Source organism: Strix uralensis, chromosome 23 (assembly GCF_047716275.1).
Source record: "Strix uralensis isolate ZFMK-TIS-50842 chromosome 23, bStrUra1, whole genome shotgun sequence".
NCBI classification, from domain to species: domain Eukaryota; kingdom Metazoa; phylum Chordata; class Aves; order Strigiformes; family Strigidae; genus Strix; species Strix uralensis.
The window spans coordinates 7,712,837-7,784,124 of NC_133994.1; the positions used below are offsets into that span (position 1 = coordinate 7,712,837).

A 71,288-nucleotide genomic window follows, 5' to 3' on the forward strand; every position below is an offset into this window, starting at 1 on the left:
CCTGATCTGAATTTCAAAGATTTAGGGGAATTGTTGTCCCCGTGGTTCCTGAGGCAGTCGGGTCCCCATGCCTGGACTGCGGCGGGGGTTGGGGGAGAGGAGGGGGCCTGGGGAATGACATCCCTCTGCAATCGCTGCTAAGTGAGCTGAATTCAAAGGGATAAAATTAATTTCCTTTTCCCTGAGGGGAACATCTCGCATGCTGAGAGATGCATAAAGAAATGAGGCCTTACCAGGTGTCAAAGAAACAGCCAAAATGTGGGTGGGGGTGGGTGGCTGCTCCTGTTTGTATGCAGGGACTCACTCCCTGCTAGCTTGGTCCCAATCCGGTGGGATTTGCCAGAGAAATGAACCCAAGTGATGCTAAAACAACTCCTTGTGTGATGTGTGGGTGTGAGGGGTCCCAAATGCATGGGTCATGGGTGTGTGTGGTAGGAGGAGGTCTTGCCATGGGTCTTTAATGGGTGGTGGGTGCTCATGAGCTCATACCTGGTGTCCACTGCCTCCCAAACCACCTCCTGTGCAGCAGCTGATCTTCACCAGCCATTGCGTGAGCTTGGGCACTGCCTTTTGGGATGGGGAGGAGCATCTGAACCTCCTTGAGGCACGTTCCCCACCATGACCAACATCTGCAAGTGCTGAGATGTCCCCCTGCCAATGCTGAGATGTTGAATTTCACCTGATGGCTTTGCACAGGGATCGTGGTGGTGTTGAAGGAGATGGGGGTGGTTGTATATCTGTCACTAGACTTGCCAGGGATGCTTGTTAGGTGGCGGACCACATGCTAAATAGCATAATACTTGTATATATATAGACAGAGGGTGGAAAGGAAGCAGGGCGGTAAACTCCCCATACTGGCTTGTATGTTATGAATGTATGGCTTGTTGATGTTATGAACAGGGAGAGCCCACCAGCAGTTTTTAGGGGGTTTGTTCAGCAAGTTGTCACCTTGTATGGGTGCAGCGTGGGGAAATGCATCAAGGAAGAGGTTGGGGGAATGAGGATATTTAGATTACAAGCCAGACTTTGGAGCAGGGCAAGAGCTGGTGTGATGCATCCCACAGGTGCATCTTGAGCTTGCACCAGGGGCTAAAGCAGAACCAGCCAAACCCACCTAGTCGCTCCTCTCCATCCCATGTGACATGGGGACCCAAAATCTACCACTGGAGGGCTTGGTCTGGCCAAAACCTCAGTGAAAGGGGCATCCCTTCTGCCTGCAAACTCAGAGGGTCCTGAAGCCGAGGCTGGAACTGGGGTAACAGGGATGTGCATCGAGGCTGGGCACGTGTTTCAGGGCTCAGCTAATTGGCAAAGGGTCTGGCCATCTGTGCACGGCCATGACCCCCAGGTTTCTTCATCTCTTACTGCCGTGGTTTTTAATCTGCAGGTAGATCTGCAAAGAACCTTGTTTTCGTGAGCTGGGAAGCATGAATTATGCATGCACTTGGTGGCCCTGTGAACCCAGCCATGGCAGTATCTGTGCCCAGTAATGAGGTGGAGGAGGCAGGGGAAGCACTGAGCAAAGCCCACCATTGCTCCCACCAGCATTCCCAGCCCCGTCATGCCAGAGCATCCCTGGTTTTGTGCCCCCCACCCTAATATCCCGAAAGGCTGGGGGCTTGAATGTGTCACATCCTTGAGAGATGCAGGGCTGGGCTGCCAAAACCCCGACTCTGGGTATGAGCCAGGAGGAGTGTGATTATCCTCGTCATCTGTGGGGCTTTATGAATGTTGGGAGGGCAAAACATGGAGCGTTGGGAGGGCAAAACAAGGGGTGCCGGGGGAGGTGAGGGTGTTTTTGGCAGGCAGCATGCTCTGGGTGCTGTTGTCTTCACAAATGGCAAGATGGGGGGACCAGAGCACAACTGCTGAGCTTGAGCTGTGTGGGATGATGTTGGGAAGGAAGGATCCCCATGGCAAAAATGCAAGTCCAGTGTATAAATGTATATTTATCTATGCCTTGCGGTAAGAAGGACGAGGGGCCATGTAGAGGAGCAGGGGATGCAGTCGCGGCGTCTCTGAGCAGCACTGACGTCTCGGTGCTTGTGACTCTAATTGAATGTAATTGCCTCTTCCAAATTTTGCTAAAACCTTTTCAAAGTCCCCTGAAATTAGGGAACATCGATAACGCTGCTCCTTGGGGTTTTCAGCTCGCGTCATCCCTAAGAAGCCCGATTAATTTTTTACAAGCTAATCATATCTCTTAGGCAGGTTGTCAGCCACGGATCTGTCATCTCTCATCAATAATGAAACAACCTGAGCAGCTCTTTCCCCCTCCAGCCTCCTGCATTATTCACTGCCAGGTCCTCAAACAACAGGGTGTGTGGTAGGGGGGGAGTTACAGATTTAATTGATGTCCTTTGTTAATTACCTGTAGGAAGGTGGATGGGGATGGGGTGGCAGGGCTGGTAAGTGGTGAGTGAAGGATGAGAAGGGGCAGGAGGTGAAGGCAGGGTCCAGCACATCATGGATGGTTTTCTTTGGATCACTGCTTTGGTGGGATGATATCTCTTTGTGTCCCTTGCCTTGGAGGGACTTTGGGAAAGCAGGCAGCACCTCAGCCCAAAATGAGGAGAGGTTTCTGCATCCCCTCACTCATCGTTGTGGTTGTGCTGGTGCCAAGAAGGTCCCAGCCTATAGCCTGATCCATCACCATGCCAGCATCCCTGGGGAAAGAACTCATGGAGGGGTGGATTTGGGACGCAGGACCCCTGAGCCCACCGGTCCTCTCCCAGCCACTGGATGGGGAGATCCTGTCACTCCTGAGATGGCATCTAGCAGAGCTGAATGATGGTGGCACTGCTGCTGTAATGCTCTTCATTTCCATGGTTCCGGGCTAAAACCGGCACATTTGCATTTAAATGGAGGTTTGGGCGTCTGTAAATCCTCATTTTTTGAAGCGAGAAGGCCTAATGGTTGTTTAATCACGTTGGGATGAGGCCCCCAGAGCATCTCCAATCCAGTGAGGAGGGCGAGAAGCATCCACACCGTAGTGGTGGTGGGGTTCTGCCTGCTTGGTAGTGTGGGGGTAAACAGAGTCATGTGGATTTTCCTAAAAAATAAAGGTTCCCCTAAAAAATAAAGGTTCCCTTCTCACCCGGAGAGGTGCAATGGGCTGGAGCAGTGAAAGCAGCTGGAGAGGAAGCAGGAGTTTGGGCAGCTGGTCTGAAGGGATCCAGATGCTCGGATGCTGTTGTTGGGATGAAAGTGAAGCCGCTGATCCTCCTACATCCCAGCCAGCCCCAATCTGTCCCTGCGTTGCTTCCAGCCTGAATTATAAAACCGTGTGCTTTTGTGTCTAGGCAGAAACTCCTGAGCTGCTGCGTGTTTGTTCAGCTCCTTTGAGGCTGGGAAAGCACTCGCAGAGAGGTTGGCAATGGAGCATGGTAGGGACTGAATCTGCTTAATAATAATTAATCATAATAGTAATAATAATGCTTAGCACTTGTACGGGGCTTTGGAAAGATGAAGCACCACACGCTGCTGCCTAATCCTCTAGGATTAAGAGTTCCCGGAGGAAAAGGCAGGGGAGTGCCCCATCCTCATGTTCCTCTCCCCACCCCTTCCACTCCCCAGGGATCCTGGCCCTGGGCTGGATGCTCTCGAGGCACCGCAGGGAGGGAAAACCACCAGGCAAGCCTCCGGCATCCCCCAGGACTGGGCAGGATTGGGACAAAACCACCAGGTTTTTCCAAAGAGCCATCCTGCAGCAGGGTTAATGCTGTACCAGGATGTGCCCAGCGGCATGGGGTACCATAGGAATGGCCAGGATCTGGCTGTGCTGGACCATTATCTGTTTCCATGGCAACAATTAGCCAAGAGGCATGGGGAGGGGTGGCACAGACCAAACACCGGTGCAGCGCTTTAAACTCAGCTGGTGCCTCCACACCGGCGCTGCCTGATGGGACGTGTGCTGCTCGCTCATGTGTGAGTGCTGACATTTTGGTTTGGGAGCTGTCTGTCACTAGAGATTGACCGCCCAGCCCGGGACAAGTGTTGTGCACGGCGCCCATCTTCCAGTAAAGCCGATTTTCCCCGACCGAGTTCCGGATAAGGCCGGTGATCCACGGCTTTTGGGCTCTCAGTGCCGCCGTCCGCATGCGTGCGGGCTGAGTGGGGCTTGTCCCCAGTGTCCTTCATTCTGGGGATACATGTGGTCCTTACCCTGGGGAGCTGAGACCTGAAGCAGCTCTGTGCAGTGGTAATGGTTTAAATGGATTTTTCCAGGGGAAATCTGGTCCTTGCATCATAGACAGGGCCCGCCCCCTCCAAGACCTTGCAAAGCCTCTGGGTCCCCTAAGATGGTGATGGGTACCCCAGTACAAGGTAAAAGATTAAGCACAGCCTTCTACCGGGGGAGATTTTTCTTTTTCCTTTTAATTAAATTGTCTGAGGAAGCCAAGACACAGACAGAAAGAGACTGAGACTGTAAATAGTATAGAAAAAAAAAAAAAAGAGAGAGAGAGAGAACTGATTGACGGAGGTGTAAATGCCGGGTGGAGCAGTACGGAGGAAGAGGAGGAGGAGGAGGAGGAAGAGGCAGGCGAAGCTTCACGTTAGCTCCAGGATCACTGTTAGGGTGAGCGCCAAAACTAGTCTGAAGCCGCAGTGGCCGGTAAGTGAACCTAGGCAGGAGGAGAAAAGGGATGGGGAGTTTAGGGAGCCGCGTCTCGCCACTTGGGTTCAAAGCAGGATGGGGTCACTACCATTTTTGGGGGGGGATCCCCCTCCTAAACTTGCTGTGGAGCTTGTGCGGGGCAGGCAGCAGGTCAGGGATGCTGTGGGGAGCATCTGCAGGGCCTTTTTTGGTGCAAGGACATCCCTGCTGTCAAGGGCAAGGGCTTGGGGTGATGCAAGGAGAGATGGCCAAGGGCTTGGGGCGATGCAAGGAGAGATGCTCTCTGCACAGTCCTTCCCTCCCTGGGGAGTTTCAGGTTGAAATACCAGTGCCACCGCCACTCACCGTTGGAGTCCTCTGTTCCTCTGGGAATATTTGGGTTTTCTAATGGGAAAGAAATAGCAGAGAAACAGTTTTACTCGGGGGGAGATGAGTGAGGATTTGTGGAGGGATGGGTGACCTCTGCGGTGCCACCATACCGAAAACGATGAGCCGGGTGTGGGTGTCGGTGGAGCCCAGGGGGTTCTGGGCAGTGCAGCGGTACATGGAGCCGTTGAGCTCGGCCGGCACCCGCTCCAGCACCAGCTCCTTGCCGTCATGCTCAGCGCTGCCGTCGAGGAGCCGGCTCCCCACACGTGTCCAGGTGAAGAGGGGCTCGGGGAAGACTTCATTCTGTGGGGAGATGGGGGGCTGTGAGATGGGCGTAGGGCATGAGCAAACCCTGTCTTGCACCTGGAGCAAGGACAGGGTAGAGCCAAAATGCCCAGAGGTGCACCAGTGTAGGGACCATGAGGCAACCCAAGACCACCAAGCCAACCCCATAAAGCGCTGGTGCAGATGCAAGGCTGTGGGTCAGCACGGCATTGCCCCACGGCGATGGGGATGGATGGGGATGCTGACCTGGAAGCCCTGCACCAAGATCCGCACGGTGTCTCCGACGCGGGCTCTTGTCGGGGTCATCATGATCTTCGGGCCCTTGGGAGCAACTGCAAGGAAAGGGAATGACAAGGGATGTCATCCAAGGGTTTCCAGTGCCCGTGGGTGCCCTTGGCTGGTGTTAATGGTAGTTTGATGAATGATCGTGGTGAGGGGGTTGCATGGTGTGTGCCAGCCGGGCGCGGGGGCGCTGATGGCTGGGTGATTGATGGACAGGCTGATGGATGTCCAAATGACTGATAGACAGGTAGACAAGGACCCTGAAGGCAGATGAACGGGAAGACTGGGAGACTGATGGATGGCTGTAATGAGATGCATTGATGGTGAAGAACATATTTCCTAACCAAGATCCTCTCTGCTCAGAAGCAGGGGTCAAGAGGGGTCAGGTTGGTTTGAAGACATGGAGAGGGACACCTCAGAAAAGCATCCCCAGGACAAGGTGGCCTCGGTGAGTTGTGCACAAGTGCTGTTAGCATGGGAAACAGCCACAAAGCCTTGCTGGCACAAAACACCAAGCACAGCCCTGTAAAGAGGAGAGGACCCCTTTTCCCATGCCAGACTTGGGGTACCCTTCCCTGGTGCACTGCGGGGAGAAGCAGCGATGCAGCCAGCCGTGGTGGGGTCTGCTCTTTGCTCCCAGCTGCGTTGGGGCTCTGTGGATGTCCTTCCTGGCCATGAGTGGGATGGGACAGTCCCAGGAGCTGCCCCTGGTCTTTGCATGGAAGGAGCCTTTTGCAGGCTTAAAGGGGAAAATGGGCAGGAGGGAGGTTGTGCTTTGGCAAAAGGGGATGTGTCATCCTTGTACCTTCAAGCACCGCTGTGGATGGGACAGGCTGAGCCTTGATGGCACCCCTGCATGACACAAAGGGACAAACAGCCACCAGAAAGCACATCGGTCTGCAGTGATGGACACTAGCCCCTGGAAAGGGCATCCACACCCCAGGATGCTCTGCACAGACACGCACCAGAGACCATGGTTGTGCACCTGGACAGCAATGTCCATGCAGGATCCAGCCCTCTGGTGTTGGAGCAGGGGTGATAGGCTGCAGGTGATTACACCATGGTCTGTACCTAAATATCTTTTGGCACTGAAGCAAGTGGTTTGTCTTTGTTTCAGTGTGGCTTTTATTGAGAGGGTATATATAGTGTATATATATTTCAATATAGGGAGGGGTTTAATGGGGGATGTGCCATGATGATGTCAAAAAACTAGCTGTGGATGGTGGTGGTGGGGCAGCACCCAGTGAGGGTGGAGGCATCTTAGGGGATGAGGAGGGCTGTCGATTCGGGGGACAATGTGGGGTAAGATTTGCTATTACAGGTATTGGAGTTACTGGGGACAAAGTAGCAAGTCATCAAGGTCTTGGCCTCATGGGGAGCTCCAGAGAGTGGGCACCTAAGCCTGATGAGCTGCAGAAGATGTGAAAATGCAGGACTTTTAGGTTATTTTCTGTCCAGTTATATGCTGGGAAAGAGCTTTAATACTCAGTAGGGAGGAACAGATAATGGAGGGTTTTCTATTAGCAAGAGAGCGGCTGCCCTCCTTGTTGACTGCCAACCTCCTGTTGACCTCCTCATTGCCGCCAACTTCCCACTAATTGAGGTGGTTGATGAGCTGATGAGACAGAGCACCAGCACTGAGAGGCTTGTGCACACTGAAGCCCGCGCCAAAGATGGGTGGAAAGCCAACGAGGTGAAGCTCTCCAGGAGATGGTGCATCATTGATGATGCAGCAAGCCAAGTGCCCTACTTGGCCAGGAGCAAAGCCCAGACATCTCCATCCAGCTTGAAGGGAGGAAGGCTGGAGCAGCCTGACCAGGAGGATGCCCTGAAGCTGGGGAAACCCCAGTGGAGAGCTCAGCCTCTTCTGACAGGGAACCAGGAGAAGGTAGGGGAGACCGAGCTTTAGCCAGGGGCAAGTTGCCCAGCCAGGGTGGGACACTGTGGGGCAAAAGGGAGGGACCTCCACTAACCAACCTGTTCACTGGCTCCCATGGTCCCTTGAGGAGCTTCTGCTCTTCTAGTGTCCTGGGCATGCTGGGAGCCAACAGGGAGGCCCTGGCTTCAATCCCACCACCCTATTGCAGCTGGGGCCTCACCAGCCCCGCAGGCTGCCCCTGTGCAGGGGACAGCCTGGCCCATCCCCAGCAATCCCCATGGGGATGAGTTGGGTGGTGATGGCCAACAAGGGTCGTGGCATGTCCTTCGGTCTCCTGGGACTGGGTATAAGTGGATGGAGGTGACAGCACTATGGGGTGAAGGTGTGTGTATCCCCTGCAACATGACCCTGGTCCAGAGGAGCTCCTCTGTCCCATCTCTTCCCAGAGTTACACCTCATAGGAGGTAACATGAAGGGGTTACCAACTTCCTCACCTGCCCTGCAGGCAACCAAGGTCTTTACCAAAGCCACCAAACACCAGGTATCCCAACACCTGCCCCCCCCACTCATCCCTACACCCAGCACAACTCTGGCTCCCCGCCAAAACCAGCCCCTCGTTGTCCCCCCTGCCCTGGTCCTATGCCTCGTCCCTATATGCAAACACCCATTTCCTTCTCACCAAGGGAGCTTCTCCCAGCACAGTCCCCCCCAAATCTAGGGCTGTGCTCACATTACCCCCTGCCACTGACATTGCTGCCTTGCTCCAATACACCAGGAACCTAAATTTCCCCCTTCCAGCCCCACCCATCACCCCAAATCCCCACTGCCTGAGTCCACAGCTCCCTCCCAACCCCAGCCCTATGTCAACCCAGCAAACCCCACACTAGAGCATCCCCCATGGCTGGGAGGCCCCCTGCACCCCCCCTCTGCATAGTCAAGGCTCACTCCCCTTTGCAAAGCACCCTAAGGCTATGAGGTCTTGGGGGTGCAGCAGTCCCACAGCCTCTTTCTTTACCTCCTCTATGCACAAGGGGCTCTGCACCGCATAGACCCCATGGCCCACCCCCCCCCAGCACCCCTATTGCTAACACCCAGCCCTGGCTCCCCCACCCCCCCAAACTGCCCTTGTCCTCCTGCTTCCTGTACCCTCTCCTGCCCCACACAGCCTCCCATGCTCTGCCTCCCCTACAACACACAGCAAACTCCTTCTCTCGCCTAATGGACCACTCCCCCCCAAAATCCCACTGCCCTCACCCTTACTTTTGGGGAGTCCCAACATCGCTTCCTACCATTGTGCAGCCCTACCTAGCACCCCGCTTTGGCTCACAGGTGCCTGAAAACCCCCAAAAGAAAAACAAAAGTTGAAAAAGTGGAGAAAAAAAGGGGAAAAAAAAAAGGCAAAAAAAAGTTGCCAAAAAATGAAAAAAAATTCGAAAAAAAAAAGGCAGAAAAGCCACACAATCCCCCAAAATGCGGTGGCCGTGCTTACCAAGCGTCACCTCGGACTGCATGGGCATGGAGAGCGCTGGGTGCTTCACCTCACAGCTGAAGAGAGCCTCATTGTCGATTTGGGGGTTCAGGGTCCAGGTGAGGGTGGCCCGCGCCTCCACCGTCCCATCGCTGACGGGCGCGTGCGTGTGGCGGAAATAGTAGATGGGCTCTGCCACGTGCACCCATCGCGGGAATTCCCGGCTCACCACCGTTTCAGGGATGGTTTCGGTGACAGGATCCCGCTCGGCTGCCAGTCCCCGCGGGGGGTCCGCAGTGGCCGTGAGTCGCCCGCCTCCCACCTCCCCTTCGGCTGCCAGTGATTTTGGCACCTTGGTGTCATCCAGGTCACGGTGAAGGAGGTTACGGGGTGCCCAGCTCCCGGCGCCGGCCGGCGGCTCCGGCAGTGGGGTGGCCTCAATGGGCTCCCCGTCCCGCTTGAAGTACACCTGCGGGGGGACAAAAGGGAGGGTGAGCCCGGTGGGGACAGCCACCACCCCGGACATCCCCAGCATCTCACCCCTTGGGGACCTTTGGATGGAGCTTCTTCCCCAGGGCTCCACGGAAAGATGTTGCAGGGCACGATTTGGGTAGCAGGCAGCTATTTGCCTTATTTTGCTCCCAAAAGCAGCACATATATATTATATATTTTGTATATTTATATTTTTATGTTTGCTGGATATATATATATATGAGAAAGATAAAACCCCCCAGGGGCTCACCAGCGGGGCAGGCTTGCCACCAGAGACCACACACACCAGGGTGAAGTTCTGCGCCTGGTAGCGGCTGAAGGGCGCCGGCGTGTCGGCGGCGAGCACTGAGATGGACGTCGGAGGAGCTGCCGGGGAGCAGAGCCAGGGTGCTAGCACAGTGTCCTCGACACTCACCCATCCCTGTCCCAATCCTTATCTCCATGCCCATCCTCATCCCCATGCCCATCATCTCCATCCTGATGTCCATCATCTCCATCCCCATCATGTCCATCCCTATCCCTGCTGCCCTCCACCCTGAGACCTTGCAGTCGTTTCCCCTCTGGTCCCACCCAGCTGGGGGCTGCACTCACCCATCACATTGAGGAATATATTCCCGGAGGCCAGGACCACTTTCTCCCGCGTGGCTCTGTCATAAATCCCCACGTGACACTCGTAGGGACCGTTGTCCGAAATGCGAACCTCGGGGAGGCTGGGGAGGAGAGATAGGGCTCACCACTTGCTCCCTGCTCCATCCCAATCCCATTTTCCCAGGGGATGCAGTGGTCAGCATCCGGATATCAAGGCGTCAGATGGGGTTGCTTTTCACCAGCGACAGGGATCAATAAACTATTAATAACTGCAAAGGTTGCAGGAGAGAGCTGTGTAATGCGGTTTAGCAGCTGGAGTTTACCGGCACTGACAGCTCCTCGGGAGGGTAAGTAATTGCATTATTGAAAGAAGTGTACGGGAGGTAAAGGCACTGGTGAGAGAAAAAACCCTCAAAGCACGGACATTAAATGCCTGTGAAATGCTGATGTTAAAGGCTCAGCACCGGACGTTACAGACTGCTTGGGCGATGGAATGGTTGTAGCAAAGTGTGGTGGATAAAAAGCATAAAAAGCCCAAACTCCAAGCAAACCCAGAGTACACTTCAGGAAATATATTACCTAGTTTTTTTCATATAGACATGAAAAAAAGCAGGAGAGGAAGAGATGTGCAAAAGGATCAGTGCTACTGGAGGTGGAAACTTTCACACCGGCTGCAAAGGAGCCACTTTGCTGACTGGCAGCATCCTGCCTCGCTGGTCGGCAGCATCATCCCTCCTTGCCAGTTGGCAGCATCCCACTTTGCCAGGCAGCATCATCCCGCCTTGCTGGGTAGCAGCACCCCACCTTGCCGGCCACCAGCATCCCGCCTTGCCAGCTGCCAGCATCCCACCATGGCAATAAGGATGAGGGCAATTCCTGAGCACCTGGCAAGACACCCCCAGCTTAAATCCCTCCACTTTTCCAGCCAAATGCAGACACGCACCTCACACGTCTTCCCCAGCCAGGGGAAAAATCCGGCACTGGTTTGCCAGATCCTTTCCAAAAGCCCCTTAGCTGCCTTCCCACGCCTCCTCCTCACTGTGAGAGCCCCCCACCAGCACAAGCAAGCCCCCATCTAAGAAACAGTCACTTGGCAGCTCCTTTTAATGGCTGCAATGCTTTCAACTAAGCCTCTGCCATCTGTTCCAGCCTCTAATTACCCATGCATGGAGTGGGAAATTATCCACACCCTTCGTTAGCGGCACGCAGGAGCAGTTTTGGTCCCTGCCAAGCTGGGGACCCTGTCCATCCTGGCGGCTGCCCCTCGCTGCGAAGGACAAGCCCTTGGGGTTTGCATGTGGATTTGGGTGTAAAATAGTCCTAGTTCGGTCAGTTTGATGCTTCTGTGATAGGTAGGGACGAGAGAGAGGGGACCCCCAGCCCTGCAAACTAAAACACTGTCCATCATGTCCTTTGCGTCCTCTAAGCATGCTGGAAATAAGGAAAAAATTATACAGATATTCATAAAGCAGTGCCTTACTCGACGAGGGTGGGTTTTTAATCAGAGGAGGGGAAAAAAAATCCAGGGTTGGATATCTCCCGGCTTTGCTCTTCACATCTGAGCAGGCGGCGTTCAAAGCCAGTATGAAAAGAGGCAGCCCCGGCAGCCCTCTGCGCCGTGCAGATAAGAGCCGTGCCGCCCGGGATAACGCTCCGTGGGACGGCACTGACGTGACCGTGCCATTACAAAGATTAAAAAAAAAAAAAAAAAAAGAAGAAAATACAGAAGGGTAACATGAAAGGGAGAGAAAAACTGAGTGGAAACAGCCGGGAAGCAACTGACCCGTCACCAAACCCTTCCCAATATTGCTCCCTTTCCCCAGAGTCTGAAATAAGGCAGGACCACCCCACCCCACCCCACCCCCCCCCCCCCCAAAAAAAAAAGCATCAAGCCAACAGTTCTTTTCATACCCTCTGAGAAATACCTCCTCTTTCCCCCAGGCAAGTTGCTGTTTTCCTCTGAAAAAAGGCAACTGCGTGAAAAGACTTTTACCGCGAACATCCCCGGCTCCACGGACAATTTGCCGGTGCCGTGCCGACGATTACCGACGCTTTTAAGCACTTGGTCCTAGGGCGGTGAAATTTTCTGCTTGCAAATTCTATTAGTTCTACAATACGCGGTGAAAGGGAGAAAAATGGAGGGTTTTGAGCCAAAAAAAGCAGCTGCTTTGCCTCGCCAGGACGGTGCAATGTGCCATAACCGGGTGAACATGGCATGTCCTTGTCCCTTGCTCAAGGGATGCTCATGATCTCTTGTTCCATGCACAGGGGGGTGTTTTATTCTGGTTTAAATCCCCAACTTTTCTGGTGCTCCCTGCTAAAGGAGAGCAATGGCTAAATTCAGCGCCGAGCAAAACCGCTGGGTTTATGGCAGGAAAGAAAGGTTGTTGAGTTAGGGAATGTGTAATCTCTTCGTGAAGCTGCCAAAATGTCCTCTAAACAATAATTAGTCGTGTCAGAATTTTGTACAACATCCGAGCAAGCGGCTGAGCGGAGCCTGTGCTACGTGGGGAAACAAAACTCAAGGAGTGAAGCAGTCCCTGAGCATCTCCTGAACATCTCCCTGAGCAACCTCTGATCATTGCCTGAGCATCCTCTTACCAGCCCCCTGGACCCTCCTGAGCATCCTCTGAATGTCTCCTGACCTTCCTGAGCATCCTCTGAGCAACCCCTGAGCATCTGCTGATCCTCCTGAGAATCCTCTGAGCATCTCCTGAACATATCCTGAGCATCTCCTGAGCATGCCCTGTGCATCCTCCTGAGCAACCCTTGAGCGTCCTCCTGAGCAACCCCTGCGCATCCTCCTGAGCAACCCTTGAGCATCCTCCTGAGCATACTCCTGAGCAACCCCTGTGCATCCTCCTGAGCAATCCCTGCGCATCCTCCTGAGCATCCTCCTGAGCAACCCCTGTGCATCCTCCTGAGCAACCCCTGCGCATCCTCCTGAGCAACCCCTGCGCATCCTCCTGAGCATCCTTCTGAGCAACGCCTGCGCATCCTCCTGAGCAACCCTTGAGCATCCTCCTGACCATACTCCTGAGCAACCCCTGTGCATCCTCCTGAGCAACCCCTGTGCATCCTCCTGAGCAACCCTTGAGCATCCTCCTGAGCATCCTCCTGAGCAACCCCTGTGCATCCTCCTGAGCAACCCCTGTGCATCCTCCTGAGCAACTCTTGAGCATCCTCCTGAGCAACCTCCTGAGCAACCCCTGTGCATCCTCCTGAGCAACCCCTGCGCATCCTCCTAAGTAACTCTTGAGCATCCTCTGAGCATCTCCTGAGAAACCCGTGATCATCTCCTCTCCAGCCCTGATTTCCTGCTGCTTCTCCGCTCTATATTCGCATTTATTCCCCTGCAGCCACCTAACACAATTGCTCTTGCTTATAATAAGAAATAGCTCTGAGTGTAGCCAAAAAAAAAAAAAAAACCTAAAAATTTAAATTTGAAAGAATTAGAAAGAATTTCCACTTGCATACACGTTCATCTGACAGGATGCTGAGCCCTTTCCAACCCATACACGGACATTTGCAGGTGCAAAGTATCACATCACATCACATCAAGGAAACAACTGTATTTTCCCCACCATACACAGAATTTTTATTACCCCACGCTGGGAAAAACGAGCTTTGAAATCCAATTAACAAATTCTAATTTAAAAAGGAAACAAAGACCAAAAAAATCGTGAAAAATAAATACTTCACCCCAGCCTCTTTGCCTTGAATTAAGTCTCCTCCTGACATTTTTTTCAGGCTCCAGTTTTGTTTTTATAACACCAGCAATAAAGCAAGTGTGTAATTAGTAATAAAGCTGACACTCCTGCAAGTGATTTCGCACTTGGAAGAAAAGCAAAGACAAGCTTCTTCCACACCGCTTGTTTTTTATATAGATATTTATTTATTTACTTATTTATTTATTTATTTTCCCCCCCAAGCCTTGTTTTTCTCTGCCTATTTTCACCACTGGAAATCTGCACCCATGTCACCTATTCCCTAGGGACAAGTAGGATCATGGGGTCAGACCTCGGATATTTGCGCATTAAGGGACGATAATTTCTTTGCAGTGCAATGAATCTCCGCTGACAGCCAAAGAGGACATGTCAAGTATCACCATAATACCCTCAACTGCCCCAAAATGGGAAAAATTCCTAAAAATAGGCATTAAAAAGCAGTCGGCATGCCAAAGGAGGCAATATCGGGGTGACTTACCGCACAGTGGACTGGTAGACCAGATCCTCCCTCTTCCGATAATTCTCCATGTGCGAGAAATTGGTGGAGAACATGGCATCGAAGGTGAAGATCTTCTGCTTGATGGTGCCACCGTCGGTGACCTGCAGAAAAAAAAACCAAACCGTATATGAGATCCCGTGGGCACGTTTGCAAATACGCAAGCAGATTTGCACCCGTTTTTAAATTTAAAAAATATTTTTATTTGTTATATTTTTATTTTCAATCTTTTTAATATATGCATTCTTAAAACTTTATTTGCAATATTTTAATGAAGATTTAATAAATATTATTTATTTATTTATCATGAGCCTGCTGAGATTAAAAGCAAAACCCACGCATTCCTGTCCAGTTACTGCGTCGCCAACTCCTATCTCCAGCCGCTCTCCAGGGTTGTAATTTTTAAGTGGAAAAAGGCTCATTTTAGGACCGGGGAGGACTCGTTTCTTCCCAGTGCCTTCAGATTTATCTCCCTCTCCTGCGAGAAGCAAGGTTTAGTACAAAATTAAGGAGGAAAAGGCAGAGGAAAGCAATGCAGATGGGAGATGGGCATTTTGGGGCTAGAACAGCTCAGATCAATCCATCAGAGGGTTAGAATAGTCTTTTTTTTAAAGGCCAGGCACGGGAGAAAGGGATTTGGGTATTTACCCCCCAAAATCAGAATCTTTCAGAAAGACACCCCACTCTCCCCACCCGGCAAAACTCAGCTTTCACTCCAAATTTTCTCTTTTCCCCCCTTTTTTATGGTAAAAAGGAATAGGGAAAAAAAATAGCTGTCACTAAAACCAACTCTTCAAATTTATTCACCAGGGCTGAGGCTTTTATTGCAAAGAAAATACACGCTGGCACGGACGCGGAATAAAGAACTGCAAGAAGAATTATCGGAGTTGTAAATCTCCGGCCTTGGGAATGAGGGGAAGTTTTCAAGGACGCGTCCGATTTTTCCTGACTTTTATTTATGCCCTGGGGTGGGTTTGGGGAGAAACCTTGGAGCTGCTCCCGGATCGAGAAGCTCTTCATATATCAGGTTTTCCCAAAATTATTTTGGGGATGCAGCAGAGCAGTTGCTGCAAGGAGGGATGCTCAGGGGAAGGGGATGGGGAGCGGTGGAGGTGATGCCCATGGACCAGGAGTTTCCAGCCACAGGACTTCCCCAGCGCATCTGGACAGATGTGGGCAAAGCAAGAAAGCACCAAATTAGATCTGATGATGGAAACAGGAAAATCACAGCTCAAAGCATCCCTCACACTACCGCTTGGCCCCCGGGACCCCTCGCATCCCCCCCAAGGATGCACAGCAAGGGAAGATGCTGCAGCCCAGTTGCATCCTCAGGGGATTACAGGCAGTTAATAGGCTCCTATGAAAAGGCACATAGAAAATAGTCTCTCTCCAGGGATTAGACCTACTTTTAGCCTTTTATCTGTGCCCTGGGGTCAATTTTTTTGGAGAGGAGCTACATATAAAGTTGCTGGTGAACCCACAGTGGTGCGGGAGCAGCCAAGACCAACGCTTCTTGCTGGGGAAAAAAAGGATGATAATTCGGCAGCATCTGATGTTGATGACCCCAAATTATGTGCCCACACCGAGGAGCAGGAGGAAAAGGGGCACAGGGAGAGGAAAAGGCACATTTAAGAGACCAGAGCCAAGCTCAGGCAGCCCGAGGCTGCCTGCTGCATTATTTATAAACCCCAGTAAAAATCTTATTCCTGACAAAAACCCGGCGATTGCCACTGCACAGGGAGACATTAACCTCCTGCTCCTTCCCACTGTCACAGAGGCAGCCCCCTCCTGCCTCTCCCTCCATCACTCTCACCTCGTCGGTGACCTGGCAGTTTGCTGTCCCCAAAATACGCTGGTACCATTAATATTGCTGGAGCCTCTCGCCAGGATGCTCAGTGAGTTAGATAAGTATCCGGGAGTGATGGATGGGGGGCCAAGGGGATGGGGGGGAAGGGATTTTGGAGGACAAAGTGGGCTGTAAAGGAACAGGAGGTCTCTGTAGCACCTTGGGACACAGGACATCACTGAGCTCTGGTCCAGACTCCTCCAACTACCCTTGTCCCGGAGCTGAATTTACACCCTTTCTCCAAGCAAATGCAACAAGCACTTGCTATGGCACGAGGGAAAATACCCTAAAGGGGCTGCAAGGGGTGACTGCAATGCTCAGCGTGTTTTGGGGGGTAGCACCCGGGTTTGCAGCATCCCCAGGCTGCACCCAAGCCCACGTTGCAGCTGTTGGGAGAAATACATCATGCTGGAAAACCCCATTTTTAGCTTTTTTTCTGTGTCCCTCCCTAGCTTGGTCAAGCATCTACCTTTAGCTCAGCTGGCTGAAATCCCTCCTCCCACCCTGAGCTTGCTGGAGCGCTCAGTCCTACCTTACTCAGATCCACCCAAAATGCCACCACTGGCAAATTTGGCTTCCAAAAATAGAGAGCAGTTGACTTATTTGCCCAAACTCAGATGGTTTGATCCCAGAATGAGCACCGCAACCTATGTCCATCCCCCAAAGGGCAGCACCCGTGCTGGTACTCCCCTTTCTGGCATCACTAAACCACATACACGATCAAATCGATATTGCAAATGGGTCATGTAATTTTGAGAGGTGCAGCCCGGGCTCCCCACTGTCTCCCTGGAGCCGGAGCGATGCCCTCACTCAGCGGTAATAGAGAGCTCAATAAACTGCGCTGATGCTTCTGACCTTCTCTCCCCCCTGAGCATGAGGAATTAAAAGAGTTCCCCATACTGACATTTAAATTATCATCTCCGAGGCATGGAGACAACCCAGCCGGCGTGTAGATGAATGGCACGAGTCAGACCTCTCGCAGTTACCGGCCCAAGATCTCTCCATCAGCAGCTTTGCTCAGATTTTAGAGAATTTCTCTGCAGCTGTAAAACTTGAGATTTTTCCCTAAAGGAAAGCAGGTTTATAAATCAGAGGCACAACCTGCCGTGAACTGGGTTGGCTTGAAAATTTGGAGGGAACTGCAAATATCTGGGAGATGCTTTCCAGGAGTGAGAGGTAAAAAACAGCATCCAGGTGTCTCCAGCCCAGCTCTTCCCGAGCATCCCCAAACCAGCATCCCCAAATTTGCCGAGGCTCTGGGCTTTCCCAGCAGCGTCATACGGTGTAGGATGGGTTTGCAACAGCCTCAGCACGTCGGGTGCCCTTCGCTTGGCTCCTCCACCCTGACTTCCCTCTCCCCTGGAGCTGAGGCTGCTACGAGCAGTGACTTTATCACTGTCACCAGCAACATTTCCCGCTCGGAGCCACTGCGGGAGCCGCCGGCCGGGGCTGTAACGTCTCATTTCTCCTAATGGGCAGTGGCAGAGGAAGTCTCCGCAGGGACTGTGCTTTGTCACCATCGATCAGGCGGCTTTAAGCGGCGCCGCCAACATCTGTAATGCATCAGCCCCCACTTGCTGTGGCCACAGGTTTTAAAGCCCCGCTGGACTTTGTTGGGCAGGGACTGGCCCAATGAGCCCCTCAATGGAACAAAATGCTTTGTAATCCCTGTGCACCCAACCAGGGAACTTAAAAACAAGAGTTGTTGCATGAAAGGTGGGGGGAACAGCTTGCAGAAGGGGTGAAGGAGATCCATGGGGACAGGGTGTACGTCCCCTTGCCTGCAAAGGCCACGTTAATGGGTGCTATGGAGAGGAGCGCTCGTGCATGGGTGCTACGGAGAGCAATGCCTGTGCAAGGGTGCTGCAGACAGCAACACCCGCCCCGGATCTGAGTTATTCTCCTTCTTGCTAATTAGACTGAGCACCAAACTAATTAATCAAGGCAGAGTGACTCCCCCCGGACCCGAGGGCTCCCCTCTATTCCCAGCTCTCACTGCTGTACATCCCCAGGCCAAGCCCCTGGTCCCTGCCGGGCAGCGGGACTGTGAGCGTGGGAGCGCTGCTCTCCCCAGGGAATCATGCCCAGCCCTCGCCTGCCACCAAAAATCTGCAAAACACTTTTTTGCAATTACCGTCATCTCATCCGAGCCCCCGGCTGTGTGTACAGGCTGGCTTCTGCCGGCTGCCTGCATCCCCCGCCACTGCCAGATGTCTGTACAGAGCCAGAACAGAGACTCAGAGGATTTTCCCTCCCTCTCCTGCTTCTGTATTATTTTTTTTTTTGAGCTCTGCACTGCTGCAAAAAGTAATTTTCTCCCTCCCCAGCCCTTGCTGCGGTGTGGCAGTGACCATACTAATCAGGTCTTGAGCGCGACCCCCGAGACGCCTGCGATGGGAGCCAGCGAGCAGCTTGACAGCTTCGTGTCTTCCTGGACTCATTACAAGCTCGTTTGCAAGGATGCCACCACCCTCGTCTTCTGCAAGGGTTTTTGGGCCCTCGCCTAATGTGCAAGGGGTTCGGACCCATGTTTGCACATGTTCTTGGGCAAATCACACCTTCTGGAGATGAATTTACTGCGCAGGGGGGCGGTTGGATATTAATTAACACCTCTACAGATGGTGCATGTTCCTGTTTACGCCGTGAAAAAGCCCCTTTGCTCATCCCAGGTCTCCTCAAGTCTCCTGCATTTCAAGCAACCCAGAGTGGCGACTCATGCCGAGGGGTTTTCTGACCTGAGAAAAACATTGTCCCTTGCTGTCACCCCTGCTCGCCATCCCTCAGCCACAGAGCTCCCAGGAGAGTTGCTGGAAAGGGGGCCTGGGGGTGCCGATTTGCAGCTCAGCGCTTCTCGGTGGGATTTTACCTGCCTGACCCGTGGTACGAAACCACTTTACGCCTCACAGCCTTCAGCCTTGGTGTGCACCCACCCTGATGGGTTACGCACCCACCCCATGGGTTATGTACCCACCCTGATGGGTTACGCACCCATCCCGTGGGTTATGTACCCACCCTGATGGGTTACGCACCCACCCCGTGGGTTACGTACCCACCCTGATGGGTTACGCACCCACCCCATGGGTTATGTACCCACCCTGATGGGTTACGCACCCACCCCATGGGTTATGCACTCTCTTGACAACTTATGCATGCACACCAAGGGGTTACACATGCATCCCATACCCCAATGGTTTATGCACGCACATGGCAGGTTATGTGTGCACCCTGATGGGTTATACCTGCTCAAGACAGGTTATGTGTGCACCCTGATGGGTTATACCTCTCATGAAAGGTTATGCGTGAACCCTGATGGGTTATACCCGCTCACAACAGGTTATGCGTGCACCCTGATGGGTTATACCCATTCATGACAGGTTATGTGTGCACCCTGATGGGTTATGCATGCACCCTGATGCATTATGCACACACCTCGATGGGTTATATGTGCACCCTGATGGGTTGTGCACACACTCCATGGGTGACCCACACTCCCAATGGGTTATGCACCCACCCCACAGGTTATTCCCGCACCCTGATGGGTTATGCACGTTCCTGATGAGTTATGCACGCACCCCAACAGGTTATGCAGGCACCCCATGGGTCATGCATGCACCCTGATGGGTTATACATGCTCCCGACGGGTTATGGAAGCTCCTGACAGGTTATGCACACACCTCGATGGACTATGCATGCTCCTGATGAGTTACACACGCACCCCATGGGTTATGCACCCACTCCACGAGTTATACACCCACCCCATGCCCTACACCAAACTGCTGCCATTGAGTTTGCTGCCACACTCCCCCTCTTTTTCTTTCCTCCCCCGTAACCTGACATGTGTCCCTGGAGCAGCTCTGCAGCCTAAAACTCAATGAGCTCACTCTGCTCCCTGTAAAATAAACCAAGGGAAACGGGAGCCCCAGAGAGTCCCCACACCATCCCGCTTCACTGCTCTGGTGCCATGCACAGAGATGTTGTTAGGATGATTTACAAATGGTATAAATATAGTTCTGCAGGCCCAGCATCGCCCAAGACCATCCATCAACTCCAGCATGGAGGAGCTGTGACTCGGGGTTTGGGCAGCTGCAAAAGTCTGTGAATGAGACAAGATGGGGAGAAAAAAGGCGAAAAAACCCTAAAATCAGGAGGGAATTTGGGAAATGCCAAGATGCTCTATGAAAACCCAACTTTCTGAATGTTCGAAGCTCCCTGGAAAAGGAGAAAAAGGGAAGGGGGGGTGTAAAAAACCTGGAAGAAAGGGGGATTTGTGGTGATAAAAGCTGGGTTATTTTTTCCCCTCCCACTCTCTCTGTGGTTTCTCAGACTGTAATTCACTCGGCCGCCCCGGCGCGCCATCCTCTCACCGAGGGCTCCAGCATCCCTCCGCGCAGGGGGGGGATTATGCAAATCCAGCCCCAGCTCACGAGAAAGTGGGTTAATCCAATATTACCGAGTGGAAAAGGGAAGGAAAAACCTGGTGAGACAGCAGCGTCAGCGGAAGGAGCACCATGCGAAAAGCCTCCTCCACAAAATAAGGGGGAGATGAAGCCAACTGCAAGCTACAATTTAGGGTTCGGGACAGGTTTTGGTTTATATTTTGATATTTCTCTGCTTGCATTCCCTACATACCTAAATACACATATTTCTAGCAAATAACAGCCAGGACTCAATGGAAATACTCCTGTGCATGCACAATGCTCTGGCAACTGAATATGTATCAGTCCAGAGAGCACCTTTTCCTATTTATAAACCTGCCTGGGTACAAAGAAGAACTTTAAGGCAGAGATATTCCTTGTTCAGGGAGCAAAAGCAAGATGGTAAAACCAAGAAAAAATATCCTCTGGTGAAGGGTGGCTGCTTCATCTGATGCCACCAGCCTAATTAGCTCTTTCTTTGCCTCTTCCACAAGCAAACATGCAAGCAAAGAGCTGAGTTTTTCCCATCCTGGAAAACTTCTGAGTTTTCTCTGATCAAACCACTGTGGGGGTTTTACTTGTGTTTGGCAGCTTATCCTGAAATTCCCCAGAGAAAGACAAAAACACTGTTCTGGACGATTATATGAGGCTGGATCCAGGCTTGGTGCAGATGGCAGTGATGCTGGTAGGGGGAAAAGCTACAGCCCCCAAATCCCCCCTCCCCAAATAAAACCAGATGCTCTAAGTCTTGCTTTGCTCCAGAGCAGCATCCTACATCCATGAGTATTTTGGAGACAGTGACGGGAAGGGGACAGGTTTTTGGGGGAAGAGCCCAGTGGGAAGAGCCCAGCACTGCTCCCCAAGCTCTGAACACCCTCAGTTTTGCATAATTTCCCATGTAGCATGAAAACCACCCTCTTTTTTGCATCATTTCACACCCAACACGCAAATCCTCTTTGCACAGCAGTGCTGACCTGAGTCCCTGGCTCCCAAACCCCGACCGGCACCAACCCTCGGTGCAAAGCTCCCAGCATTGAACCGAGCCTGCCAACCCCAAATCCACCCAGAAAACGCAACAAAATGCCTGGAGAAAGCCTCATGGAGCCCTCAGGATGATTTCATAGCTGTTTTACATCTCTCCCGCCCAGGTTTTCAAAGGCCAGCCTGCCTGCCTGCTTCACTGAATCGATATTCCCATCAGCGAGAGCGCCGTCTGCCTTTCTCTCTGCCATCCAGCCTTGACCTTCTGTTGTACAGGAGTAAAGCAGCCGGGTGCCTTCATGTCCCCGTCCCCAAGGGCAGGGAAGAGGCACCGGCGCCACTTACCCGGTACCAGACAATCTCCCGCATCTTCCCATCCGTCTTGAAGTTGCATTTCAGGGTGACAGCATCTCCCACCACCACGGGCGGCAGCGGCTCAATGCTGACCGTCAGGTAGGCTGGAAAAGTTAAAAAAAGGAGAAAAAGAGATGTGAGCTGCCAGGGAAGGATGGGGCAGGGGATTAAAATACTGTTCTCAAATGGTGTTATGGTATTAAATGCTGGCTGCATCCCACATAGGGATAATGCATGGGCAAGCCCATCAGCGTGGCACCTTGAGCCCTTGAAGTGATGAATTTTGGCTGCTCCCAATGCACCCAAAAAGTATAAACTGGGGAAAATCCTTCCTGACCTTATTAACCAGCTTATGGCACCAAAATGCAAGGACCAACTGTTTTGCTGTTTCTCTCCCCAGCTTTGCAAAACTGCCCGTGTTCGCCCAAATAAACCCTGGGTGCTTAGGTTTTGAGGCTTGCCTTGGTCCACACACAGAGCCCCGATCCCACTGGCCACCCTTTCTACCTGCAAACTCAAGCCCATCCTTTCTGCGAAGATACTGGCTTTGACTTTGTCTCCACCATCATCTGCCCCACAGTGGTTCTCTCCCCATTGCAGACCAAGTTCCTCTGCCCTGTGCTTGCTTTAAAATCCTCTAAATTCATCATTTCTTATGGGAATGGATCCAACAGATTAATCAGAGGATTTGCAAAGCCCAACCTGTGGCTTTAAAGCCCAGCCTTGGCTGACAGCCGCCTTCTGCCCCATCTACCTCACAGCTGGATGCAGGATTTATACTCGTAGCAGAGGGGAAATCAGAACATGGGCAGCTCCATCTGACCATTTTTTCCCTGTTTCCCCTCGATTTGTTGCAAAACTATTGCAGGAGCATGGAGCAGCCAGGGTCAGGAGGGCAGGCAATTGCATTTCTATTTTATTTTCCTCTATTTCCTCCGGCTACTGGAAGATATCAGATTGACAGCCCATCAGATCCGAGCCTTTCTTTAGCATCCTTGCCCTGACAGCACCCGTTTGACCCTGCCTGCAGCCAGGGCACCTCAAAACAGCCCTTAACGCTCTGCAAAAATCCATTTTTTTTTAATTCCTGCTTGCGTCAGGTGGAAAAGCAACATAGAAAAAACGCAAAGCACCTGGAAAATGGGAGTGGGCTTGGAAATGGGGCTGCAGCAACAGATTCCTTTGCAGAAGATCCCCCAAAGGAGGGGAAGGTGATGTTCTATGTCCCACAGCCAGCGATCCAAGGCTTACACCACTTGTAAAACAAGTTGCTGGTGTTTTTGCAATATATCTCAACCACGACCTGTGGGAGAGCACGCTGCACGCGCACGTGCCTGCTGCAATAGCAAGGCAGCGTGGCCCAGCATATTGAGCACGGGGCTCTCAAATTCAAGAAGCCCTCTTTGCGCTGCTTTTTGCGGGGGTGCAAAAGCAGGTTTGCTGTTGCAATCGGCTGGATGCAAGAAATTTTGGACAAAAGTGGATTTTTTGGGTGGTGGTAAGTACTGGAGAGTGCTCTGCAGCGTTGCACAGCGGGTGCAATGGGAGGCAGCAGCACTGAGCAGGGCTGGGGACTAAATTAAGGGTTGTTTTCAGCCCTGAAATGGTGCACAGCAAGATGGATTTTAATATTGCACCTCTGCAACCCCAGCTCGATGCCTCTCTCCTTGCTGATGGCGACCCAAATCCTCGCCAGCAGCCACACTCATTCAGGGACGGCTTCTTTCCAGCCTCTCTCCTTGCCCAGACAGGGTTTATTTTAGCACGCTAAAGCGGGGATTAATTCCTTGCGGCTGCCAACGCAGCACGCGGTCCTCTCGAATTTGGGGCTTTGCAGATATAGAGAGGCAGCGATGAGAGAGGGAGGAGGAGGAGGAGGAGGAGGGATGCGAGGAAGGTCAGGTGAGGTTTTGCAGCGGGTGCCCCAATTCCCCCTGCTTTGCTTTTGACATTTCCAAAAGCGAGATGAGCAACAGGCATGAAAGCAAAGGGAGGGGGATGAGCAAATGTTTTGCAGCACAGTGGCATCTGCCCAAAAGAAAATGGGGACGGATTTGTGCTGGGGACGGAGCCTTCACGCGTGCAGAAAAGCTCTGCCTCCTCATAAACCAGTGCTGGGAGCCTCCGGGTAAGATTACATCTCCCTCCAGCCCCCAGCACGGATCAACGGGGTGATTAAATAAAGCCGGCGGCAGAACCGATGGGTGACAAAGAGAGAGTTAAGATTGCATTTTCCCTCGCGCCCACGAATTATTGAGATACAGGAGTTCCTGGCTCATAACCACAGCATCTCTGGGTGGTTTTCCACCGCTCTTCCTGTGACAGTGTGTTTCAAACCCTGAGCTGGAGCATTCCCATCCCAGTCCAGCCAGGCGTTTTGGTGTGGTGGTGCTTAGACCATCTTGTGATGGTTGGTGGCTTATTAAATCAAAAATGGCCAAGCTTTGGGTGGCCCCAGCCACACGCCTCCATTCACGTGCAGCAAACGCATTGGCCCAAGCATTTACTTGAGCAAATCCCCCTGCAAACACTTCCCCAACCTGCATCTTCTAGATGGGTCAAAAAAAGCCAAAATGGGCTTTTTTTTTTTTTTTTTTCTCTGCTCCCTCCATGTGTTGCAAAACCACTTTGAGATGGCAACAGGGCTCTAACCCACCAGCTTCCACCTCTACATCCAGTAATTCAGGCTCAATTGTGCTGGGAGGATATCTGAGCCTTAAAAATACTGGAGTGTAACCACAGGATGCTCCTGCACCTTCTCCTGAGCAGATCCAGCATGACAAAGCTGAAACTCTGGAGCTCTGTGATTTATTGCACCGGTGCTGGGTGGGGACAGGGACCCCAAAGAGGGCTGATGCTGGAGCCCCAGCAATGCCTGGAAGGGGAGGGAAGGCAAAAACCTACTCACTTGAAGAACACCAGCTGCCAAAATTCAAAGTAAAATCACCCCAGAAGTTGGGGAAAAGAAGGAGGGAAAGAGCATGAGTGAGAGGGCGAGCAGAGAGAAGCAGATGCACAGTCCCTGGAGGAGCCAGCTCCCAAAATGCTAAGGATGTGTGTAGGGAAAAGCAGGGGAAAAAAAAGACAGGCACCGAAAAATAAAGCAGGAATCCAGATGGAGCCATCCAAAACCTGCTGTTTTGCTGTGTTTGACGTGTGACTCTCATCCACCGTCCCCCCCTTCCCTTTGATTTCTGACAGCGGAGGACAACAAAGTGTGACTAGTCCTCAAAGTCCCTGGTTTGGACCCTTTTTTGGATTTACTGGGGAGAAGAAACCAGTGGTGACGGGTATTGCTGAATTTTAAGGACTATTTAAACAGGACTGAACATCAGATCTGCACCTCCAAAGGAGGAGCCCAACCCAACATCTCCATCATCCTCTGCATTAACAGCATCCCAAAGGCAGCTCTGAACCCCAAGGCGCCTCTCCTTCCCCTTTGCTCTTTTTAAATAAGACATATTTCATAGCAAAAGCTGTGCCAGGCCACCCTCTGATTAGATTCTCACCTATGGAAATTCAGCCCTCTGATTAGATCGCATCCCTGGGGAGAAAAGAGTATTTTTGCTAGCAAGTGGTGGGAATTCTTGCAACATCCAGTTTAAGGGGAAAAAAAAAAAAACAAAGGGAGGGGGAAGGGAGAGATAAATGAAATGTCCTTTTAAATCAGGAGTGACACGTTAATAAAAGGAGCACATTGTAACATGCTCAGCGCTTTCAATTACAAAATAGCTGCGAGGGAGGAGGCAGGTTTCACCCCGGCCCTGCAAGTGGAGGACGTGGCTGGATGCTTCCACCAAGACGCTGGCAGAAAGCTCCATTTCTGCCCCATTTGAGCATCCCACTGAGGTTGTTCGCACACAAAAGCAGCCAATCACCCCATGGAAATCTCTCGGGATGCAGCACGTGTGGCTGAACTCCCCAAATGGGCTGAGAACCCCCTGTCCTCTTGAGGAGGGGGAGCAAGAGAGCGGCTGGGTGGGTGGCTGACAGCCACCCGAGGGCAACCCAACACAGCACCCCTGGGTGCCCTTGAAAACCTCAGGGTGATGGAGCCTTTCAGTGTCTCCCAGCAGCACAAAGCAACCGCTCCACGTCTTCCCCACATGCATGATATTTTAAAATCTACATCTAAATTAAATATTAATTAATTAATATTGACCATCACTACCATTCCCTAATTTCTCACCTCCCAGCACTTCTCAGAAAGGTAACCTCAAACCAATGATGGACTTCACCCCTTCGGGACATGTCCCCAAGGTTCAGCCTGTCCCCATCCTTGCATTTGGGGATGGGCATTTGGAGCACCAGTGGCATTTCCAGGGATCAGAGCGGAGCGATGCCTCAGGATGGAGCCGGAGAAGAGGACACGTGGGGGTGCAGCTGCCCCATCTACCCCCACTGTGTCCCCCCCATCCTTCAGGTGCTGACACATCCCCCTCAGTGGAGGCGATGGGAAGAGATAATATTAATACATCATCATTTTAATCAGCCTGTGATTAGCGGGACTTATACATAATTCACACCAACTCCTCCACCACCTTCCAGAACCCACTTTTCCAAGCCGGGGCCAGGATGGTATTTCAGGGTGCAAATACAAGGGGGGAGGGGAAAGGGACCAGGACCCCGCTAACCAGCACAGGGCTGATTTTCACCATTTTCCAGGATTTAAGGCATTTGCTGCTCGAGGAGGCACTTTGCCCCTTGCAAAAGATCCAGCTGGGATGCTAAAGGATTGCAAACCACCCCCCAAAAAGCGCAGGGAGTGATCCTGCTCCCAATTCTCAACCAGAGGAGGATGATGGCCGGCACCAGGGGAGGTGCAAGGGTTGATGGCCGTGCGTGATGTCACCCACCACACGCCGGGGCTGAGGAGCATTAAGCAAACACACTTTGACTTGCAGCACTTTGCAACATCTTGTTCATTAAAGATTAAATGCCAGCAGTTGCTCCCATTCCTGTGAGCACAGCAAATACCTTCTCCCTCCCTCCCCAGCTCCAGTGATGCCTTATTTATGGTATTCCAGGACAATTTACAATTCTAATTTGTTTCTGCCTCTCCTTGCTAACACGGGAGGGCTCCAAGGGGCAAGAACCAGTGAAGAAGTCACATCTGTCCCAATCCAGAGTGTCCAAATTTTGCTGAATCTTGAGTTTTCCCTCCTAGAAAGCTGCTGCAATGGTTTTTTATATTTTTTTTTTTTTAATGGAGGGGTGTTTTAACACAGGTGTAACAACAGCAAGTGGAATGGGATATGACAGATGGACTCAGCATCACGCTTCCAAAGGAGACAGTCCTTTTGCAAAGGAAAAAATGGGTTGGGGGCAGCCTGTTTGTGTTTCTAAAGGCATGAACTGCTTGAGTTTTCCTTGAATTTTCAGTTTTGTCTTCAAGAAAACCAAAAGCTGAGCACCAGCAGAGCTGAGCATCCCCAATCCCACTCAAAAATTGTGCTGGCTTTTGCAAAACGGGGCTGTTCCGTGAAATAAAACCACGAAACCCAGCATCACCTGCCGCGAGGAAGAGCCCTGCTGGCAGAGAGCAAATTGTATTAATACTGTGTAAATAGGATATTAACAGGCCGACCAAACAATTAAAAGCCGGTAATTAAAATTCATCTTCCTTCATACCGCGGTGTATTAAAGTACAAACATTTAATTAGATGCCTCTTACCTCATCCATTTGCATAAGTGGGAGGAAACACTTTGCAGCTGTACCTCCAATTATTCTTTATGGGGGTTGCTGGACCAAACCAGCCCCTAAATCCTTATATATTGCAGAGCCAGCAAGAAGACATATAGAATATAGGGAGGACGTATGGAATATGGTTTGGTCCATTTTTCTCTAACTAAATAGGATTCAGTAGGTGCACTGAAGCTGACAGATCCTATGGATGCATCTTGTTAGCTCTTTGTAATGTAAATCAATACTTTTAATCAATACATTGATTGAGCATGGCCAGTTTGGCCTTTCAACCCTTTTTAAATCAAGATTAACTGAGAAACCACTTCATTGGGGCTGCTGGGGACCCTAAGGGGTCTGCTTCAGTTAGAACTTCATGATAAAAATGTGTCAAAACTACAAAATGATGAAGCTTTACTGGTCAAATTTTATCACCATGTCCCAATCCAAAGCTTTTTATAATGCATATGTATAATGCAAAAACCAGTACCAACTCCCAACTATTTCAACGCTGGTGCCAAAATCCAGTTGAGATGGGACTTTTGAACCCTATCCCCAGCTTTTCTTTTTTCCTTAAATCCTGGATTCCTCCTGGAAAAAAAATTATCCTAGACAAAATGAAAAAGAAATGACATCTCATTTTGTGTCATGCCACGGTACCAGCATCACTTGTGTGCAGCTGTCCTAGCATCACAAAGAGCATCTTCAACACTGCACAATCATGTAAGGGCTTCCCAAAGAGTTATGTCAATAAATCTTAAGAAAAATCAATTTTTAGACCAGTTTTGTCCTCATTATGAACACTACAGTCATTGTTACATTCTTAAGGGCACAGATTGGATCTTATACACTAGTACCTATAGCTAAACCCTGGTATGGTGCAGCAACACCGTAGGCTGCAGAGAAACAAAGAGCGAGGCTCAAAATGGATCATGCTGGGCTAAAAACATGTTCCAAATGCTTCGGCTCAGTGGGGATTTCAGGCACATCAGCACAACCTCGGCACGGTAAATGGCCTTGGACACGGAAAAGGAGAGTTTGGGCCACTTTGGACATGCAAATGCAATGGGTGATTTGGGTAATGGGAGCCTTGAGATGCTGCAGGGTCTCCTTCTCCCTCTCCAGTGCCCATCTCCTGCCTCTTTTCCATCTCCTCCTCACAGCATTTCCACCTTTCCCTCTCCCATTTCCTTCTATCACTACTCAAGCACCAGCTCTATCCATCACCAAGCGCAAGCTAATAAAATAGATGTAAACACCAGCTTTTTACAAGCTCATCGCCACCTTTGGTGCGTGTCTCCCGACAAACAAATCCGTGGCAGATAGAGCCATCCATATCAGCTACGCGGCTTGGGCACGGACTGAAACAAAACTCGCTTTAACGTCTTCATCGTGCCTTTTCTAAGAGAAGGCTCATCGGCAAGGCTGTTCCAGCTCACTGGAGCACAAGATGAGAAAGCCCATTTCTAGCTCAGCTTCTTTTACTCATGACGCCAAGTTAGTGCTTGTACTACATCTCCGTCAAGGCATTTGCCCAGAATCCTCAGGAAATTAGTCGTTCCAGTAAAAAGATGGAAGTTTTGAGGCAAAACGGCCGGAGCATTCGGCTGGAGCAAGCTCATGCCCTGCTACAAACACTCAGGATGACCTTGGATGCATCATTTGAATGCTCAGTGGATCCCTCAACCTAAAAATCAGGTGATTTCCCAGACAGAAACTCAGAGACACAACATTGGCAGTGTAAATTCTGAAGTCATGAAGCCAAGGGATGAATCCTGCTCACCCCAAGAGATGTGAGCCACTGCAAAGCCAAACCCATCAACTACAAAATGAGAGATGGTGGAGAAGTGCCAATTTGGGGGTGAATGCAAGAAAAAGGAGGTTTGGAGGGAAGCAACAGGCACTGGGCAACTGGGAGCAGAAGGATTTTGGGGGTACCTTACTGGAATGAATGGGAAATACCTTCCGTTTGGGTAATATTTCAACACCCCCAAGGCTGAAGACTGACATTACCCCTAGATGAGCATTTCTCTACACGCACACACGTGGAGAAAAATCAGAGACCCAACCAAAACTAACAGCCACTTGGGAAACACCCACCCAACCCCAAACCCCCATAAATCAACCCCCAAAAAGAGCAGTCAACATGAAGAAGATGGGTCTCACCATCCCACACAGATTATCAGCAGGGTTGTGCTTGCTGCATTGATAAGTCTTCTTGATATATTGTATTTTATTAGCTGCTACCAGACCCGCCCTGCACAGGCTGGAAAGCCATGTACATAAATTATAGATTGAATATTTATCTCTCGCCGCCACGCAGACGTGAAGTATGTTTAGCAGCATTTACTCTAGCGCAGTAAAGTTTTATTTATAATTTCTCCCCCCCCACGCTGCTGGCGTGCTCAGTGCATCGCCGTAAAGCCAACAGCTTCCGACGCACACCTCCATGTCCTATCAGTGTTGGGGGGGGAAGGAGTAAGTATATTTTACTACCGCATCTTCACACTACTGATATTGCCATTAAAATATAATGTTTTAGCGCAGCGCTGAAGCGCCCAGCTGCAGCTTATAGCTGCTAAAATGGGTGGCCGTGACCTGTGATGGGTCGTTGGGTTTGGTTTTTTGGAAGGGGAGGATGTTTGTCATCATTACATTGATCATTGGCCTTGTTCTTTTATCCCCATTTAGGGTTATTTAAGGATTTGGCCATCCTGGGTGCCTTTTTGGGTTTTCAGAGTTCTAAATGATGTCTTGTCCTTGGAGAGGAGGGAAACTGAGTCAATCAGAGACAAATTCCCCCCAAACCCCAGTAGCATTGCTGATTCGGAGCAATGGCTTTGCCGGCACCTCTTGGCCTCTCCCCAGCTGTGCAAGCAGCAGCTGATGCCAAAATGAAGCCCAAAACACCCCCGGGTCAACCAGGGCCTCTGATGCCCCATTTTTTAAATTGAGATCGTGCTCTTCATTTGCATGTATGCATATATGCAAATAGGGGCTGATTGCCTGCAGCGCAGCCTGCCTTTCGTACTGTTTGAAAAACCCCACACCAGCTACTTAAGGCAGACTCCTCAAAACCACCTGCACCCCAATATCATTCCCATCCCATGAGCCAAAGCAAAACAGATTTTTGGCAAGACAAGGTGCAATGGGTGGGAGATGCCACCTATCCCCATGCACGTTGTGTTGCACCAGCTCTAAGCACTCATCCCTCCCCTCTTGCCCCAAATTTTCTCTTCCCCAATTAAGCAAACCCAGTTCCTGCAGGATTTCTCACTCTCCTGCAGATTTCCTCCACAGCAGCTGGATGTTCCTTCAAGCTTTCCACTCAAGACTGCTGCCACCCTCCAGCCTCAACTGCAGGGCAATAATTCCCTCCTGCGTGCCACTGCTGCTAATAACTCCCAGGAGAGATTTGTTTTCTCCTTTTTCTAGTAGTGCCTCATTTCAGATCCTAATTAACATTGAGACCTGCTAAAAAAACCCAAATCTTTCTTATTTTACCCAGTTATCGCTTTACCAGCTCTCTCCCATGCTGCACTCTAGTCCACTCCTCCAAGCGCAGTAATTGCATGTATTTCCACCAAGACTTACAACGGGGTCTTGTCTTTCCCCAGCAAATCTTGAGCTCCCAGGACAAGAAATTTTTCTACGATCCCACTTTTGCAGAGCAGGAGCATTCACTGGCCACCGAATTCAATGCAATGCCTCTGGGATGGTGCAGCGTCCCCCCAAAAACCTTGCAATAGAGCACGGTGCCTCCCCGACACCTGGGCACAATGTGGGTTAATGTTCAGGGCTGGGATGCCCAGGTACCCTGCTGCAACCTCAGCAGCCTCCCCAGTGCTCATGTGTGCTAAAAATTCACGCCTCCTCTGCTTTTTCATTATTTTTAATCAAGAGGCACCACAGTGAGGGTGGTGGGATCTGCTGATCTCCAGCAAAACCCCCCCCGGTGCAGATGCGGGGTTTAATCTGGAATTAAGTGTAACAGGAGGAGATACTGTATTGTAATTCCACTCTGCAAAGGGCTGGAAACGGGTGTTTTCCCCCACCAGCAAACTCCCAGACCCCCTTTTCCAGCAACAGGCTCAGCTTTCTATCCTGACACAGAACAAATTCCCCATCAGCCAGATCCCTTCTGGCATCTCTCCCCATGTTGGCATCAGGAAGATGCAACATCTGGATGCTGCCCCCGAGCATGGCGGATTATGGAAAATCTCACCTGGGATCAAGGGACTCATCTCCAGTCAGCACCGAAAGCGCCGCCGAGCAAAAACCATCCCAAAGATGCAATTCAGAAGTAAAAAGGCAAATTATTTGTACCCAGCCTGGTTTGTTAGAGTTCCAGACTGAAGCTGATGGATTAGATACAGATGTTGAAACCTGGGAAAAAAGGTGCCGAGCCCCTGGCACAGCCCGATCCACTTCTTGGGTGAACTGGGGAGGGACCTGCTGACAGCAGCTGATGATTTTGCCACTGCTTCGCCCTCCATTGGGGTGAGGATTACATCACCGGCAGCTAATTATTTGAAACCATGGCTCGTGGTGTTAATCTAGGCTGGAGCATAATCTTAGCCAGGACTAATTAGCGGAGCTGGAAGCAGCTCGAAGGATGCCTTTTAGAGCGAGTTCAGCTCTGTGTCTCAGTTTCCCCACTTGCAAGGGGGAAAGCAAGATCCTTTACAAACCCATCTGAGATCCAGCAAAAATCCCATCCTGCAGTAATAACGAGGGGTTATTAGAGATGCCACTCCTCAAAAAATAAGCCCAGTTTTGAATTTTCCCATCTGAAACCCCACCACCCTCCTTAAACCTTCTCTTCTTCCAGCTTTAGTGGAAGATACACAGGCTTGGGGTGGGCAGAAGCGGGAAAAAGAATTAATTTCACCAAAGAACGAGTATGAGGATTTAGGTTCAGATGCCGCTGTTGGGTTTCCCACCAAGTTAAGAGTCCTGGCGAGGCGCTGGAAGGGTTTTGCCGTGCCAAGGTGGCCAGGGTGGCCCAGCAGAAGTAGGTGACCGTGATCCAGATGATGAATTTGCTTATTTATTTCTCTATTTGCAGGAAATCCAATTATCCCATATTTTTGATTGGTGACAAACAAGGCAGCCATCAGTTCTCCCCCTCCCTCCCCAGCTGTCTGCTGTGAGCGATCTCTGCCCGCACCATCGATTCCTGCACTGTGTAACTGGAAAGGGATTATTATTATTAATTTTTTTTTTCCCCATTTTCCTTCTGAACAACTTCTCCACAAGCACAACCTCAGGCGGAAGAAGGGAAGAAATAAAGCCTGTTGACAGGCAGAAGTCCCAAGTGCTACAAAATCCACTTTTTTTTTTTTTTTCAATTTAGAGTGTGATGCGCAGCTTTTTACCCGAAAAACAACCTCAGGGGATCCTGGGGCAGCCACATCAGCAGTGTCATTAGCTGAGTTGGGTGCTAAAAAGCAGTCAAAGCCACACTGCTCCTTTTCTCCACTGAGGGATGAAGGGATGGAGGGATGGATGGAGGGATGATGGAAGGGATGGAGGGATGAAGGGATGAATGGAGAGAGGGAGGGACAGACAGACAAACAGACGGACGGATGAGTTGATGGGACAAATACCTGTGTATCCTACATTATAACGGACACAACCTACAGGGATTTTCAGGTCTGGGCTTTGGTGCTGGCCCAGAGACGCCTCTCTCAGGCACCAGTTTGGCTGAGGTGAGGGGCAGCTGTGTCCCAACTTCACCCTCATCCCCTGGCACGGGCTTTTTGCCCTCTCCCTTGGTACCTCCCTCTGACTCAGCCTCCATTCGCTGCCTTTTCTCCTCCATCTCCACTACCCCTCTCGCTGTACAAAGCAGGATTGCTAATCTGAAGCTACCCTCTTCTCCCCGATTTACGCTCCATGATTAATAATCCCTTTGCTCTCTCAGTAATGCCGCGCCGCTAATAAGATTAAAAAATATCTCCCTCTTACAGCACCGATTCATAACACTGATTTACCGTTACTTCGCCGCTCTCACGGAGAGGATGCACATGGCTGTTACCTTAATCCCTATCCATCTCCACACCGTTGAGTAATAACTGCTAATTAATACCTTTCTGTCTCCCAACTGCTTCCAGATATGCCCAGCTATCAATATTTGTCTGGCTTTTTGCTGCTGATCTCGAAGGCTGATATAGCAAACTCCCAGCCTTGTTCGCTACTTTACCTCTGCAGAGGGGATGTTGGCATTTTTTGGGATCTTTTCCCCCAAAACAGGGGGGTCCTCCTACCCCGGGCTTGATCGACCTGAGATGGAGTGAAACCAAAAAATGGGGGTAGGTTTTTCCAAGCATCTTTTCAAAGGGAAGTGCTCATCTCCATCCATGACTCAAACACCTCCATGGGGTGACATCTCCCTGTGACCCCACTTTCCCACGTCCATCCTTATTCCTGCATCCACCAGCTATTTCTGCAGCATGACTCCGCATCCCCAAGCCCATTTGGATATGGAGCATCCTTAAATAAACCAAACAGCCACATTTTTCACCTCGTTGCGTATTTTCATCCTCTGCCAGGAGACCCAAGACCGGCCCTAAAGCCAACCCAAGCAGTCAGATGCTTTGGGAACAACAGCCACAGCAGCAAGAGCTTGGGAGGGAGGAGAAAAAAAAAGACCCAGCAGAGCCTCTGATCTGATGAATGTGGCAGGGGAGGCCGATGCTCTGCTTTTAATAAAACATAACGAAGCGTAGGATCATAAAATATTTCCTTTAATTCAGTGCTCCCACGAGGGTGGGTAATAGAGGCTGGGTAATGTGGTAGGCTTTCCTCACAACTCGCCGGCGGGAGAGCACTGCTGGGGTTGTTAAACAGCCCATTTGCAAGCCCGTAAGTGCTCTCCTTCCCATCCCCATCCCGTTTTGGATGTAGAAAGACAGGGGGGCTCTGCACACCCCTGTAGAGCCAAAGCACATCCCTCCTGCTGCGTGTTTTGGGGGGTCCCCAGCATCCAGAGCTGCATCACTTCACCCTGCTGGAATGGGTTTTCCAGGGTGGAAAAAGGTCAAAAAACAAATCAAGGAGGAATGTTCAACTCCCATCCTCATCCTCAGCAAGTACATGGGTGTCTGAGCACGTGCATGTTGCATATATATAAAGAAACATATATATACACACATTTCCAAGGCGGTGTGGCGTAAGTGATTAACATTCCCGCGTTAAAAATCTCTCTGCATCTGCTTTGTCCTACACCCGGCACTAAATATAACCATTCAATATGCTCTCTTCCTTCACCAGAGAGATAACATTGTTTAAATAAGCCCTTTCAATTTTAAAGAGTTGGGTTGTTTTCTCGCGGTGGGGAGCTTTCAGCAGATCAGGAGGTGGAGGAGGGTGGTCCATGCAAACAAACCCAGAGGCACGAGCATCCCTACCATCCAAGTGCCCAAATCCTGCCCCCTCCAAATCATTTCCCACCATGAAGTCACCCAGATATGGTTTCCTGCTCTAAAAAAAAAATATAAAATAAAGACACATTTCTAGAAGCAGAAGGGTTTAATTTGGAAACTGGGCTCGCCTGCACTTCCTTGAGCATCGCTTCTCTCCCACGCCGCTGCTATAATTACAGCGGCGTAAATTCGCTCTCCGTCAGGAGGAAACCCAACTATCTCCAGCCTGTTTGCATACATCAACTGCTTGCAAAGATCTTCCTTAGAGAAGCAAAAAAAAAAAAAAAGCGCCGTAATAACGCAACAAGCCACATATATAGCTTAAAAAGAGCCACCTTGGCCAGCACTTACGGAAAATATCTCATTATCGAGTTGCAAGGGGAGGATGGCCCCAGCAGAAATGAAGCGCTGGAGGTTTTTCTCCATGAATGATGGTCTGTCTGGAAGCCAAACCAGCAGCGTTATCATCCAGTCTTGTTCCTGATGGCGATACATCTTTTGCATCCATTCTGGGCAATATCTACCTGTTACATGGTGCTTCTCCATCAGCAGATCTAGTCTGTTATCCATCCTACATGGAAAAAACCTCGCTCCCCAGCAGCTTGCTGTATATATTTTGGGGTGCCGGGCAAGGCGACGTTGCTCAAATCCTCCCACCCTGCTCTGAGTCACCACATCCTTCTCCAAAACAACTTGGCAGGTATATCTTTAGGAGAAAAGCAGGAAAACCAGCCAAAATCAAACACCGGCTCTTGGGATGTTCTCAGTGCTGCAAGCAGGGTACGGGGTTGGGATGGCAAAGCCTGTGTGTGTGGTCCCCCTCTTCTAATAGCTTGTGCAGAAGCTAAATCTGCAGGGAAGGGGGCTTTTCTGGGCTTAAAAATACAAGAAAGATGCTTGATGGAGGAGAAAAATTATCTCAGATCATGGTACATCAAGGGACTGCCTGAATTCGGGCTGGAAATCTTCCTAAGCATGACTTAGAGCCAAGCTTTGAACCCTGCTCTCCAGAGGTACAAAGCTGGGTTGGAAATCTAAATCACTTGGCCGTTAAAATCCCCTTTCAGGCCATTTCCAACCAAACCAAGGATTTTTTTTTTTTTTTTCAGAAGGAAAGACACAGCCAACTTGTCATGAAGAAGACTTGCTTATGAGAGGGCTTGCTGGGGTACAGGGAGCTCAGCTTGCCCACATCTCAAAATTGGGGTGATTCTGGTGCTTTTGGTGATACCTTCTGGTATCTTTTCTCCCCCTGGGGGGAAAGGAGCTGGAGCCTTTTTCTTCCTCTCCTGCTGTTATGGTCCATCTCAGCCCCCGGGTGAGGAGCCAGAAGCTCCAAAAGCCATTGTTTGGCACCTGTGACGATGACAACTGCCAGCCAAAATTGCCTCTTTCATCATCTTCCTGTTTTCAAGTATAATCAGCACCAAGGGCAAAACACACCTTGGGGATCAGCCGGGTGTCCTCGCCAACACCAGCACCATCAAAAGCAACGCTGCTACCAGCAAATCCAGGGTTATCCATGCAACGCATCCCCCAAAAAAACATTTCCATGGACGGCAGTCCACCTAGAAGCGAACCCAAGTGCTACCCACCATGGCCCCCCACCACCCTGCATCCCACCCATCACTTTGCTCCCCTGGGGAAAAGTAAACCCCCATCATGGAGCATCTCTGCATCATTCCAGCCCGTCCCCATCGCTGCAGATCCCTTTGCAGAGAAATACAGGTAAATACACATGCGAAGCAGATGCATCCCAATGGAGGGTTCTCCAGCTCCCGTTTTCCCTGCCCTGGCCAGATAGGATGCAGCATCAGGATTTATCTACAAGCACAGGGAGGTGGAGCAGGGCTGGAATAACTGCTGCTAATCCCCTTCTCCCTCCCCTCCAAAGTATATTGTTGAAGGCATTATATAAACAGGAAATTATACAGAGGTTTGGACAGGAGACAAACTAAATCCCTGCCTCCCCTGCTCTGTTTTGCAATGCCTCCGAGACACCCAGTCTTCCAGCCAAGAAGGGTTTTGCAGATGGAGATGCGCTCCCGGCACCAGAAGAGACGAAATGTGTGGTCTGGAGGCTGGGAAGGGCTCGGCGATGCCACATTTCCACCTCCACAATCCCTTTGGGTCGTAACATCCCTCAGCTGGGTAACGTGTTTTTTCCTGATGTTCCCCAAACCTCCTTGGAGTGGAGGGCTAAACCTCTGCGAAGCCAGCAGCCAAAATCTCCGCCGGGTGGTCTCCAGCAGGCAGGGCTTTTCTGTGAATTCAGCCCAGCACTGGAAAAACTTCCTTCCCTGCTTCAAACCTCCCTTGCCAGGTCTGGCAGGACCCTATTAATGATAGTTTTGCTTCTAGCGAACACAAGCACTAATTGCATTTCAAAGGATCGGCTCCAGGGCTGGATTCTATTGCAAACACACGTGTACCCCAGGTGTTAACCCTGCGAGATTGCAGGGACGCAGCAAGAAGGGTCACCTCAAAAGGGCTCGAGGTCACCCCACTAGACAAGCACATTGGGGAGGGCTCTGACGCAGTGTTTAGGGGGGATGAACCCCATTTCTCAGCCAGCTGAGAGTGGAAACAAGCAGGGCACGCACCTTCCCCAGTCCAAATAGATTTGCAGACCCTAAAAACCTAATTTTCTACAATAACTCCATAGAGGGAACCACAGTGGTGGGTTATTGTCCCTGCACTTTGCTATGAGCCCGCCTGCCCTTGGCATTCACGGTGAATCCAGTCCCAAAAGCGCTGAAAACAAGCCTGTGATTGACGGTTTATTTTAGGAAGGAGACGGGAAAAGTGGGAAGGAGATAATGCTGGGGAGAGATAATGTGAGCGCCAGTCATTAGTTAAAAACAAGCCCATCAGTACTCCAAGTGCCTCGGCAGAAAGCAAACAAAAGGGCAAAGAGAGCAGCTTGGCAAGGGAACAAAACCAGCCACATCAGCTGCATCCTCCCCGCTCGGCTCTGTGCAGCGGGATTTACGAGCGGGGAAGTTTGCAAGGCGAGAGCTGCACCTCCTGCCTCTGAAAAATAGGGGGTTGGGGGCTCCTTCCCTTCATTTTCCTCTGCGCCGATGTCTGAGCAGAGACTGACTTGGCATCAATTAAATCAAAGTTTTCTCTTAGAAAATAGGGGGAAAACCCCAAAACTCTGAGAAAATCCCATCACCGGTGGGTCCCAATGGGGTGATGCTTCATCCTCCCTGTGCGTGGTCCCAGGTAGGTCCTGGTCAGCTCCATCCTTGCCAGGGTGAGGTTTCAGCTCCATCCCCACCTCTCTGGAAGGCTTTTCCCTTGGCAAGTGTTGCAGGAGCCTTAGCATGATCCTTGGCCCTGTCTCAGCCTCATTCCCAAACCATTAGGATCTGGATTAAATAAAACCTGCTCTTATCCCGACACTGCGGAGAGCTTTTCATCAGCAGATCTTAAACCACTTGGCGAAAGGAGCAAGACGAGTGCCGGTCAAGCATTCCCAGTCAAAGATTTTCTGACAGAAAAGACCATTTCTGCAATGACAACCAGAAAAAAAAAAAAAAAAGGCAGGTGGGGCATGTGAAGCCCTGAAACGTCTCCATGGGAAGGGGAGGCTTGTGAGAGCGTGGTTAACGTCATGTCTGGATGTTCCATAAAAACCCATCGATGCAGGAGCTGAGCTGCATTTCAATGCTGCTTGAGCCTGGATGCCACGCCGGGGTAGACCTTGCCTGGAAGTGCTTGGAGGCATCAGAGGAGCCACAGGGCATATACGAGGGCTGTGATGTATATAGCATATTGCATATAGCATTTAGCACACTGCATACAGCAGGGGCTGCTTAGCTCAAGAAGCAAACCCAGGACCCATAACACAATTTCAGCAGAGAGGGGAGCAACATCCCCAACTCAACTCCTACAGTGTTCCTGGGCTTTTTTTGGGGGGGTGTGCTAATAATACCGAGGGATTACTTGTTGCAGCAAGGGAATCTGGGAGGCAAGTAGCCCAAACCTGAGCTCTGACATATGGGGGAGCTTTGGAAATGCTCAAGGATAGCCAGGGACCAGCCACGATTTAATGTATGAGGGTTTCCACAAGAGAAATGAAGCCCAGAATATCTCCACATCGCGGAGATGCTTATTAGCTGGGAAAAGTACAAGGCAAAGGGAAGATCCTTGCCTGTGTTAAAAGCTTTTTTAAAGAGCTCTGGATTCAAACTGGCAGCTCTAAACCTCTACAAAACGCAGCTGGTGGGAAGAGAAAAATTGGGCTAATTGGGGAAGGGCAATTAGCACTGTTAGGAGGATTTTCAGAAGGGGCTTCGTCCGCCTGCGTGGCCTGGATTTACCCAGAGAGCAAAGCACATGCTTCATGGAAACACAGAATTCATGGAAATAATAGGAAAGGATTAAAAAAATGAGGTGACCCTAAGCTGAATGCAAGATTTGCTGGGGAAAAAGCATGAGTAGAGAAGGCTGGGGGGAGTGTGGGACAGCTTTCCAGGTCGGTGCTGTGCATTTACGGGTGAATTAGAAAAAGGTTTTGCTCCCACATGGCGCAGAGGATGCTCCTCTTTTCCCCTCACCTGCCCAGCACAAACTCCCACCAAAACCTCTTTTCTTTAAATGAGCTCAGCAGAGATGCGAGCAGGTGGCTCTCATCACCCCGGCAAAAAGATGTACGCTGTTATTTTCCTACAGGAAGGATCAAAATGAGCTTTCCAGGCTTGCAAGGAGGAGCTGCCCCGAGGGTTGCATGCAAGCTGGGAAAATCCCTTCGAGAAAAAGCCTCGAGGGGTCCCTGGGAATGGAGAGGGGTGAGAAATTCAGCCTGCTGATAAAAATGACAGCTGTAAAGGGATTTTTCCAAGCTGTTTTTTGGCTTGGAGAAGCGGCACAGGGATATCCCTAAGGACAGGTCCCTGCAAAGCCCAGCCCCAGCAAACCTGCCCTTTTGGGGCAAAGCCCAGAAAATCCATAAGCAGCTTCAAATAAGAAGCTACACTTGAATTTTCCCCTTTTTTCCCATCACAGGAGTTGCCGTGGGGGGGAAATACAGAAGCTACAGCAAACCACTCAGATAAGGACTATAGAAATATCTCGCCGAGATCAAAACTCGACATATTTAGCCCTCCCTTTCATGTTTGCAAAACACAGCTCTGATTTTACACGGCTGTAAAACAAACCCAGATGAACATTTTACGGGAACATATTTCAGGCCACAAGCTGAGTGCTGGCTAATCAGCCAGCCCTGATTTTGGCGATGCCAAGAAGCCATTGCCCTACTTGCAGATGGGGCTTCCCAAAACCGTGGGGGGGCCTGGGGCTACGGCTCCATCGTTATCCGTGGTCCAGCCGCTCGCCTCCTCCGCACGCCCTCATTTTTTCATCTTGATGGCTCCTTAACCCACTTAGCCCTGCTCTAGGCAGCTTTTTCTGGCCAAGGGGAGAGATTGAGCTTGTTATAAGGAAAAAAGCTGTATTACAAGGGGTGATATTCCCCACAGGGACATGTAACACATTGGGAAGGATCCAGCTGACCTGCCACACAGCGAGGAAGCAAGCAGCTTCCTTTGGGTAAATAAAAGGGCTTTTCAGTCCGAGGCGATGGATGGAAACCCCCAAAACACTCCCGTGAAGGTGTAGATGCTTTCCAGGATGGGAAACGCTTCTGATAGATCCCCAGTGCTCTCCTCCGACAGCGGGACCTTGTTGCTCCTCCTGGATGTGGCAATGACGGGGGAAGCTGCCCGCAGAGCCGGCACCGTGCAATATATAAGGTGACAATAAAAATAGGCAAGATTCCCCCCAAAATGGCTGCGGAGACATAGAGCAGGGGCCAAGGGCAAATGTACTTGTGGGGAAGAGCAGCAGGAATTTGGGCACGTGCCCCCCTGTGTCTTCCCAGGCGACGTGGCTGGATCCTGCTTGATCCCTTGCAAGCGAAGTGCCGGGACAGTGAGGGGACAGACCTCTGTGGGCATGTCCTCCCTCACCGCCACAACGCCGGCAGCTCCAGCCAAGGATGCCGTCAGCCACGGAAAAGCCATCTGCCCACTGAATTTCGGGAGCAGCGCTCGGCCCTCGCAGCCTTCTGCTGCCCAGACCAAAGGGAGGCATCAGGATGGGAGCACCCACCCCAAACAGGCTTTTTGCAGTGATTTTTAGCTGTTTGCTGAAAAAGCAGAGCGCAAATTGGATTTTTTGGGACAGCATTTCTCTGCCAAGGGCTAGGAGATACTTAAAGCAGCTGATCCTCAGGATACAGGAAGGCAGCAAAGTCCCAGCATGGTTTTAAGAGCCATCTCATGGATGTCCAAACCCAAGGGCTGCCCATCAACCTGCCCGCGAGACCCTGCCAGACACTGGGATCCTCCTCCCACATCGCTTTATGATCCACAACCCCCTCTCCAGGGCCGCCAGCTTCCTCTAGACCCACCACAGAACAACTTTTACCTCTTTTTTTTCCCCAAAAAAATACACATTTCAAACACAGATTTACCCATAACCACTTGCCTGCTCCCACAAATCAGCAGCAGAAGAGCAATCCCCCGATTTGCTGCCATAAAAAATAGAAAGGAAGGAAAAATGATCCACATGCTGGTGACAGACAGCTTGTCCCTGGGGAAAAGATGTTCCTTGAAAATTATCTACCCATGACCTTAAAACCATGGTGGAGGTGGAGAGGAGACCCAGGTGGGAAGCAGGGACTGGGTTTGGCACAAGTTCCCCCCACCCTGAGCCACACAGGTTTTATTATCGACGACGTGTTCGGCAGTACGATGCCGGTGGGATGCTCGGAGCAAACCGGGGAAGGGGGAAAAGAGCAGCAGCCGCAGCCCGACAGCAGATAAAACCCATCGACGGATGGCAAAGAGGGATGCAGGAGAGGCATGGTGCCTTCCCAACCCTGGTTCAGCCAAATCCAAGCCGGGCTCTGGCTAGCCTCAGTGGTCATCCCCGAGGGATGATTTTGGAGCTGCTCGTGATGCCGGGGAAGAATCGGCTCCTTTGTGTCAACCTCTCCCCGCTCAACCCCGCAGAGCGCGGCCGCCGCTCCCCCTCCCTGCGCCCTGCAGCAGCTGACGGCGGCTTTCCGGAGAGGAAAAAGTACATTATAAATAATAAAAAAAAGGAGGTATCAAGCAAGCTCTGCTCGTCTCTCCATCGCCCAGTGCTCAGCAAAGCCTCTCAGCCTCCGGAGACCCCCCAGGTCTCGCTGTGCTCATTAAAGAGTGGCCACCTGAGACCCCACAGTGGGTGATTTGGGGGGGGCACGGAGAAGGGGATGCGTGGGGAAAAGGGGGAAAGAGGAGGCAGATTACCCTCAAATGCACAAGAAATTCAATTGCACGGCTACCCCTCAGCCTCCGGGATGTGAGGAGGGGAAAGTTTCCTGCCCCGTTAATTTTCACCTCCTGGGAGCCTCGCTTTTGGGGACAGGGAAGGGGGGGCTCTTATTAAAACCTCTGCGGAGTGAAGCGGGGAGTCAAGGTGTGCATTTAGGAGCTCAGCCAGTGCAAACCCCTGGGACAGCAGGGATTTGGGGGGCTGCTTCTGCCTGCTGGGTACCCCCAGGGTTTGGGGCATACATACCCAACATACCCAAAGGGCAGGGTGGGCTGGGGTGCCTCTGGGTGCTGCAACCCCCCCAACAAAGCTGTAGCTCATGGGGGTCCCCAGCACACAGACACCTCCTGCACAGAGTGAGCAGGGCTGGGACTCGCAGCCGGAGCCCCGGCACGGAGCAGCAGGGAAGGGGGATCCTGGTGCCCCCCCCGCGATGCTGGCTCGGGGTTGAGGCACGGGCATCACTCCACCTTCTCACCCTGCCCCCCATCACCGGTACCCCATTACCAGGTCCAAATCAGGTGTCTTATCACAGCTGCCCTACTCACAGCTCCCCTATTAACGGCTGCCCCATTAACGGGTCCAACACCAGTACCCTGTTAATGGGTTTAAAACCAGTTCCCTGTCAGGGGGTGCCCCAATAACGGCTCCAAACCGGGTACCCCATTAACAAGTGCCCTATTACCACCTTCCAAAACCAGTGTCCTATTAACGGGTGCCCCACTACCGGGTCCAAACGGGGTGCCTGCCCCACACCCTGCACCATCTGGAGCCCCCCCCATCACCCCTCAAGCCTCGGGGAGGGGCAGAGCCCAGAGCCACCGCATGCTTACCGGGGTGCAGGTGGACACCCCATTATTTCAGGGGCTGAGGGAAGGGGTCCCTGTCCGCGGGGAAGGCGGGGGGGGGGGGGGAGGATGACACTCACCCAGCGCCAGGTCGAGGAGGTCCCAAAGCAGCAGCCAGAGGGGCAGGGGGCTCGTCATGATGCCCGCGGGGGGGGCAGCCCCATGGGGTTCACCGGCACCCCAGCCCCCTATTCGGGGGGCAGGCGGGCATCGCGCTGGAGGTGGGGTGGGGGGGGTGGGTTTCAACCCGGCTCCGTGTCCCCCCCGCCCCAGCTCCCGCCGCTGATCCCGCCGAGCTGCCGCCCTAAGCCGATTTATTGCAGCGGGAGCGGAGCGAGCTGGCGGCCGCCCACCCCCGTCCCCCCCCCGCTGCTGATCCCGCCCCGGCCCGGCCCCCGGGAGGTGCTGGAGGGGGCGGGAGCGCTGTATGGGGGTGCAGGAGGGAGGGCGCGGTGTATGGCGGGGCGGGGGGGATGATGCGGAGAGGGATGCAGGAGGGGGTACAGGATGGAGAAGGGGATGCACGGTCCGGGAGGGGGGGTGCAGGACGGTGTCGAGGGAGGGGAGGTAACGCGGTGTATGGAGGGGGTGCGCTGTGTATGGGGGTGCGGGGTGGAGAAAGCGATGCACAGTCCGGGAGGGGGGAGCAGGACGGGTTGTGCGGTGTATGGGGGAGTAACGCGGTATGGGGAGGGGGTGCGCGGTGTATTGGGGGGGTGACGGGGCGCGGGAGGAGGGGGGCACTGTATGGAGGGTGCGGGGTTTAGGAGGAGGTGCGCGATTTAAGGTGGGGGTGCGGGAAGGGGGGCGAGGCGTTTGGGAGGGTGCAGGAGGGGAAGGGCTATTCAGGGAGGGGGTGCACGGCGGTGGGGGGACATAGGAAGGATGCTGGATGCAGGCAGGGAGGTGGGGTGCAGGCAGGAATGTGGGGTGCAGGCAGGGGGAGGATGCAGGCAGGGATGTGGGGTGCAGGAAGGGATGTGGATTCCAGGAGAGGGTGGGATGCAGGCAGGAGGGTGGGATACAGGCAGGGATGTGGGGTGCAGGCAAGGATGTGGGTTCCAGGATGGGGCAGGATGCAGGCAGGGGGATGGGATGCAGGCAAGGGGGTGGGATGCAGGCAGGGATGTGGGGTGCGGGCACAGGTAGCCAGAGGGAGCCCTGGGGCAGCAGTTTCCATGTGACCCCCCTTCCTTCAGCAATTCCCCTCTCCCTGCACCCCCAGCAGCAGGATCCAGCCCCGGAGCCATCCAGTCCCCGACAAAATCACCCACTGGCCCGGGATGCACATCCCTCCGTGGCCCTGATTCGCAGGTGACCTTGTTTTCCTCCAACTCCCCAGATTTAACTAGTTCCTGGACATAGGGGAAGATGTGAGTATTATTTATGAAGAACTCAGGGAGTGGGATGGCCTGGGGCTTGCAGACAGCCACGGCAGAAGAGATTAGGGGGCTGAAGGAAGCTTTTCCTCGAGGTTGGAGGCCTCTTTCTGTTACTATTCCACCTTAGAAGCAGCGCTTCCCAAAAACACATCTCTTTTCTTTGCAAAATCAACTTTTTTGCAATTGTTTTGATTTTTTTTGGGTCCCGTGTGGTTACCCTGTCTCCCCAACACCTTTTCTTACAGCCCTCAAACCCAGCTTAACCCTAAAGCTTCGCAAAATCAAGCGAACGTTCCTCATTTCCAGCTGCACAAAGCCACCCCCATGCAAAAAAGCCCAACATCCTCTTTTGGGGCTTATATTTGCAAAATAAAAAAAAGCTTCAGGGCAAAAGATTTCCCGGGGATGAGGATGGGGAACAGCCCCTGTGCTGAGACTTTGGCACAACCAGTGACACCAGTCTGATAAAAACTGGTGGGTTATGGCTTGTTTCTTAAATAACCAGCCTGAAAGCAATCAGGCTCTGAGTAGATCAGTGCAAAAAAAAATTTAAATAAAATCAATTAGTTGCTGAAATTCCTTTGAGCGAGCCGGATTTTCTTTCCCTTTTCCCTCTGCCTTTCATCCACTGGGAAAAGCCACGGTTCCTTCTCGCACGGAGATGTCTGGAAATCAAATCTTGCTTTATTTGATCATGGATTTGAAAGACCCCCCCCCCGAGAGACATTGCCTTCTCTTTACTCTCCTGGGAATAGAATTGATAGGAGTAGGAAAAACCGGAGCTTGCAGGGCCGTATCCCAGCAAACCCAGCGGACCCTAAAAAAGCTTTAGCCTAACTAACCAGCCCTGAGGTAAAACTGAGTTCAGCCAAGCCAAGCGCACGGCTGTTGTTTTAAAGCCAGTCTGCTGGGTTAACAGCCCTCGCTCGACCCAAATGGTGCTGTCAGCTTCTGTAAGAGCCGCTGCTCCGAGATGCCTCCGCTGAGATATGTTTTTTTCCTCTTCTTTCTTCGCCGTGATGAGCCAGAACCCTCCGGCTCCATCGCTCACCATCGCCTTTTTCACTCCCATGCCAAACAAACTGGAATATTTTCCTTTGGAGGTGCATGGAGCAATTTTTTTCCATCCTCAGATGCGGTAACCCATAGGTGAGGTGCATAAAGAGGTGAAGATTTTAGGCTGGGAAGCGGAGAAAGGTTGTCCAGAGAAAAGGGAGGTTTAATAGCTGCACTCTGAGATATCTCCTTGCAAAATAAAAATTCAAATTTAAAACAATCCCGTGCCTTTTCAACCTGAATTTTGGCTCCTTGTAGCTCCAGCTCTGTCTTTTTACTGCACAGCCTTCCCTGAGAGCAAAAGTGATGACCCAGTGGGAGAAGCATAAACTAAATATCCCAAAATATTTAGAGCAGGACTTGTTTTCCCATGGCAAAGCATCTTTGGCAGCCTCCAGATTTAGTATTTGAGCACAGGGAAACCCAGAGAGAAACACGCGGGCCATCAGCCGGATCCCAGGACATTGAAGGAGACAGTAAGTGATGTAAATTGTTGGATAAAAATATTGCCGTTTGTATTGGGTGTCTGGCTCGGTTGGGTTTCGCCTGGGTTTTAATTTCGTGTGAAATCAGCGGCTGGTAAAAGCTACTCAGTTGACAGCCCTGGGGGCTTTGGTCCCCTGGAAAGGCATGAAATGAGCTGAGCCGATGGGGACTGATGCTCCTTTCCCAGCTAAATGCAGCCATCTGGACTGTGAGGGGGGTTATTCCATCTTTTTTTTTAATAAATAAGGGTTTTCCCGCAGCCCTATCCCATTGCCAAAGGCTAGATCGCTTCCTCCAGGCATCATACCCTGAAAAAAATCGCTATTTCGGGATGGAGCTGTCGTCCTCCTGTCCTTCTCATCCTCGTGAAGGATGGATCCAGCCTGGAAAACTAGGTCCAAAGCCTCATCCCCGACATCCTTTGGGAGCAGCTTAAAATCCAGGGCAGAGTATTGCAGGCAAGTGTCCTCTGTCTGTCCTCGGTGACCCCGATTTGGCACAAAAAGGCTCCAAAAGGCAAAATTTCTCAGCTCCTCTCTCCTGACCTTTCCAGAAGAAGCCCATGTACTAATTAGCCGAGTAATAACGTGGCGAGGATGCGATTCCTCATTAGCTTTTGAGAGATTCCCAGCTACATGACTGATACGCATCTACAAGAAAATTAACTTGGGTGTGAGGGCTCCGTAATCAAGATTAATGAGGAAACAGGCAAAGAGCAGCACGTGGCTCCCCCCTGCCCTTCATGGGGAGCTAAGCACCTCCCCAAATGGGGCAAATCCCAAACTGGGGGGACGCTTCTCATCCCAAACTGGGGGGACGCTTCTCGGCAAAGCAAGTTGGTGGAGAAAGTCCCCATTAAGCCTGGGATAACCCAGATTTTCCCTTTAGGTAGGAAATCTCCATGTAACGCATTCAGGATCTCAGCCGGTCCCTAACACCCAGCTCCTGCACCATCCCTAGTGCTGGAAAATACTTGCTCAGAGCTAAAATAATAAGTTAACGTGTGCGATAAAGGGTGACACGGAGAGTGCTCATCTCTGATCCTCCATCTGTAACGCTCTGTTGCTTATGAGCTAAACCAACATCGATTCAACCCAAGAGCATCAGCACCCCTTGGCATCCCAGCGCCCGCTCTCGGCTGCATCCCATGGTCCCTATTGCGAAGCCACTGGGAGGAAGAGGAGATATTCCCCACGTTGTCTGGAGAGCAAAACCTCTCCCTCTCCCGCTTTGCCATTATCGAAGTGACGGCGCAAAGGGGCAATTAGCAGCAGGTCATTCCCATTAGCGTTATCCCTGGCTAATTACCCCATGGAAAAATGTACCCCACTACAGTGTTCCCAGACCCCAGTTCATCCCTCTTTCCATCCCCTGATGGCTTGAAACCTGGGGCAAAATTAAACCAAGTCACAGGTGGCTGACTTCAAATAACCCATTTTCCTCCTCACAAGCAGTTTTCCATCAAAAACAGAAACGCCAGCAGTCAAAAAGCAAAAAAAAACATCATCATGGGATGACCCAACATGCTGCATTTAACCCAAAACATTTTGCTACGCTGCAGTAGCCCAAAGTCTGGCTTTTCCCACCCGCAACATCCATTTTTCAACAATAAAAACCCATTGTAAAATGAAACATCCACGTTTCTGAAATGCAGCTTTTCTGGCATTCCTGCCAGAAGTTTTTCTTAGCAAAGCAGCTGGAGCCAAAGCGCCGTTTCCCTGGTTAAAAAATCTCATTGCATTTATTTTTAGCGTATCATTGAGCGCTGAATGCCCACAACTGAGCCTGCTCCAGCCAGGTAATGTGAAGTATCCAAGCCCTGTGATGAGGGAGGGAATTAAAGCAATTTTTTCAATGCTTTCTCCTCCTTTGACAAGCCGAGTGGTGGAAAAGCACGAGGAGCAAAAGAGCATCATCATGTTAGCAAGGGGCTTTTCACAGCATGCACGCAGTAATTAATAAACTATAATTAACACACTCTGGCATCGATGTAGAAGGGCAGGAGCAAACCCCAGAGCCCCTAAACCCACAGCCTGAATGTGCATAAATGTGCTTTTATCCCCAAATCTCTCAAAATTAAGGTATTATTCAACCCAGCCTCTTGTTTCAGCTCCATCATGCATTGACTAATTCCCAGGGCTGGTGTTTGGGGCCATAATTATTCCATTATTATTTATGGCAATAATTATAAATCCATGTTGGTGGGTAATACATTTTAAAAGTCCTTATTTCATTCATCTATGCACTGAAATGGAATCCTACAGCTAAATATATGGTCACACGAGAGGGAGAAATATCCTTTCTATATGGGCAAAATTCAGAATATAGATCCCCATATGTTCAGTCCTGTCCTTCTCCCGAGCCTGTGAGTCAATAGCAAGGCTGGATTTGCTGTTTTCCACCAAAATGAAGATCTGGGGGAGTGAAAAAACCCTCATTCTTTAAAAACACTGCAGTATTTCATGCCTGTAAGTCAGTTAGGGAGGGTTTTGGGGCTTGAATGTCATGTTTTTAGAAAAATTGGGAGTATTTTGAAGAGATTAACGTGGCCTTTCTCTCCCTCCCCATAAATGGAGGGTTTCAGTTTTTCAGCTGGAAAGAACATTTTGTTACAGAAATCCCTTCACTTCTGCCTTAGAAAAAAACAAAATTGAAACATTTCAGCTGCCTTTGAGACCAAACATCTCAGCTGCTCCTGTTTTTCCCCCAAACCCATGATTTGCCAGAAACCTTAATATTTTCTTTCCATCCTAGAATAACCCTTTTCCCCCAAATTTGGCCCCAAATTTATTTGCTGTGTTTGGGGGCTGTGCTGTAACCAGTGTACCTGATTCTCCTGCAGCATTTCCAAATTGGAAGGGAAAAAAATTGCTTTAACACCAACCACCATCGGAAATATTTTGGTTTTTTAATAGCATGCTCATCCCCAAAACACTTCGATCAGCCCACAACCCTAAATTCCCTCCAAACACCTCCAAGAAACATCTCCCATCGCTAAATGAATCCTCCTAGGAGCTATATAAATATAAAAGTGCACATGCATAGATATATATACATATAAGACGTTTGAGAGGACGTCTTCCCAGCTGTATAAATAGGCTGATGACAGCCACAGGGTGCATATAAATAAGATTAAAAGTTGCAGGCACCCTTTCCTTGGCATTTTTCCCACCTCCATCCCCACACATCTTGCAGAGGGGATAGAAAATACCATTCTCCAGTCTCCCCCAAACCCCATTTTTGCACTAAAACGATGCTGTTTGCAAATCATGGGTTAAATGGCCTCAAAACTCGCTCAGTACCAGCCTCGTGGCTTTTTTTTTTTTTTTGCTTAGGCTGGGGGTTACATCCATCCTCATCTTCACCAAACTAATTGCCACTGAACAATGCTATATACAGACAAAAATGCTTCTTTTTCCCCCTTTTTCCCTAATATTCCCAGTTCCAAAAAAAACCCACTAATGCTCAATCAGGGCCCCTCAGCCTTGAAAATGGGTTAAAAAATTATTAAGCATCAATTTTAGGATCTTTATCTGATGCTGGCTGCCATGCCGAACGATCGCTTCAGTTTTTCCCCTGATGGGACTGGTATAAAAAAAGAAAATTGCTATAAAAATGAGCAAGTGGAGAAATAACAGCTGTCACTCACTTCCCCCATCGTCCCTCTGTTTCTGGGACGAGGGGACAGGGGACCACGTTGTGAAGTGATGCCCAAAACCCTGCTGGCTTTTGGGGTCCCAAAGCCCATGGTAGCCAGCGGATGGGGCACAGCACAGATGTCACGGTGTCTGTCCCGTTGGCTCCATCCCTCTTTCAGCCCTTACAAATTTCACAGAATTTCACAGAATTTCACAGAATTTCACAGAATCATCTCGGTTGGAAAGGACCTTGAAGATCAACTAGTCCAACCATTAACCCAGCACTGACAGATCCCAACTACACCAGATCCCTCAGCGCTGGGTCAACCCGACTCTTAAACCCCTCCAGGGGTGGGGACTCCACCACCTCCCTGGGCAGCCCATTCCAATGCCTGACTACCCGTTCTGTAAAGAAATACTTCCTAATATCTAGTCTAAACCTTCCCTGGCACAAATTTATGGCAAACCTTCTCCCAGCACAAGCTGGGTTTCCCTTGCAGTGACCAAATCCAGAGCAGCACCCTCTGCTCCGTCAGCAGGTTGAAAGAAAACCACCCCAAAAGCTCAGAGTTTTTCAAAAAGAGCTAACATGCATTCCTGCTGCCTTCATCCTGAGCACCCCTCCTTGAACAAATGACAGGGAGTTGGAAACAGAGCATCTCTTCTTGAACAAATAACAGGGGGTTTGCAACAGAGCATCCCCCTGAAAAAAAATAATGAGAGTTTGCAATGGAGGATCACCTTGATGAACAAGTAACGAGGGGTTTGCAATGGAGAATCCCTCTACTGAACAAATAGCAGGGGGTTTGCGATGAAACATGACCTTGGCGAACAAATAACGGGGGGTTTGCAAAGGGGCATCGCTTCGATGATCAAATAACGGGGAGTTTGCAAGGAGCATCCCTCCACTGAACAAATAATGGAGGGTTTGCAAGGGAGCAACCCTCTGCTGAACAAATAACAGGGAGTTTACAATGGATCGTCCCTCTGTTGAACAAATAACAGGGGGGGGGTTGCGAAGGAGCACCCCTCTAGCAAAAAAATAATGAGGGGTTTGCAATGGAGCATCCCTCTGGTGAACAAATAACAGGGGGGTTCACCAGCAATACCCAACACAAAGAGTGAGGAGAGGGTGGGAACACCCTCCCAAGCCGAGCTTGTCGTCGTCTTTAGCAACTGGAACAAATCCGAAGTGTCGACCGAGACCGTGTTAAGCATTCAGGGAGACAAATGCCAGGCCCGGGAATAAAGATCGGCTGCTCCCGTTTATTTCCATAAGGCAATAATAACCCACGCCTTTGCTTTATGAAGTCGAATTTGTTACGGTGGATGAGCTGTAAAAAATCGTGGAGTTGAGGGGGGAGGAAAAAATAGAGGCTATAAATAAATTTGTAATTTTAACATGCATTACCATGTAATTGAGAGGGTAAAGGATGGAGCTGGCGCTGGGTTGGAGCTACCTACAGCCTCCCATGGGGTTTTTTGGCCAAGCTACGAGCCCCTGGAGATGGATGCTGTTTGAGTCTGATGGTGGCTTTGGCAGGGAATGGGGGAGCCCAGAAAAGAGTAGGAAAAGGGGTAATCAATATTTCCCAGTTGCAACAAGGCACAGTGAGCTATTAGCAAGAAAGCAGCACCAAAGAGCCAAGCCTCAAAGCTCTTGTGCTGATGAGGAAGGTGGATTTGGGATTTAAACATAGATATCTATAGTTTGGGGGCTGAGGAATAATTGCAAATTTATCCTCGATATGCATTGAGGGCTCCAGGAGAGCAGTCTGCCCGTGGATGAGCACTGGGGGATTGATTTCTGCTTGGAGAGAAGGGACTGAAGCGCTGGTGTGGGGATGCTGGGGATAAAATGGGGCCAGTACATGGATGCACCATCCTTTGGGATGGCAGAATCGCGGGGAGGAGGGACAGTGGTCCCAAGTGTTTGCAGAGCCCCAGACTGGTTCTGTAGAGCTGGCAACTGGCAGCTGTTAAAAAGACATAAATCTCCTTGTCTTAATGGTCAGGGCCGCTTTCATGGGGGGAAATTTTTAGTGCAAAGCCAGAAGAACCCAGATGCTGCTCCACACAATGGGGAAAAACCCTCAAAACATCTTTCCAGTCCCAAATCCAACCCATGCAACATGTTTCAAGCAGCAGCAGAAGACGGACAGACACGTGAACAGAGGGACAACCATCTTTTAAAAGCAGAGGGCAGCTCTCCACCAGCTCAGGGCTGCTGCACGTGGCCATAAGCCATTGGGATTTTAATATATTTTGCTCAAATATATTTTGGGAGCATCTCCCCTGTTGCGGCTTCACTCACGCTGCCACATTTTGAGGCTGTTTGCTTTGCAAACGGAGCGAGCAGTGACTTGGGGAGCACATGGACCTCCCTTCCCTCACACTGTCCATCTTCCTATTGTTTAATTTTTCCAAAATTTTATGGAGTCTTTCTCCCTTCAGGTAGCAACAACGCCAGAGTCAGCAGAACCCAACCCCGCTGCCATCTCAGGCATGGAGATCTCTTCTTTATTTACCGATGCCCATCGTTATCACTCGCTTGCAAAAGGCTGTCAGGTCTTTTTTGCATCTGGTGCCTTGCTCTGCAGTGCCTGAGCTTGCTTGTATTTTGGGGGGCTGATCGGGGGCTTATTCAACACAGTTTGGGGGTTTATGGGACATTAATATATATATTTTAACATATATATTTTTGCATGGAACAGTCATTTAATAAAATGACTGGGTATAAGGGGAGCTCATACCCAGAACGGTGTTTCCTCCCCAAACAGGAACCGAGGAGGGATGCTGATGGTAGTAGGAGACTTTCCAGCTCTGCCTCCACCCCCTTTTGACCTCAGCTCCACCGCGGATGCCCTAAATCTTGGGAAAAGCCAGGGCTACGAAGGCAGGTCTCACCGGGACCCAGCCAAATGTGATAAGACAGGTTCCCTCCAGCCCTCTCCTGTCTCCCTGGCATGGCAGGAACAGGGGGGTGGCTGGCTCCTATCTCCCCCTTCCTCGTTTCCCTGCCCGCAGCAAGGCAAATACATCCCCGACACATCTGCAGAGGGATTTCCATGGTGGAGGGGCTCGTCTCGGTGCAATCCTGGCTAGCACCCGGGGCGGGCGGCTTCTCGACACTTCTCATCGCCCAACTCCACGGGAGCAAACAGCAGCCGACGTCTGTTTAAACAGAGATGCCATCGGGTGCGTCGCCTGGCTGTTTACACTCCTGTAAAAGCAATATCACCCAAGCCTCTCTTGGCTGTCATCTCGTTTCACATCTCACCCGTGCCTCCTAAAAATTCTCTTTGCATCCCATATTATGAGGTTTGCTTCCCTTTGCAGGTCACCTCCTAACATCCATAGCTTGAAGGGATTGCCCCAGCCACCCAGCCTGACCTTTGCGAGGGGGAAAAATTGTATTTTTTCCGACAAAGTCACTGCAATTCCTACGCACCTCTGCTCCAAGGCACCCTCTGTATTAACACCACCGGAACAGACCTACAGCAGCTGCATCATCCAGACTGTTCCCCTCCTCAGTCACTTCCAGCATCCCTATACCCACTTTGCTTTCACACAGCTTTACCTCCCCAGCCCATAAATCTGCAGGTTTGAAGCAACTATAAATTTTTTACATATTGTCAAGGGAGCTCTTACAATGTCTGTATCACCTTGGGCACATAAGATGTTTTGTGGAGCGGGGAACATCCATCCATCTCAGAAGAGAACGTGTGTTTTCTGCTCTAGATGCTGACTTTAAGCACTGTCCATCACTCAGCAAGAAATACAGATAACAGACACCACACGCCGATGCAAACAGGTGAAATTCAGGCACGGGGGAAGTTTTCAGCCAAGTTTTCTATTTAATTCCACAGGTTTGAGGCTCCTTCCCAAAGGTGTAAATGGCATTTGCTCGTTTGCGTGCTTTTCGCCCCCACCAGCAGCAATGTATTTGCTTTCTGCCTTGGAAGAAAGATGAATTATGCAAATTTTCCCGGCAGCTGGGTTAGCAGGCACAACTGCAAGCAGGAGAGCAAAAAAACCTCAGTTTTGACCCAAATTCAAGACATGTAGGTTGATTGCTTGACATTCAGGTAAGCAAGACAAGCCCATGATGGGGATTGTAGCATCACTTTAGTGCATGCCCTTCTTAGTGGTGAGGGAGGAGTGAGGGAAAGGGACAGGATGCTTTTTGGCTCAAAAGCCTCAAAATGGGGTTTCTGAGAGGGCAGACCCATTTGGCCCTAAATTTCAGGCTTTGGGCACAAGGAGGGACAAGGAGGAGTCACACAAGATGGGTTTACTTAGGGGAAATGGATTAAAACAAGCTGTCCAACAGTCCCGCTCTGGACCTTAAATACCTTACGGGATGGCTCATTGCTTACTGAGACTGAAGCAAAAATGATAATAAAAGTAAGGTTTTTTTGGGCAAGCCCAAGGGGACTCGGTGGTTCACTGTTGCTGCACCAGAATATAGGAAGTGCTGCCAAATCTGGGAAAAAAAACCCATCCTCCCACCCTGGGGGCTGCCCATCTCCTTTGCCCGCGGCAGATGCAAAAGCAGCCGGAGGATGAGCTCAGATGCAAAGCATCCGCGTGGCAGGCGTCAAAAATTCAGTGAGATGAATCACGCTCTGATCTCCAAGAGCATCCCATCACCACAGGTGCTCTCCTTCTTCATTAAGGCCACGTTAAGCAACGCATTTCAAGCGCAGCACAGGCCTTTCGAGCTTAAAAACACAACCCCAAGTGCTTTCCGCACCGCCTGTCTACGTCTGCTCTGACTCCAGATGACTCCTTAGGGAGCACCGGGATGGTTTCGCTGCTTGAGATTTAGCAAAAAGGGGGAAAAAAAATGGAGAAAAAAAGAGATTCTGACTTCTCAAGCACCCCTGCCTTTTTTACCGTCAATATTTTTTAGCATGCTCTTCCATGGTGGGTTTCCCCCCTCCTCCCATCGCTGCTTCACCTCCCAGCATCACAAGCGAGATGTAGCAATGCGGCTTGTGTATCCTACTAAAAGATATTTAATAAATATGCAAATCACTCCCCGCATCTCCTCGGGCAGGTGAGGTGCGCGAATAGGCTGTAGTTAAGTATTAAATCCATCCACCGCCAAGTACCTGGAGAAGAGCAGAACAAACCAGAGCTGAAGTTTGCATGGAAACAGGGTAAAGAAATGCATCTGATGGTAGCAGGGAGGCTTTTCTCATTGAAAAACAAATCCAATACATAGTACCGTAGCACCCACAGGTCCAAATTTAAGTGAGCTGGAAGAGAAAACAGCTAAAACCACAGCGTATACTCTCATTGCGGACCAGACACATGAAATTTTCCTTTTATCAAGTCAAGTTTTCCCCGTTGGGTTTCTGCAGCATTTCTCAGCCCCTGACTTCTATTCCAGGACCGTTGGCATCTGATTTCTCATCTTTACCCTATTCTGTATTTCCCAGACCCATAATACACTTCCTACCAGGCTCTTCTCTTGGATAAATAAGTCCAATCTTCGTGATCGCTCTTCAGAGGCAAGTTTTTCCAAGGCAGGCAGAATTTATAAATGCTTCCCCCAAGGAATAAATCACTATTTTCCCCCGCAGGCTAGCCAAAATGAATACAACACTGAGCAAACCTTGAGATGGGAGCAGGCAAGCAAGTACGTGTTGGTGTCTTATCATGCTCTTGAGCACGCTGTTATTTTCCCTTATTTTTCACCCAAAAACTCCCAAACCCAAGGAAAGCTGTCATCCATACAGAGGGCAGGAATAGGAACACAGCTCAGATTTGAAGCCAGACCATCAATTTACAGAGTTATTCCATAAAATGCTGAAACCAGTTACCACACTCAATATTTTTTCCCCCTCTAAATATTAGGGCAAAGGTTGTTAAGAAAATGCTTCCACCAACCCAGTATAAACGCTGGACTTTCCAGCCTGCAAACTTCACAAGTACGATCCAAATGCCTTTTTATTCCCCCTTTCTTTGAAAGCATCGAGCTTTCCCCTTGCCAGCTACCTGCCTGCACACAAAACCCTGCCAGATGGCCCATCGCTGCCTGCAGCCAGGTCCTGCCTGTACCTGCCGGCACTGGAGAGCAGACCCACACAGCTATGCTCCTGCCAGATTGCTCCTATGGGAGCAAACCCTAAAAAAAACCCCAAAATCTTCTAGAAAATCACAGAGGCAGCGATGCTTTGCATTGGGATGGAAACACATTCATGCATCGGAGCTAGCAGCAAATTAGGAGAAGCCACATTTTGCATCACATGGGGTGAGAAACCTAAAAATGACCTCAAAAAAGAGCTAGACGTTTCCAGAGAGAAACAACAGTACTGTCAAGACAGGAGGGGTTCGGTCGATTGGATGCACAACTCAGCATCAGCTCAAGCTGTGGTGCTGGCAGCCAAATATTGCAAGTGAAAATGCATAGAGCTGACCTTAAAGGATGCAGAATATCAGCCAGGTCCCGTGCATCTCCCCCACCAAGCAGAGGAACAACCAGTATTATATTTTTTTTGCAGAGCAAAGAAAAAAATGTTATTTTTCACAAAAATTGTTTTAAAGAAAAATAAATTTGGGCGCTGCTTGGAGCTTTGTCTCCTTCTCTGGCCCTGGTGAAACAGGAGCAGGAGCACCACATTCCCCGGTGTTTTTGAGCAAACCCAGCAATAATAAATCAAAGCCAATCGCCACAACCTGCCGTGAAGCAACAAGGAGGCAAAAGGAAAAGAGCACGACCCAGCTCGTGCAGAGAAAAAGCCAAGAAGGGACGAGAGCCAGTTGTTTTGCTTGAGCTTGCGGTGATAGCCGAGAGAGAATTTTGCTTTTTAAGGTTTTTTTGAGCCTTTCAGAGGAGACCTTGTCCTCCTCGTGCAGGTTTACAGGGAGCATCGTGCCCAGCACCTGTCTCAATTCTGGGCACATCCACAACCCTGCCCGGCACACGACTATTTTCTTTGGAGACTCGACCTTGGTCGGTAACGGGCAGTTTTATGAGGAGGAAAAGTACCTTGAGGAATCTGCAGAAAACTGACTTTTAGCAAGGTTTTCTTTTGCTTTCTTTATTTATGAGCTCTTTGGAGATTTGGCTAGATATCTGCTCACAAAGGGGCAGCTTTCAGGGATGTTGCAACATGATGGCAAGCAAAGAGTCATGGACAACATCTGCCCCAGATCCTTCCCTCTCCTTTACACCAGCAAAGGGGTCCCTTCAAAATAAACCTTCTCCCAAGAGGATTTCCAGCTAAAGAAGTAGGGGGAGGAAAGGTACTATGGCTGGAAGAGGTGAGGATGAAAGACGGAGCAAAAAGCAAGAGAGAAGCAGCTGAATTTTAATGATATTTACTTTATTTAAAAGGGGGGAAAAAAACCCCAAGCTCAAAACCTCAGGCATTTGCATCAAAGTGCCTGGCTGTAACACTGCCAGGAGAAGGCGGCTGGAAAAAGGCCACAAAAGGAGCTGCCCCTTTGCATTTCAGCTCCGTGCATGAGTTACGGTGCGATTCCCGAGGACGCTGGGCTTATCGCTCCCGATAAGCTTCTTTTTATAGGTCTGGCAGCAAGATGCGAGAAAGCAGTAATTAAATTTTCACGCGGAAGAAGGTTTCTGCTTTGCGCCCGCATTGGGAGAAGTCAGCATAAAACGTCAGGGTGGGCCAACAATGAGGGGACTGCAATTGTATTTAGGGCAAGGCAATAATACTAGGAAAATGTAACACTTTTCAGCTCAAAAAGCAAGTGCAAACCTCAGAGCACCTGCTCCCCCCCATATTAATCCAGCTGCCAACTTCTTACCCACTAAACATACACAGAGACCCTGAGAAGTACATCAGTGGTGTAAACTCAACCGACATACACCAGGCAGAGAGACTTGTAGTGAGGTAGTAAAGCCAATACATGCCTGAAAATCAGTTTGGAGATGTGGGTAGCCATGACACGATCTTGAAAATGGGTCTGTTGAAGACTTCCAACCTCTCTAGAGAAGCTCAAGGACATGGGCAAGCAACGGGATGTGGTGACCTAGATACTTCAAGGAGCTCTCCCTGTAGTCAACCCACCAAAGCCACTACTTGAATGAGCCTCCACCAATACTTGACACTGCCAAATTTCATGGGTGACGTCCACTGAGTTGCCGTCGTGGCTGGTCCAGGTCCAGCCACCTCACATCCCAGGAGAAATGTCTTTTCCCAAGGCACGAAGATGAAAAAGACATTGTGAAACACAGGGAGGCCAACATGAGAAGAGTAGCATCTCCTCCCACGATGAAACCCAAGGCCAACAAAAGCCCATTAGCTCCAAAGAGATAAAAAGCAGGGGAGAACAAGGGATAATAAGCTATTTTCAGGTGGAAGATGCAACGTGATGCCCTACTTAAGCAGGTGTTTCATCAGCCAGAGAAAAGAACTTGACTCGTGTCTATTTTATGAGGTCTTTTACTCCATTCTGCTGAGTGCTTGGCTGTCTCAAGGCTCCAGACTTCCAGTCGTTAGAGGCAGTTATCTCTATGCAATTTAATTAAAGTCTAGTGTTTAATGACACAATGTGCTGCTAATTATTTTTCACTGGTTGTCAGGAGGCTTTTTTTTTTTTTGGTGGTTGCAAAGCAAAATTTAATTATGGCAAAGAAAGCGTGGGGGTACTATCTTGAGGGCTTTTGGAAACAAAGAGCCTTGGGTGGGCAAGTGGAGCATCCAGTTCTGCTCAGCAAGGACTAAGAACAAGAAGTATTGTCTGGAGAAAATCACCACCACATAGGGACAAGAAATGGGGACCTGAGGGACACCTCAGGCTTCGTCCTCTCTTACTTGGCCAACATGGTCATGGAGAGCCAGGAACAAGCCAGCATGTGGATGCATCTTAAATTTCCATGTCGTATTGGAGACTTGGTCTATGGAGGTGCCATACCAAGGCAGCAAGCAGGAGTTCTGGGGTGAGGTAGAGCCTACGGGATGCAAACAGGTTGGGTCACCCCAATTCATAGCATGAAAACTGGAGACAGGCTGAGTTTGTTCATGTAGGACAGGGGTCCTTGGATCAACACAGTAAAATACTGACTTTTCTCCTTAAAATGGTTTCCCACACAACACGTCAAGTCCCTCCTTTCAAGCTGTCATTTTTTGGGGGAGAATCTGTTTGCATCTCAATCCGTTTCTTCTTTCAAGCCCCATTATTCCCCCGTTGGAGCCTTCATCATTCGTAGGCTACCAAACACGTTCACCAGCAATTTTAGCACTCCACAGTTTCGCCTCATCAGCAGAAGAGGGATTTGGGAATCCTGTTTTCCCCTCCCTGCCTCCAGTCTTTGTCTGCTGGGAGATTTCCCCTCTCTAAGCCTCAGTTTCCCTGTAAAGTCGAGATAATGACGCACATTTATTTTGCAAATTGCTTTGATCTCTACTGTCGAAGGGTGTTCTGCAAGACTTAATTACATGTGTCACCACCAGCCTTTGCAGCACACATTAAAGTATCTTAAGCCGCCTAGCAATGCAGAGGAGATCTGTGCAGAGAGAATTAAATGTGCAATATGCTCATCTGAGAGCAGAGTTTTGCAGTTTTGAAGAGGGCTGATGAAGTTTTGCAGTTGATAAGAAGCTTTGAGAAACTGCCCAGCCTTTTTGCATACGTTATTATGGTTTTTCCCTTCGATATTAAAATATATCTGTTCGGCGCTACACTTAAGAGTTGGCAGTGGGTCTAGAAGCAAGAGTTTCTTCTAGCAAGAAAACAGGCAGATCCCATTTTGCTGCAAATAAGCCCAACTTTTGAAAGTTAAACCCCCACTGGAAATTGTTATTTTCTTCAGATCTTTGAAACGCCTACGCGCTCGAATGGCACAAGCAGCACACGGTGACACGCAATAATTACAGCTGGTCAAAACATGGAATTTCAATCCCAGGAGAAATTCTGACATCCTGAAATTTGTAGGTTTGTTCCAGCTGACGGAGAAGATATTATTTCAAAACTGCCCACGAATGCGGGGGGGTTTCTGTTTTGGAGCAGCATCTCCAGAAAAGTCTGGGTGATGTTACAAAACACTTTTTGCAGAGCTTTAATATTTTGTTAGCATGTGATGTGATACCAGTCGAGACGTTAGAAGTGTTGCAAAAGCATAAAATATTCATTAAATACCCCAAAATCTGGGTGATTGAGGGGAAGAACCTGCAACAAGCCAAGCTGGATGATGCATTTCCCCAGCAGCACGACCTTGACGAGATGAATATTGCAAAGACATCCAAGATCATTTGCATCCTTCTGCCCACGACTTTCCTCCTCATCAGCCATCTGCTACCCTTGAAGGGCTCACGCTCTTTGGGGAGAGGTTTAGTTTCCAAGGCTGGATACAGTGAGAGGAGCTGGAATGAGAGCAGCAAAAAGTCCAGGAGGAATTTGGAGGTCAAGGATGGAGCCAACCCAACGTGCCCCAAACATCCTTTTCCTAAGGGCTTGGTGCAGACTTTGCGCACACAATAGCAAAGACAAAGAGAAAAGGAGGAAAAAGGCCCAAAATGGGGAAAAAAAAAAAAAGGGGGTGGGGGGAATGAGGAAGGGAGGGGAGAAGCAAAACACTTCCCAGGGAAAAGCATCCCATCCCCAGTTCCCACAGCATGGCAGTGGGCAGGTTAGCGAGCGGCAGTGGCAAAAGCTGAGCAAGAACCACCGGTGCAATTATTTTGGGGAGAGGAGTGTGGCTTGAGAAACTCGCTGCCATCCTTTGTGGATCTGTAATGAACCTTTAAACACGCCAAAAAAAAAAAAAAATAAAACAAAGAGGAAGGGAAGTGAAAACCTCTCATTAAGGCTTTTGGCAGATCTGATTAGTGGTTTTAGAGCCCTAAACAACCGTTTAATTGGTAAATCCTCCGGCAGCCAAGGAAAAGAAAGGGCTGGGCACAAAAGCGGACTGTTTTCCTTGTTGTTGGAGAACTGCTCCCTTCCTCCCCGGGGGAGAGGGCAGGGCTGGGCAATGGCATTGCCAAGAAAAATGAAATATTGAGCAGAAACTCCCCTCTTCTCCCTTTAATCCTGCTGTCTCTGTGAGTGTTGCATCAAACATTGCATTTCTCCATCTCAACAGGCCAAGATGCTTCATATTGCAGTAACAGAAAGGACATCGAGCTGCGAGCAGGGACTCACCTAAAACCAGGTTTTTAGTGTTTGGGGGTAACATGGGCTGATGCTGAAGGTTGTGGCCACATCTGCAAATGGCCAATTGCAGCTCATTTCTGGTCTTGTTTCCAGCTCTCAGAAACTTTACGATAAAGTAAAATAATTCAAAAACCAGACAGAAATAACCAACCCACAGCCGTACAGGCTGAAAATGAGGCCAGCTCAAAGTTATCCTTCTGCACATCTCCGCTTGGAGATCGCCGGCACATTTCTTCTTCTCTTAAGCTTTGGTAACCCGGAGAAATCAAACTTTTCCAAGGCTGCTGAGCAAGTCCCTCGTGCTGTGACTCATCCGACAGCCCGATTTAGCTGCTCTCCCCCATGCACACCATGTACCCCAGCACACTGCGAGCTCGCCCCATTTTCCTATGACTCAGGGTCCCTCCACGTTTTGACGCTCCCTTTGCAACTCAACTCTCTGCAGCCCCGCGTTGGCAGCAAAAACTGTTCGAGGTCACTATGAGCAGCCGCATGAAAGCTGGGGTTGTGGTGGTGTTCTCTGGAAAAGTGGGGTTTGCAAGGGAGCTCCCCATCTCCCTCTGCCTCGCCCCAAAACCACTACAAGGCTGCAACAGCATCCTGGGCAGAGGGATCCCTTGCAGCAGGGTTTTCACTCCATCTCCTGCACAGCGTAAGCACCACTGGCTTTGACCTTTTATTTCCCCGATTCATGATCTTCTTTGCTATTTCAGCTTCATTTTACCATCTCCATCCTTCACAGCCCTATTCCCATCTCAGGCTATGCCTCCCTGCAAGAGAGATGCCGTCACCACGATTAAAAGAATCTTTAGATCGGATGCTGCTTGCACCAGCATCACTAAAACCCAGGGACCCACAGGTTTGCTGCTGGACCGCAGCCGACAGGAGCAGCAGCAAAGCACCGTGGCTGAGCACCCCTCCATGTTTCTACTCATCCTTTGCCCTGGAAATATTTCCATGCAAACTGTGCTCCAGGGAATTTGGGAACCCCAGCTCCTCCCTGCCTCCTGTGACTTCAGTGCCTTGCCGTCTGCCTTCGCTAGAGTCCGTAACGTTGCGCCGGGGATTAATTTGGCCCCGTGCCTTCATTTCCATCCTTGGCCTTGAATGTCCTTTGAGCTCCTCTTAAAAAGAGATTGATTAATATGAAATTACTCAAAGTCCTTTTAGCTAGTGCCAGTTTTGACACCAAGAAGGAAAGGGTAGGATGACAGTGCCCAAGTCAAACATTTGCCAAATTAATTCCTCTGCTAGAAATTGTTTCAGATTTAGAGTATTTTTTAAAAAATCCATCATGCAGTAATTCTCTAATTAGCTTGGCATTGCTTGGGTGAGGGTACACCAATCAGATTTACGAGGAGGGAAAATATTTTAGGTAAATGTCTTTTTACACGCATCCTAGCACAAAGGGGAAGAAAGAAACCTGACTGGGTGTGGGAGACCTCTGCAAGCTAAGAAATGCCTCTTAAACTTCATCAGAGCATGGAGTTAGAGGAAATTTGGTCTTGGGTCTCTGAAAACAGGCAGGGATGGGGTGTGGGCAGGATGGGTAGCAGTGCCCGTGCCCGCTGGCTGCTGGCCACAGCCTTGGGAAATTGCATTAGGGCTGCTGCCGCTTCTCCGCAGAACTGCTGCTAATGCATTAATGCTCCATTTAGGATCAGGGCCCATCGATCCCTCATCTCCGAATAACTAATTCAAGCCCCTGGTGGGTTAATATAATTTCTCCACGCTTGGAAATCTTCCCATTACTAGCAGCTCTCTGCATCCCCATCTGTGTGATGAAGGCATCAGGGCTCAGCACCCCATCTTCCCTCCGGCTCTGCATCACTGCCCTTTACTCCCGGCAGAGCATCATTGCTGCCAAGGGCTCGATGCCGAAAAGTTTGAAGCCTCAAAACCCAGAAAGCCCAAACACTTCCTAAGGATGCTGAATCAGCAGGACACTTCTCCCCTGCAACACTTGCTCTCAATTTTGCTCAGGTTAATTAAAGGAAGAAGAAGATCCTATCTTTGGTGTTCTCAAATTTACAGTAACATAAGATCTGTCATCGCTCCAGCTCAAATTAGTTGCTTTGCTCATGCAAAAACCAAAAAAATGCCAAATTTTCTACAAAACTTCTCCTTTCCTGCTTTTCCATGTCAGCACTGTTAAGCCTACCCCTTGCCCTGGCTTTGCTGGGGATGGATCACCCCACGCTGGGGAAAGTTAACTCTACCCCACAACACACGCTAAGTTGGCAGAAATCTCCCCAAAATGCTTGCTTGCAGCATTCCGGCTGCTCACTGCATGCTGAGGAGCTTCCCACTCCCACAGCAATTCCTTTTCACTGGTGGGTGAAGCTGTTCCCACCTTATCAAGTACTTTGGTACTCAAAGCATTATATAACCCCACAATAGTAAGATTTTTCCAGCCCCCATAGGATGTCTATAAATAAAGAAAAGAGGGGGGGGGAAATTACCCATTACGACCTGGTGATGGATATATCCACCCCCTGCACCCATGCGCAGCTAAAGCTCCCTGGTGGAAGAGAAAGCGGGTCCGTGCTTGGCTTGAATTCAGCCCAACGCATAAAAAAAGCTCCCCAGGATTTCACCGCCATGAACTGGGTAAGGAGCAGCCCCCCAAAACTCTGCAAGCTTGAGGTCAGCTGCCCTTCTGCTCCCCAAGATGAAGTTTCATTCCCACCCTGCTCAGGAGCTGTATCTGATGATGAGCACAGAAAAAACCCCACCCAGAACCTTCCTATCCCTCCCAAATCCTCCTTTCAGAGCCAAAAAGCCTCTTTCTGAACCCAAAACGCCTCACTCCAAACCCAAAACCATCCCAACATTGTCATGCTGTTGGTGGAGAAGCCATAAGAGAGAATGGGTGGATTTGGGGAGAAAAAAAGATGTATTTGGGGAAGAAAAAAAAACCACAAAGATGGATTTGGCCTCTGGGAGGGTAAGGGGAGACAGGAGGAAGATGCTGAGGAAATCTTCGACGCTAAATTTTGCATAAATTGGGGCTGAGCTGAACCAAGTCCACTGGGACACGCTCTGCAGTGTGTGCCTTCATCCCAGACAGCAAAATTGCATTTATCTTGCCCCACTCCTTTGCATTTCTTTGGGATTCATTTATTTAATGTTCAAATCCATAAATGGCCTTTTCCTCCCCCCCAACCCTTCCTGTCTCCTCCTAAGCTGCTTTAATTTCCCAACGAGATTTATTCTGGCTACTTTCGCTCCTGTTACTGATGATCCTGAGCTTGGGAATTGTCACCAAAGGATTTGCTCTCCTTTCACTGCTCCACAAGCACAGTGGGCAAAAGTGACTGGTAGAAGCAAAGAAATTCTTCAGCCTTTAAAAAAAAAAATCCCATCTTTCCACAAATTACCAATGTTCCCCTATCACTGAGACCTCAAAGGTGGTTGCAGTCATCGACCCTGCAGTGATTTTCCCAATTTTCCTCCAATATCTGCTTTTGCGCGTTATGTCTGGCAATGAAAGAGCACCAAAAGCTGCTACTGGGTGGTGATTTGGGGTAAAAATTCACATTTTAAAGGCAAAAGGCTAAGGCAAAGAGGGGGTTCAAACACAGCCAGTCCTGGCAAATCCTTTTAATAGAGACTCAACCTTGTCTTTAATGGAATTTAAAAAAAATGATGGGGAAAAACCATGTAGGTGATAGAGAGAAATTAGTTCAGGGGTATAAATGCTGTGTACCTCCCAAATTTTGGGATAAAAGTGTCCCCACATCACTAAATGCCACTGGTTTCTGCTTCCTAAAGCCCAGCTTTGCCCCAGGAGGATGGGACTGGGGGAGCAGTTTCTTCACAGGATATTGGTAAATGCTTCTGCCCTGAATCAGGGGGAATATTATATATACGATCTCCAAAAAGTCTGAAAGCTTTTGAAAAATGATTGGTTCGATCAATGCATTTCACTGTGGCTTTAAGCATTTCATGCTTCCCTTCTCTTCCTTGCCTTTTTTTTTTTTTTTAATTTTTCAGAGAAAAAAAAAATTCTTAATTGTTTTGTTTTTTTTTTTTTTCCCCAAGTTTGGAAGGTCCCTCGACCTTCAACCTTCATTGCCCCCATGCTCCACCTCTTCCTCCCCCCGCAGCTACCAGGGTGATGCTGAGCCCATTAAGAGAGCTGCAGGCTGTAAATCATCCTGTTTCCAGCCTGCCGAAATGCCTGGTCAAAAAGGGGGAAGACTGATGGAAGTCTTATTTAAACATTTTGGAAGTCATTTGGGGGCGTTTAAGTCTTTCTTCATTTGCCGTCGGTCCCTCTCCGGCGAGCCGAGGGCCTGAAAGGAAGACGGATAGCTGAAATAAAGCTTCTAATTGGCACCTTTTTCCCTGCCTTTGGCCAATTTTGAGGCTTAATCATGATGAATAAGAAGATGACGAGGGCTGAGCGGGTGCTGGGGCACGGGAGAAGGGGCAGGATGGGAGCATCCCCCCTCCATCCTAATTTCCCATATTTCCATTGGCGCCTGCTGCCTTTTATCTGCCACGTATCAGTGGGGATACTGCATTTTGTTCCAAATCACTACATCCCAGGGAAGGCAATATCTCGCCAGGCATGAGCCGAAGTCTGCAAGCACCTTTGCAGACTAAAAATCCTATTTTTTAATTTTTATTTTTAACAAGTCTTGGGAGATTCGGCTGAGCAAGCGTCAGGCAGGACGTTGCAACAGGCTTCATCCTCCGTCTTGATCTGACCCAAAATCCCAATGTGCCTCGCTGGGATATTTTGTCATTTTGGGGTGGTTTTTTATGGGAAAAATGCAACATGCCATTATTTCCCAGGAGCTAAACCTCATGCAACCAATTTTCCACATGGATTCAGGGTGGATTTCCTTAAAATAAGCTTTTCTGCAAGCTCACGGCAGCCTCCCCCGATGAATGGCAGCACCCCACACCCACTTGCAAACCACAGCCAGATTTATGAATATTCAGGTTATTTTGGCTATTTCCAGGCAAAAAATAAAAAAAATTAAAAAATCACCCAACGCTTTCCTAGCATCCTTGCAGCTCTGTCCCAAGAGTGCAGAAGAGGCAGCACACTAAGTATTTTGGGGCTAAAAAGCAGGAAATCAGGGCTGAAAGCTGTAGGAACTGTTTCACCCCAAAAAAATCCCATCTGTTGGGTTCAGTCTCAATTTCTCAGGGATGAGCTGAGCTAGGGAGGTGATTTTGGGGGCTAAGCATCACGCTCGATCCCCAGGCTGGTCCCCAAAAACCCCTTCCTCCAAGCACAATATGCCCTTGGATGGCTTTGGTCCCTCCCTTATTTTTTCTACACCATGCCATTGCTTGATTCACGGAGATTTGCATCAATTTTGCCATAAAACATTATGAATTCTGCTTGGGGAAAAAAACCAAACAAACATTGATCTGTTGTTTAATTCAGCACCGAGCTACGAGACCCCCTAACAGCTCAACAGCTCACCCCAGGATTTAATCTGAGGTTTCAAGAGCTCAGCCTTTTTTTTTTTTTTTTAGGTCTTTTTAAAATTATTTTTTATGAAAGTTGCTGCTGGCGTTTGGGAGGTCCCATCTCCCTGGGCTATGCAATGGGTTGAGATTTTTTTGCGTGTACCTCCCACCACGGGCACCAAAGGGGCATTGCAGAGCCCCTTTATCCCAGACAGCATCATTCAGGCTCTTATTTCAGGCTCAGCCACCCCAGTAACCCAATTTTTATTGGAATCCAGTGGTCCCTCCACCCCCTGATACACTTAAGAGAAGCACAGCTTAATTCAACACCCATCAACATTGGGCAAATTGTGCAAGAACCAACATTTCTGGGCAACTCAAGAAAACACCCATTTTCCCTCCCTATCTCTGCACACACTGTGATGGAGCAGGGTGCAAAAATCCATGTAAAATATTAAAAAAATTAGTCAATTTTGGTCTGCTGTGGGTGTTCTCAGCAGCTGGTGTAAATCTCCCCAAGTCCCACTGACTGCCAAGGAGTGACACCAATTTACACCCGCTGGGGGAACAGCTCCTCTATATTTGCCACCTGCCTTTGGCAGATCACAGTCTATCAATAAATATCAATAAATCCCAAATCCATAATAAATCAAAGTGGGCATTAGTCCCAATAAGAGGAACAGAAACTGGCTTTTATTTAATTTTGGATAGCAACAAGATGGGCCAAAGTTGTTCTTCATGGTGCAAACGCATCTAGGAACTGTTCCCCGAGTGAAGGCAAAATGTGAAGGAAAAAAAAATAAATATCTGATTTATCTCATGCAAAAAAAATATTAGGGCTGGGCACAGAGGAAAAAAGCTCAGGAGCTGGTTATCTTTTCTCCAGGGAGGATTTTTCCACTTTCCCCTTTCAGGGTGACCTGTATTGCTATAAATTCCTTGGGGTACCTGTAATCTCCTGCGTGCAGCAGGCAGCACAAAGAAATCCAGGGGTTTTTTTTGAACGATGAACAACACCTATCCCAGGCAGATAACCACCAAGTTCAGAAACTCACGCCCTGCGAACATGAAAATTGGATTTCACTGATGTCCTCAAAGAAAAAAAAAAAAAAAATCAAAGAAAAAAAATCCAGATTTCCCAGTCTCTCCGGAGGAAAACTCCTCCAAAAGCATCGGTTTAGGCTTTTCTGAAACGTCAACTTATGTATTTCAAAACCAAATTGAAAACCCAAACGCTTCAAAGTAGGGGAAATAAATAAATAAAGTGTTGAGGTTTTGAAAAAAAAAGATGAAACAAAACATTTCTGCTCTCTCTGGACCTTTCTTCCCCAAACAGGATTCTGGCGAAACCAGCACCATTTTTGCAACGTGTGGGGATTTTTTTTAATAGATTATAATTCAATTGAGATGTCTCCTGTTAGATGTACCAGCCCTCTGCCACCTCCATGGAAGTCTGTCTCCAAGGCTGGATTTGACATGAATTGCCTGGGGACCCAAACACATCTTTAGAAACCAGCTCCTTGATTTTGCAAATCTGAATTCTAATATATTAACGCACCCGAGGGATGCTTTTTAGAAATGGGACCTTTCCACAGCACCTGCATGAAGCGGGGGTGGGTCCAATGATGGGGACAAGCTCTGTCCCTTGATTTTTGGTCTGACTCCATGCCACTCAATGGCCCCAATGCTGTCCGCCAGCAATAAATACAATTTTGGGGTGAGATATGGCATTTCTCCTGCTGGCAGGTGCCTATTTCCCAGCCTGTCAGGTGCAAATGAGTTCTTCAATGAAACCTTCTCCATGAGCATCTTCTGGTGAGATGTCATTGCCTTGGAAACAGGCATCTTGCTGCTGTGACAGCAGCATTTCTCCTGGTGGAGAGTCCCATGCTCTCCCCAGCTGCCAGTATTCACAGCTGGAGTAGCTCCGCCGGGTCCCACAGCCACCACAGTGCTGACATCGGGGTCCTCCAAACACTTGGGGACAGCCCCAAACTCCTCAAGCTTTGACCAACTGGGGTCTTCCATGACCTGGGGTTTGGGGACAGGACACCACCACATCACAGGGTCCTTTGTGGGAGGGGAACAATTAATTTTTCCATGGTCCAAAGGCAATATTACCATTGAATATTCCCAGGAGATGCCAAGACGTGCATCTTGGCCATGCTCCTCATCTTGAACAACTCCATGCACACAACAGAGATGTGCAACTGCTTTTTGTTGCATCCCACTGGCCACATAACACCGGCTTTCCTACGGGGCCAATTATCTCAGGGCAAGCGAGCAGAAGAGTCCTCCTGAAACGTTGATTGCAAAATCAATAGGCGTTTCATTTTAATTGAATTTCTGAGCTCTGGCAGGAAAACTAGAGCCGTTTCTGCCTCTCTTCTTGCACGGGGACTGCGGTGTAGACAGACAAACGGACCACCCCGTCACGGTCAGACGAGCCAATGACTCAGGTTGATCTGGTCTCTGGTGAGCCTAACAGCCTGTGGACTTGTGGGCAAGATGCTTTCATCAACAACAGTAGTTTGGAATCACCCAAATCTCACTTTTCTTCTCCTACCCCATCCAAACCATCACCAAATCTCATTTTTCTTCTCCTACCCCATCCTTTTGCTGTTCTCTTGCCACCAGCTTCAACACATCCAGTGAGTCCAGGCATTTCTTGCAAGAAGAAGGAGAGCTGGGGCAACCCATGAGTTATTTATTTTTCTAAGGCAGAATAAGGGGGTTCACATGATATGATGGATGCAGGTGACCCAGGAGGCTCCAGCCAGTGGTATATCCCTTAAATAACCAGAAGGCTCCAGAAGTTTCCAAGGAAATAGTCCTTGGTTATGCCAAAGAGGTTTTTGAGGGATGCATTTTTGCTTTCCACATACAAACCCTGCAGAGCATCCACCAGCATACCCAGATATCATTGCTGATGATATTACCAACTAAACCCCCTAATTTTCCTGCCTGCATCTGCCTCCATGGACCAGCACGTGAAATTTTAGATGCATAAAGTGGATCGATACCAGCTTGTTTGACCGCCCGCATTAATTTGCAATTTGAATGCAGAAACCGCTCGTGCGTCGGCAAAAAGAGAAGCAGAAAGCAGGTGGGGAGCAGCCCCTGGTGCTTTGAGGGTTTGGGGAGGCGGGGTGGAGAGATGTGCACAGCTATCAGGGAAGATGAACAAGACCCCAACCAAACCCAACCTTAATTCGGGCTCTGGATTGAACAAGGGCTGCTAAATGCCCCCATATTTTGTAGGAACGTTACACAGCTCTGCATCCCTCCCTCTCTGCTCTAATACCCATCAGTTCAGCAGGACAAGGAAAACCAATGAGGAAGAACTCAGAACAAAGCAGCATTGCATGACTGCAGGCAAAAATGATGTGCAAATCCCTCTTTTGCTCTATTTTCTGTGTTTCCCACAGCACCAAAACCCAGGTGTTGGTGCAAAGCAGCTGCTCAATAGGAATTTCTAAGGAATATATATCACCCAAAGGGACATCATCCAATATCATCCTGCCTCTCTTCCCTTCCCAGGGCAAACGCACTTCATCAGTGCCTGCAAAAAAGATGATTTGAGGTTGGGTTTTTTTATTTTTTTTTGCACCTCCAACCCCACAATCCCTGTTAATTCTTCCTAAAGGAAACCAATTTGTGTGGCAGAGGTATCCTGTTTGGAAAAGCCAAGCATCTACTTTCAGGCTTATAAAGCAATTGGAAGATGGAGAGATGTGAAAGGAGGCAAATAGACCCCAAAATAAAGTTTAAAAACTCCACTGGGCTAGTGATGAGCACGAGCTGGTCCCCATCCCCTTTCCAGTTGCTCCTATAAAGGGCTGTTTGTGGTCCGTGTCCCCAGGAGCATGGTTTCTGGGACAGCCCCATGCACTTCAAGTTCTTTTTCCCCCTTATTTTAGAAATTTGACCAATTCCCTAATTGCTTTATCACTGCAGAAATCAGGTTTTTGCAGCAAACTGGCCAAAAATGACAAATTCAACTACTCCTGGGAATGGGACATGCTGGGGAGATGGTTGCTGCTGCTGAGATGGGTGACCCCAAAACTCAAACAGCCACGTTTTCTTGCTAAATGGCCTTTTTAAAAGGTATTTTGGAACTTGAATTCCCGAGGGATGCTCAATGAAAATTAATCTTAAACCAGATCCCCCAGATGTACCGAGTCCAAAGGGACTCGTGCGTGGAGGTGCCTTGGAAAGGGTCACCCATCCCCACAGGGACAGTGATGAGCAGAGCCCATCCCTGCTGCAAAACCGCTTCACCCACAAAAAAAAAAAAAAATATAATGACATTATAATTGTAAGTTAATTAAAGCAGAAGAGATCAAAGGCACTTTAGACAGATTAATGATACGACGAGTGCCAGAAATTTTCCCCGGTTTATGCATCAACCGCATCGCTAGCGCCTTTTTCCAGGCTCTGGTGCTTTCGTGCATGCCGGGTGGCTCTTTCATTCCCTGCCTGGTCCCCCCCCCCTTTTTCCTTGCCTCTCTTGATGGATGAAGGATTTGAAGTCCTAACAGCTGCGGGGATTTGTGAGGGAAAGAGAGGCGATATTCAAAGGATTATCAGGCGAAAAAATCAACTCGCTTTAAACAAAAAAAAAAAAAAAAAAGAGAGGGTTGGAGAAATTGCAGGCACACGTGTAGAGATGTGTGTATATATATTTATATATAATTATTTTTATATATATTTAGCTATATATATATTTAGCTACATATTTTTTATATTTATGTATATATACAAAGAAATAGAGAAGGACCAAAAGAAAAACAGGGAGGGCAAGTTCAGGAATAAGCCAACATCGTACAAACTAGGGGAAAATGGGGTAGTCTTAGGGATGCTGAGCACAGCAGCACGCAAAAAAATAAAAAGGGCATTTTCAAGCTTTCAGCTCCTCACCCCTTGTTTTCTCTCTGTTGGCTGAAGATGATGGTTTTCTCCTTCTTTTTTTCTCCCCATGGGATGCTCTTCTCTGTGTTGGGGTGGTGTGTGCACCCAGAGGACAGTGGGGAGAATTACAGGGGGGTGTCTCTAAAAAAAAATTCTCA

The 71,288-nt window shown here is 49.7% G+C and overlaps 1 protein-coding gene across 1 annotated transcript; it reads right to left on the reverse strand.

Annotated features, from left to right (window-relative positions):
• Window positions 1-4,357: 4,357 nt before the first annotated feature.
• On the reverse strand, window positions 4,358-43,422 carry IGSF21 (immunoglobin superfamily member 21). The gene is made up of 10 exons (XM_074893163.1): window positions 43,169-43,422; window positions 21,793-21,905; window positions 14,188-14,309; window positions 9,985-10,103; window positions 9,644-9,759; window positions 8,923-9,370; window positions 5,519-5,604; window positions 5,098-5,290; window positions 4,964-5,002; window positions 4,358-4,625 (listed from the first exon to the last, which is right to left on the reverse strand). The coding sequence occupies exons 1-10, from the start codon at window positions 43,224-43,226 to the stop codon at window positions 4,552-4,554; spliced, it is 1,368 nt and encodes a 455-aa protein (XP_074749264.1). The 5' UTR covers window positions 43,227-43,422; the 3' UTR covers window positions 4,358-4,551.
• Window positions 43,423-71,288: the final 27,866 nt, after the last annotated feature.

Coding starts and splice junctions, on each gene's coding strand:
- IGSF21 (XM_074893163.1), bottom strand. CDS start 43,226: ATGACGAGCCCCCTGCCCCTCTGGCTGCTGCTTTGGGACCTCCTCGAC. Junction 14,310..21,792: donor GGGAGATTGTCTGGTACCGG/GTAAGTGGCGCC, acceptor TTTTTTCTGCAG/GTCACCGACGGTGGCACCAT. Junction 5,291..5,518: donor TCTTGGTGCAGGGCTTCCAG/GTCAGCATCCCC, acceptor ATCTCCCCACAG/AATGAAGTCTTCCCCGAGCC.